This window comes from Suricata suricatta, chromosome 7 (assembly GCF_006229205.1).
Source record: "Suricata suricatta isolate VVHF042 chromosome 7, meerkat_22Aug2017_6uvM2_HiC, whole genome shotgun sequence".
Taxonomy (NCBI): domain Eukaryota; kingdom Metazoa; phylum Chordata; class Mammalia; order Carnivora; family Herpestidae; genus Suricata; species Suricata suricatta.
The window spans coordinates 74,773,232-74,845,320 of record NC_043706.1 but is presented as its reverse complement, the minus strand read 5'-3'; the positions used below and the strand labels follow the sequence as shown (position 1 = coordinate 74,845,320).

General features: G+C 39.1%; 1 protein-coding gene across 1 annotated transcript; it reads left to right on the top strand.

The window, feature by feature from the left end:
• The first annotated feature begins 35,247 nt into the window (after nt 1–35,247).
• On the top strand, nt 35,248–51,881 carry CGA (glycoprotein hormones, alpha polypeptide). The gene is made up of 4 exons (XM_029944971.1): nt 35,248–35,339; nt 49,896–50,002; nt 51,207–51,391; nt 51,804–51,881. Exons 2-4 carry the CDS (start codon nt 49,903–49,905, stop codon nt 51,879–51,881), a joined length of 363 nt encoding a protein of 120 aa, XP_029800831.1. The 5' UTR covers nt 35,248–35,339; nt 49,896–49,902.
• Nucleotides 51,882–72,089: the final 20,208 nt, after the last annotated feature.

Below are 72,089 nucleotides of genomic sequence, written 5' to 3'. Positions count from 1 at the left end.
CCAATTTTGTGAAAAATGTCTAAACACCCTCCTTCTACTTTCACCCACCAATAAACTTATAGCCAACACTTCATAATTTTTTCTGATCATTCTAATTATCTAAAGCATTTGTTTTGTGAATCATTTGAATCCTAAGCCCTTAGTTCAATTTGGCACAATTGATGTGCTTTCAACACATGTGCATTTTTCTTTTTTCTTTTTAATTTTTTTAATGTCTTTATTTTTATTTTGAGAGACACAGACAGAGATTGAACGGGGAGGGGCAGAGAGAAAGGGAGACACAGAATCCAAAGGAGGCTCCAGGTTCTGAGCTGTCAGCACAGAGCCTGACTGGGAGCTGGAACCCACAGCCTGTGAGTCAAAGTCAGACGCTCAATCGACTGAGCCACCCAGGTGCTCTAGAACTTTAATTACTTCTTAACAGCACTATAAGCAGGGGTGTACAGGGGTGCCTGGCTGGCTCAGCTGGTGGAGACTGTGACTCTTGATCTCAGAGTTAAAAGTTCAAACCCCATGTTGAATGTAGAAATTGCTTTATTTTTGTAAATATATGTTTTTTTAATTTTTTAAAAATGTTTTATTTTTGGAAGAGAAAGAAAGAGACAGCATGAGCAGAGGAGGGTCAGAGAGAGAGACAGAGGGAGACACAGAATCCAAAGACAGGCTCTGAGTAGCTGTCAGCACAGAGCCTCATGCGGGACTCAAACCTGTGAACCGTGAGATCATGACCTGAGCTGAATGAAGTTGGATACCTAACCGATTGAGCAACCCAGGCGTCCCAAAAATTACTTAAAAATAATTTTTTTAAATAAAGAAAGCATGTGCAGAGATAAAAGGAAGACAGTTCAAAACTTTCCCAGTATTTATCTGTTACAATAAAATGCATTTTTATTAATTAATTTAATATTTAAAAGTAATCTCTATACCCAATGTGGGGCTTGAACTCACAACCCCAAGATCAAGAGTTGCATTCACTACTTACTGAGCCAAACTGGTACCCCAGATAAAGTGCATATTTATTATTTTATTTATTTATTCATTTATTTTATTTTATGTTTTGAGAGAAAGAGAGAGAGCACTAGTCAAGGAGAGAGGCAGAGAGAGGAGAGAGAGAGAGAGAATGAGGATCTTAAGCAGGCTCCATGCTCAGTATGGAGCCTGACCTGAGGCTTAATCCCATGACCCTGGGATCATGACCTGAGCCAAAATCAAGAGTTAGGCGCTCAAATGACTGAGCCACCCAGACGTCCCTAGAGTGCATTTTTAAATACATGTAAGGGTAAGTAAAAAGGGAAGAAAGACTTAATTTGAAATTTGATTTATGGGTGGTGACTGTGCTTAGGCACAGATCATGATCTTGCAGTTTGTGAGTTTGAGCCCCACACGGGGTTCTCTGCTGTCAACACAGAGCCTACTTCACATCCTCTGTCCCTCTCTCTTTCTGCCCCTCCCCTGCTTGTGCTCTCTTTCTCTCTCTCTCTCAAAAATAAGTAAACATTTTTAAAAAGTTAATAAAAAATAAAATAAAATAAAATTTGATCTATGAATTCCAAATCTCCATGGTTCCAACAGTGTCTATAGTTACTGATTAGGTGACATTTATTTTAAAATTACAAACATAATTCATGTTTGCATATATTTTTCAAGTAGTAAAGACAAACATAGGATTTTTAAATTTCTCCTCATTCATGACCAAGTCCATCACTAGACTTGGTAACAGTTTATTTATTCTTTTTTTTAATTTTTTAAATGTTTTATTTATTTTTGAGACAGAGCATGAGAGGGGGAGGGGCAGAGAGAGAAGGAGACACAGAACCGGAAGCAGGCTCCAGGCTCTGAGCTAGCTGTCAACACAGAGCCTGACGCAGGGCTTGAACCCATGAATGTGAGATCTGACCTGAGCTAGCCGAAGTCGGAGGCTTAACCAACTGAGTCACCCAGGTGCCCCAGTTTATTTATTCTTAAGAGTAATTTTAGAATTTTTTAATATTTAGAATAATTAAGAATTTTCTTCTGCATATGTAAGCATTTGTGTGCATATTACCACTTCACTTTCTTAAACAAATTGACTCCTGCCACTCAGGCAGTTTTGTATTTTGCTCTTTTTCTCTTAATAATTCGTTTAGAGGGCACCTGGATGGCTCAGTTGGTTGAGTATCCAACCTCAGCTCTGGTCATGTTCTCGAGGTTTGAGCTTCGTCGATTTGAGCCCTGCATTGGGCTTGCTGTTGTCAGAGTGAACCTGCTTTGGATCCTCTGTCCCCCTCTGTATCAGCCCCTCCTCCTCTCATGCTCACTTTCTCATGTGTGCGTGCTCTTTTTCTCAAAAATAAAGAAATATTAAAAAACAATAATTTATTTAGAAATCTTTTCATATCATCATTCTTTGCAATGACTGTGTGATATTCCATGATATAAATGAAGGTAATTTAATAACATATCATTGATGAGAAATTAGGTTATTTCCTTTTTATATTACTGTAAAAATACTGCAGTCCCTTCCTATGCCTGTCTCTACTTATCTGAACAAGTAAATATCCCTGAGTTAAATTCCCCAATGAGGAATTATTGGATCAAAAGCAATATGTGCTTTCAGTCTAGTCAGATATTGCCAAACTGTCCTTCCAAAATGTTGGACAAACTTATAGTCCCATCAACAGAGTAAAAGAGGACTTGTTTTCTCTAAATCTTTAGTAGAACTGTGTTTTGTCAAACTCTTAAAACAACTTCATAGTTTAAAAATAGTATCCTATTTTGATGAGAATTTCTTAAATTTTGAATTTTTTAAAATGTTTTATATTTATTTTTGAGAGACAGAGAGAGATAGCGTGAGCAGGGGAGGGTCAGAGAGAGAGGGAGACACAGAATCTGAAGCAGGTTCCAGGCGCTGAGCTAGCTGTCAGCACAGAGCCTGACGCGGGGCTCGAACCCATGAACCGTGAGATAATGACCTGAGCCGAAGCTGGACACTTAACCGACTGAGCCACCCAGGCGCCCCAAAATTTTGGGTCAAATTGAGTCTCTCTTGACTTGATCATTGTTCCTGTTAATTTCTGAAGGATATTAATGAAAATCAGAGACTATTTTTAGTAATTTTTATAACATTTTTTAAAACATTTATTCATTTTTTGAGAGACAGAGACAAAGCATGAATGAGGGGAGGGGGCAGAGAGAGAGAGAGGGAGACACAGAATCTGAAGCAGGCTCCAGGCTCTGAGCTGTCAGTACAGAGCCTGGGGTGGGGCTCAAACTCAGGGACCATGAGATTATTACCTGAGCCTAAGTTGGTTCACTGACTGAGCCACCCAGGGGCCCCAGGAATAACTTACCTTTATGTCAATAGAGGAATATTGAAATGGAGCCAATGTTTCTCTTATTTAATACTTCTGCCAATTGAATAGCTTTCTGATGTATTATTCCTCTTTTGAATATGTGAAAAAATAAATGCCTTGATTTCTAGGAAGAGTTACTTATTTTATGCATGAAATATAATGTGAAACAAAGAAAGGTACTTTCGTTACCCTTTGCTTCGTGATGCTTGCATCTTGCTGTCGCTTCCATTCCACTGCATTTCCTTCTTTGGTGCTCTGCCCCGTTTTGAGTGTAGAAAGAACATATATAAGCACTCAACTGTCTGCAGCGTCAGTGCATCATTTAGAAAGCAAGAATCATTTCTCACAGAGCACTGGCTGGCACAACACAGCAGGGGAGTCAAGCCGAAAGGAAAAACCATGAGAAATTTGTTTTCTGTTTGAGTTTCCTGTCAAATGCATAGAACCAGGACTTAAAAATGAACCAAATGTGGTTCAAATGGACTTCCAAGATTAAAGTCAAAATATGGTTTTTTAACTTCCAAATGATCAATATGTATTGCTCTTCACAGAAGTATTAGAAGCTGCTCTGTATTTTTATTTGAGGTTACAAGGTTATAGCTATAAAAACTAGTTTTATGACAAACTCAGTCTTTTGGGTCTTTCATACACTTGAACTATTTTTTTAATGTTTATTTATTTTTGAGAGAGAGAGAGAGAGAGATAGTGTGAGTAGGGGAGGGGCAAAGAGAGAGGGAGACACAGATTCTGAAGCAGGCTCCAGACTTTGAGCTGTCAGTACAAAGGTTGACACAGGGCTCAAACCCACAAACTGTGAGATCATGACCTGAGCCAAAGTCAGACGCTTAACCAACTGAGCCATCCAGATGCCCCTACACTTTTTTTTAGTTTATTTATTTATGTATTTCATTTATTTATTTTGAGAGAGACAGAGACAGCATGAGGGGAGGGACAGGGAGAGACAGAAACAGAGAATCCCAAGCAGGCTCCCAGCTGCCAGTGCAGAGCCTTATGTGGGGCTCAAACCCACAAAACTGTGAGGTCGTGACCTGAGCCAATATCAGGAGTCAGATGCTTAACTGACTGAGCCACCCAGGCACCCCAAAAGTGGAATTAAATTTATGATGAACTTAATCTGCAGTGAATGATACAGGCTTAGTTGGAAGTCAGAAGACCTCACAAAGCAATGGAAGTTTTTGCCACAAAATGAAGGGAATACTTGAGTAAGTCTAGGCGAGGGAACTTGGAAGACATGCAAGAAGTCATCTCAACTCATCTTTGGTAAAACTTCATTTTCTGTAAAGTTTTGTGAACTTTGGAGCCCATTAGAAGAAAGACACTGATAGACTAGAAAGAATCCATATAGAGTCAATGAGGGTGATAAGAACAGAGAGTATGCATTAGTTTCTTAGGGTTGCTGTAACACTAACTACATGGCCTAAAACAACAGAAATTTGTTGTCTCATAGCTCTGGAGGCTAGAGCTCCAAAATTAAGATGTTGGCAGCACCATGCTCACTCTGAAGCCATGGGGGAGAATCCTTCTTTGCCTCTTCCTAGGTTCTGGTGGTGGTGGCTCTAAGTCCTTGACATTGCTTGGTTTGCCACTCAGTCTCCACCTATGCCATCGTATGCCATTCTCCCTATGTGTCTCTGTGGCAGTTCATCTACGAATCTATGTGTCACAGGCATTTCTCTGTTCTTTTAAGGGCACCACTCATATTGGAGTAGAGTCCACCTTAATACCTTCATCTTAATTACATCTGCAAAGACTCTATTTCCAAATAAGGTCACATTCACAGATAACAGAAGTTAGGACTTTGACATAACATTCTGGTGGGACACAATCCTGTAACAGAGTATGGCTTACAAAGATTTTTTTTTAAGTTTATTTATTTATTTTTAGAGAGAGAACACACATGTGAGGGGGGTGCAGAGAGAGAGGGAGACAGGGAAACACAAGCAGGCTCCACAGAGCCCGACACAGGGCTTGAACTCACGAACTGTGAGATCATGACCTGAGATGAAATCAGGTGCTTAGCCAACTGACCCACCCAAGAACCCCTACAAAGATCTTTTAAAATTGAAATGTATTTTAGTCCAAAAATGAGTCTTTTAGAATGTGATAAATTACAGTAAATGCTGGAGAATGATGGTGGTCAGAATAACGCCCTTTCATGTATAGACACCCATGCCCCAATCCCCAGGACCTGTGAATATGTTAGGTTTGCGAGGCCAGGGAGAATTAGAGTTGCAGATGGGATTACAGGTGCTAATCTGATTTAAGATAAGTGATTATTCGGAGAGGACCTAATGTCATCACAGGTGTCCTTTAAATGTACAAGAATGAGGCAGAAGAAGAGGTCAGAATGATGTGACGTGAGAAAAGCTAGACCAACCATTGCTGGCTTTGAAGATGTAAGAGGGCCACCAGGCAGGGAACGCAGCAGCCTCTACAAACTGGAGAAGACCAGAAAATGGATTCTCTCCAAGAGCCTCCAGAAGGAATGCGGACCTGTCCAAACCTTGATTTCAGCACAGTAAGACTGACTTAGGATTTCTGACCTCCATAGCTATAAGATAATGAATTTGTGTTATTTGAATCCACAAAGTTTGTGATAACCTTATTTTGGCAGTCATAGGAAACTAATACAAGTGCTGGTGTCATAAAGGGAAGATAGTATTTAAACTGGTCCATTTAGTATGATTAGGAACACCGCCTTGACAGACGTTAAAATAGACATAGTTACGGTAAGTGTTAGTAATTTGGCTCAGATAATGATTTATAAAAATCGATTGCTAAACTGTTACTGATGGAGGTGGTTAAAAGATGCTGTGTTAAGTAGACAAGGGATTTTGATACAGAGAATGTTTCCACATTTGTTCAGTAGCATATGGTTAGAGGACAAGTAAGCCTTTCAGTCATATGTGTTGTGCTTTGTTTCCCTTTACCAGAATAAAATTTACTAAAATGATGTATATGCCCATCAGAGTATGTTGAATTCAATTAACATAGCTGGATTTAGAATTTCAATTTCACTGGATGTATCAGAAAGTTCACCTGTAACCAGCTCCCTCTGGGGAAGATTGCCTTACTGTGTAATCTGATTTCCATAGTTACATGGAATGAGAACCTGGCTGCTTGAAAACAAGGTATTGATCTGGTAAGAATCTACCTTATTCTTATTCATAAAAACTGCTTTCAGTTGCAAGCATTTAAGTTTCTGAAAAATCACCCTATTCTGAAGGAATACTAACTAAAGCTAAAAGTGATGATTGTTGCCCTAATTGTGCTTCTAATATTTTATGGTTTCCTGCATAGTCAAGTTGTATCATACTCTGCAAAAATAAGATTAGCCATAGGGAAGTCAGGAAGTTTCTGGCTCTGACTTTTTTTCAAACTGCAGATTTCAAATTGTCTTTATCCCCTTTGGTTTGTTGGTCCTTTTCAACAAAATATCTTTGATTCTAATTTATAAACCAAAAAGCAAGAGATGAGGGAAGGATAACTCTCTTGACAGCTTTTATGAAGAGGTCAGAATGATTATAAAATGATTTGTGAGCCCAGAGAGTTTATGGTTATTTTATAAAAATTCCCAGTATCTTGCAGAGATTTATTGCTAATTGTTAAATTTAATTCAGTACAAAGTGTTTACTGCCTTCCTTTTCCTCGTCTTTACTATCAAAACATTCCCTAGTGAGTTTTTTTTAAATAACTGTACGTGTGCATGTACATGCATACTGCCATTCCAAATAATACCAAGTTCAATTTCATGAGAATAATGTGTAAAAATCATTGTAGCAAGAGATCTTTAATAATTAAGGAAGTGAGTAAGTAAGCCCTATACCCAATATGAGGCTTGAACTCACTACCCCAAGATCAAGAGTTGCACGCTCCACTGACTGAGCCAGCCTGGTGCCTCTGCAGCAAGTTTCTCTAAATTGAGAAAGAGTGCTTATAGCACTGTTGATCCTCAGCCATGTCAGTATAGATGAGACTTCCTCTTTGGTAAACACTCAACCATGAAATTCCTCCTGGCAGGTGGGAGAAACCTGCAGGTAATTTCCAGAACCCACAGAAGTGGTGCAGACTGGACTATGGTAGGATATAATGAAGGACTGTGTGGCCGTATTAAGGAGGATGATATTGTATACAGGAAGCAGGAATTCCCAGGCACTCTGCAAACATGGACACTGATGTATGAAAAGTCTGAGCCTCTGGCATAGCAACAGCTGATTTCTATCATCTCCATATTTTTCTATACCTGGAACTGTCTGGTTTTCATTACCAGGACTTCTAAGTGCTATCTAGATTCTTTGATATATGTACTCATCCACAGCCACATTTTCTTTTTTTTTTAATTTTTAAAATTACATATTTATTAATTTTTTTAATGTTTACTTATTTCAGAGAGAGAGAGAGAGAGAGAGAGAGAGAGAGAGAGAGAGAGAGAGAGAGGGAGGGAGAGAATGAGTGGGGAGACAGAGAGGGAGACACTGCATCTGAAACAGGTTCCAGGCTCTGAGCTGTCAGCACAGAGCCTGATGCAGGGCTCAAACTCATAAACACAAGATCATGACTTGAGCTGAAGTTGGACGCTCAACTGACAGCCATCCAGGTGCCCCTAAAAATTTTTTTTAATGTTTATTTATTTTTGAGAAAGAGAGAGCATGCATGTGAGCGAGTGCAGGGCAAGGAGAGGGAGACACAGAATCCAAAGCAGGCTTCAAGCTCTAAGCTGTTGGCACAGAGCCCCATGTGGGACTTGACCTCACGAACTGTGAAACCATGACATGAGCTGAAGTTGAATGTCCAATCTACTGAGCCACTCAGTCATCCTCATAGACACATTTTTAAAATCTCCTTAATTCCAATTATGTATTTCCCCTTCTACTCTCAATATGAGTTAGTGTCATATTCTAATTTAGGTGCTATAATCACGTTAATAATTTGATCTTTAAGTTTTTGTTTTTATTCTTATTTTAAGTAAGCTTCACACCCGATGTGGGGCTTGAGCTCACAACCCTGAGATCAAGAGTCATATGCTGTACAGACTGAACTAGGCAGGGGCCCTGGACCTTGTCTTGACTTGGGGGTAAGTGGTATAGTCAAATAACCACAAGCAATTCATGATTCGTACAGCTTTTCCTAAAGAGAAGAGTTTGGTTTTGCCTTCTTAGAGAGCAAACACTCTACCTCCAACTCTTGTTCTAAGTGAAGGTTTTCTATGCAAAAATTGCAGAAAATCGAAGTAGTCTCAAAATATCTTGCTGTATTACCAGAGGCAGAGCAAATTTGGAAGGAAAACATTTCCAAATTTTCATGTTTCAGCTATATGAAGTAAATATTTTTTCTGAATTATATTTCCTTAAATTTTTGTCAATTAGTATTGAGAATTGCATTATATTTTTAGTAAAACAAGTCAGAGACTTTAAAAAAGTCTTCACAAAATACAACAGCAAGGATGCATTCAAACTCAATTTTGTAAGTGCTATGTTAGGTCCTCAGGGGTTTTGATTGATGATAAACCTATATATATTACTTGTGAAATGTCTATTGATTTCAGTCATATGGTAAAAATCATTGCTTAGTGGGAAACAATAGCTGTGAAATGATAAAATGGAAAACACTATAATATTTATTTTTGAAAAGATTAATAGGAATTCAATGAATGTAATAAATTCCTCTTGTAACATAGTTGACTAGCAGTAAGAAGAATGTAGAAAATATTGGGAGAAGAATGTAATATTAGCCACTTTTTAATAAAAAGCCTTTGGAACATGTATCTCCAGCAGCTAAATTTACTTTCCTACCGCTCTTTGTATACAGATAATTTTCACTCATATAGGCTTTTGCATTATTTACAATTAACTCACAGTTCATGGTGATAGAAATTTTAGCAAGAAAATATTAACTTGCTCCCCCGAGATCAGCAACTTGCAAATACATTCCTTGTCAGAGATGCACTGTCTCCGTTTTTTTAACACCAAGATCACAGTGCCTTACACAGCTATTCTCTTCTTGATTAGGGGCAAAACGTCACCATTGCTGAAAGCAACCCACTGCTTTCACAGCAATCAAAGATCAAAATTCCACTTTATAGATAGAAATTGCACATGGATTTTCATAGGAAAAACGTCGTTGATAGTGTCAAGTTGTTGCCTGAGCTAAGATTTGGGGAATCCTGAAGGAATCAAGGATAGACTCAATTTTATGATTCATTTGAAAATAGTATTTAAATTTATGACAAAATTTGATAAACTTAATTTTGATTCATTTTAATCTTAAAAAAATTTTTTTTTCTATGTCTTTTATTTATTTTTGAGAGACAGAGAGAGACAGCACTAGCAGGGGAGGGTCAGAGACACAGAATCTGAAGCAGGCTCCAGGCTCTGAGCTAGCTGTCAGCACAGAGCCCGATGCGGGGCTCGAACCCACGAACTATGAGATCATGCACTGAGTCGAAGTCAGACGCTTAACCGACTGAGCCACCCAGGTGCCCCTGATTTATTTTAAAAGTAGGTTTTTTTTTTTAACTTTTTAAAAAATGTTTTATTTATTTTTGATACAGAAAGAGACAGAGCATGAGAGGGGGAGGAGCAGAGAGAGAAGGAGACACAGAACCAGAAGCAGGCTCCAGGCTCTGAGCCAGCTGTCAGCACAGAGCCTGACGTGGGGCTCACACCCACAAACGTGAGATCTGACCTGAGCTGAAGTCAGAGGCTTAACCAACTGAGCCACCCAGGTACCCCTAAAAGTAGTTTTTAAATGTATTATAATATCTTGCTTTGCAGAAGTATTAGTTAAAATTTTTTTTAATGTTTATTTAGTTTTGAGAGAGAGAGAGAGAGAGAGAGAGCACAAGCCAGGGAGGGGCAGAGAAAGAGGAAGATGGAATTATAAGCAGACTCTGAATTGTCATCTCTGAGCTGTCAGCACAGACCCTGGTGCAGGACTGGAACCCACAAACTACCAGATCATGACCTGAGCCAAAGTCAGATGCTTAACTGACTGAGCCACCCAGGTGCCCACCCCCTGAAAGTATTATTTTAATAAATTCTTCAGTAACTGTTTCAGTACCATCGACATTGAACCAAATCACCATAATCTGCAACTACATGATGTTTCAAAATGGATGTTGGTGGATGATGGTTGTGGTCCCCTTTTTTTTGTTTTGTTTTGTTTTTGTTTTTATTGTTGTTGTTCCCTTAACTCTTCCCCAATAGCACACTCTGGATGGTAGGCCATCATTGTCCTAAGGACCAATGAACCAGGGAACCAAGCAGCAACTTCCTGTTTTGTTTGCTTGCTTTCACATCTCCAGGACCAAGGATAAGGCAAAAAGATTGGAAAGAATACATGATAAGTGAGCTTCATTCTGCCCCTACCTCCTTTTGTTACTACCTGAGAGCAATGAAAACCAAACCAAATGATACCAAAGTCCCGTTAGAATCCCATCCTGCACTGGAAGAGGAAGAGAACATTGGAAAGAAAACAGTAGTCAGGTGTTAGCTAGAAGTCTCTTGAAAAGAGGTCTGCACCTCTTCAAACAAAACTCTGGGTTGGGAGAGGGATACTAATAGACTCTCCAGATAAATTTCAAAGATCAGTTGTAGGTGTGTACAATTGGGTGTATTTGGTGGGTGGGTGTGTCTGGTGTCCTGCTTTCTTTCAGGTGGCCCAATGGGTCAGAAGAGATGCTTTGGGCAGCATAGACAATAAAAAGGCTTCCAGGAAGAAATCCAATTGTACAAAACTTGCTTTTCACCCTGCTCCTTCTTTCTTTTTAAAAACTGTACAAAATAGATACATAATAAATAGATGAGAGCTATTTATAAAGAATATCAATGAATCAATCAAATATTTATTGAATGTTATATGTGACCACCTTAGGAAACTTTTGAGAAAGTTACTGCACAGCCCATGTAACACATGTTTTAAGGGGCAGAGAAAAGAAAAATTCAGAGTAAAATGAAATAAGATTCTTGAATGAGATAGATCTTGGGTGGAAGGTGGTTTTTAGTAAAGTTAAACATGTTGGGTTTTAGTAAACCAACACAAAACCAAGCAAGGAAGGAATAGGTCTTCAGAAGAATAATCTTTTCTTCCTGGAATCCCCTGTAGCTAAACCCAATCGCTTAAGCATGGATATATGGAAACTGAAAAAATTAAAAATGAACAATAAATGACAACAATTGCTTTTCCTTCAACTTATTCAATTCAGTAATGGGCGAAGGGTGCGGTTGTGAAGGCTCAGCGGTTGATGTGGACGTTCGAGACCACCCCAGGAGGAAAAAGGACATGGGAGAATTACTGCTCCGTGTTTTTGTTTCTCTGGCTAGTCTTCAGGTGGAATTGTCAAAAAACACTAAAAATTATTCTGAAAAGTAAATTTCCCTAACAGAACACCAAACCAGAAAGCACATTGCTGCTCATGTTAGGAACCAAGTGCTGCAGTTTTTGGGATTTTCTCCGATGCCACATTGTGAAATTGTGAGTGTGTGTAGTTCGCAATAAAGCCCTTACACCTCTACCTGCTACATTGTTCTCTCCAGGTGCTTTTCCCACAAAGTTTAGCTTCTGCTTAACTATTCCATTGCTTACTTGGAAAGGGTAAGTTGTTATGGACTGAATTGTGTCCCCCTAACCCTAACCCAATGTCATGATATTTGGAGATGGGGCTTTGGGGGAGGGAATTATGTTTAGAGGAGGTCATCAGAGTGGGGCCCTTGAGGTGGGGTTAGTGCCCCTTTAAGGAGAGACGCCAGAGCTTGCTCTTTCTCTCTGCCATGTGAAGGCATGGTGAGAAGGTGTGTTCTTGCCAGAACCTACCATGCTGGTAGCCTAGTCTCAGACTTCCAGCTTCCAGAACTGTGCGAAATAAAATTCTATTGTTTAAGCCCTGCAAATTATTTTGTTATGGCAGCCTGAACAAACTAAGACAGAAGAATTGAACTTGCCAGCATGTGGATGTTTTCTGAATGTCAAGTGGTTATTGACTTTTAGTCTGCAGGAATGCATTAAGATGAACATAAACTGTTGCTTCTTACATATCATCATGTCAGTGCTGGAGCTGGGTCTAGTCATTTGCCAGTGGCAAAGACATACCAGTTGTTACTTAGGAGGGTATCACTTAGAGAACAGAACTATGCACAAATGACAGAGAAGCCCTTCACCTTGTCTCGGGGATTAGGAAGTTTCACATTTTCCTCTGTTCAGGCCATCCTTTAACAATTTGTATAGATTAGCAACTTTCTCTGAGAGTCTCATGGAAAAATAATCCTGTGCTGATAATTATTGTTGCATACACAGAGCTCAAGACTTTTTTTGCTTGATGTGTATGTCTAGTTTTACAAGTATAAACCTAAAAATCAGAGTTTAGTGCTTATGATTCGAACCATCTACCAGAGAAAACACTGGACTCTCTAGCAATGCCTTCTTAGAAAATTGTGGTATAGAGAACCTTCAGGATACTCAGACTGAATGATTAAACTAATCCCAGACCGGTAGGCAGGTGTGAAGGCATGTGCAGGAGAAAAACCGCTTGAGTTATTCAAGCCATTCATAAGCCAGGAACAAGGATTTATCAGTTTCACCTTTGGGGGAAAGTCACAATATTCATAAATTATTGTGATTAGGCTGCATATACAGAATCAGGGCTGTCTGCATGAAAGTGACATCTACAAATTATACTTGAAGTCTCGTAAGGCCAGCAATCCTTCCCTAGGTGCAAGTTCCTTCTATGTGACGTTTAGTTTACTGAATTTTATTATTTTATGCATTTTAAGATGTATGAAAAATTTTTTTCCGAAATAGGTGCATAATTATTTTGGGAGTAATAAAGGAAAGAGAGAACAGAGGACAGAAAAGAAGAAAACGACAAAAGTACTAATGGCAGATTAGGAGAGCAGGATTTTAGAGAGCTTGAGTTAGACAAAGATTAACAACAATAACAAAAAAGCGCCAAGTGTTGGAACCGGCTTGCTACATCTGTTAGAGCAAAGGACACTGAGATGCCCCTAAAGGAGTGGGTGAAATGGGGTGAACTTCAGGCCTACGTTGGGATTCTGGGGACAACTACACGCCCTGAGTAATAAAAGCAGAAAGGCTTCAGCATTGTGTGAAGAAGCAGGTGCACAAAAAGGCTACCTTTTAGGATGTGTGCTATCTCCAGGAAAGTGAGACAAATTTGCCAGCATTTCCTTGAGACTGACTGTAAGTGAAGGAGATTTGGAAAACTCTCTAGTAATCAGGAAAAGTAGATGAAAATTAACTTACATTACTTTTTTTATGGTGCCCATTATTACTCATTTAAAACGCTTTTAAACCCAGCCTCAATCAACCGCATGTACTATCTAATATGTCAAACACATGGTGAAAAAGACTGTTTGGTAGATGTGTTTATATCTGTTCAGGTTCATAGTTCCATGTTTGTAACACCTGGGGATGAATGTGCTGCAGTATTCATAGATTTTTTTAAAAATGTTTATTATTTTTGAGAGAGAGAGAGAGAGAGAGAGAGAGAGAGAGAGACCATAGCAGGGGTGGGGCAGTGAGAGAGAGAGGGACAGAGGATCTGAAGCAGGCTCTGAGCTGACAGCAGAGAGGCTGAAGTGGGGCTTGAACTCACTAACCATGAGATCATGACCTGAACCAAAATCAGGAGTTGGAAGCTTAACTGACTGAGCCACGCAGGCACCCCAAAGATTTTTTTTAAGGAAGGTAATGATTTTAGAAGAAGTATATGTATATATATGTTTTGCTGAGAAATATTGGGGTGTTTGCTTACTTGATGGTGAGTTGCTTTCCCCAGTGCTACCAGAGGCTATGGATATAGATATATATAGAGAGAAATAATATGATTTGGTGTCTCTCTTTGGTAGAGTTTGGAAAAGCAACTCATAATCAAGTGTACCAGTATTTCTGAGCAAAACATAAATATTCACTCAAAGTAAGATAAAGATTGTAAATGGTCTCAGTTCAGGCCAGGATTTACTGCCAAATGAGTCTAAGTTGGGTCAGGTTTTACTGCCAACTGACTTATGAATAAAATTTCAATTTTAAAAGATTTTTAGATTTCAGATGTAGGGCTGTGGGATTATGAACTTATATTACTTTTTTTTTAAGCTAGATTTCAGATGTAGAGCTGTGGGATTGTGAACTTATATTACTTTTTTTTAAGTCAAAACTCACTTTTGGCTAAGAACTATGGAGTTCTATATGCCAAGTTATACTTTTTCAATGACAACTGAGGTCATAGAATCTGGATTGGACAAAGTAAAGGGTAGAGATGGGCAGATATGGTGTCCTCCATGGGAGCGGACTGTGAAGGCATTTCCTCATAGAGACCAGCCATGCACAGGACCTCTGGAGTGATCTTGTTTGGTGATGCTGGTCAGAAGGACAGGCTCAAGGGGCACATGAGTGGCTCAGTCAGTTAAGCATCTGACTCTTGGGACTTCCTGTTTGGGATTCTCTTTTCCTCTCTCCCTCTCTACCCTTCCCTTGCTTGTGTGTACTCTCTAAATAAATACATAAATAAATAAATAGTAGCACATATGCATGTACTAACGTGTCTCCATTATTAATCTTTATAACCTTTGTGCCAAGTGTAGGGGGAGTATTAACAATAAAACAGCAACAATAATAAAATGAAAATAGTTAATTTGCACAGAACCTTTTTTTTTATTTGGGAGAGAGAGAGAGAGAGGTGGGGGGGAATCTTAAGCAGGCTCCATGCTCAGCGTGGATGCAGGGCTCTGGGATCATGACTTGAGCTGAAATCAAGAGTTGGACACTCAACCGACTGAGCCACCCAGGAACCCCATGCACAGGACATTTTTTATGTGTTAACATTGTCTGAATGCTTTGTGTGAATTAGCTTATTTACTTTTCACAGCAACCCCATGAAAAATATACTATGTCTATATCTTACAGATGAAGAGACTAACTAAAAGAGCAGTGAAGCAAGCTTGCCCAAATTTATGGAGCTATGAAAGAGTAGAGGCGGGATCTAAGTCCAGACAGCCTTCACTCTGAGTGAATGAGTGTGGGGATCAAACAAGAGTAAAGTCAAAAGTAATCCCAAGAAAAAGTGGTAATACTATTAGCAAGATGGAGAGAATGAGGTTGGAATGGAAGTGAGGTTGTAGAGTGGACTATGGAATTGTGGCCTCACATCTAAACTCCCTTGTTGTAGATCTAACCCTCAAGTTTTGTTTTGGGATCACTCCTCTCATAATCTCACTCCTAGTAGTTCTAATGCATTAGACTCCGTAAGGCCCTGAAATGTGGAGGCAGGCAATTCAGGAGATTCCCTCCTGGCCTTCCATGGTCCTCCATGGGTGACTGATCCCAAAGGAGCCCAGATGACAGTAGGAACCCTTTCTGAGGAGAACGACAGATGCTCTTGACTGCTGAGTTAAAAGTCAGGGATTATTGAGTCCAGAGTTGCTGTAGCCATCTGCTATCATATGGAGCCTGTGACTAATGGGCGCACAGTGGAAGGGAGAATCAGGCTGTGGAGGGATACTGAGTGCCAAAGACAAGGCCTGAGCCCCAAAACCAGTCCAACTATCCTTCATAATAAAAACTTCAGGTATATGAGCCAACAAATTCCCTTTTAAAATGAATTCCAGGAGTGCCTGTGTGGCTTAGTTGGTTAGGCGTCAGACTTTGACTAGGTCATGATCTCATGGCTCAAGAGTTCGAGCCCCACATCAGCTCAGAGCCTGGAACCTGTTTCAGATTCTGTGTCCCTCTCTCTCTGCCCCTCCCCACTTGTGCTGTCTCTCTCTCTCTCTGTCTCTCTGTCTCTCTCAAAAATAAAAAAATATTTAAAAAATTTTTAAATGAACTCCATTTGTATTAGTTTTCTTGTGACTTAAAAAGATATACTAACAAAAATAGAATAAGAATTTGGAAGAAAAATAAGTTTGGTTTGAACATGTTGTGCTTGAAGTTGTTAGAACAGTAACTGGAGATGTTCCACAGACATTTGGAAATATAAACTAAAATGCAAATGTGTGAGATGTCTGCTCAGCTAATCTCCCTTGAACAGTTAAAGCTGATGATTGGGAAGCAAAATTGAACAATGAGTGTAACTAAGCTAATGATACCAAGGAAATGGAAAACCAAAGACAGCACTCCAGGGCAGTGGTCTTGTAATATTTTCACAATACGTGTGCTCAGTCAATACATTTTTTTAGGTTATAAAAAATTTCCATCATAAGTTTAAGTAGTTGCAAAGTGTGTAACTTTCTGCATATTCTAAGTTTGACATTTTAAATTAAAATGATAATATCACTCTTTTAAGTGTATCACATGTAACCCAAATGTTATACCAATTTGATAGCTATCAAAATCATTTAAAAATATATATGAACAAATTCTTATTCAATAAAGGAATTTTACATTGTCACCTTTCCTTTTCAAACTTATTTCTATCGCACATCCCCACATCATTTTACCCCAATGTAGTATATTTTGATATTTGAAAACTCTTTAGTAGACAATCCTAACATCATTCTATGCCATAAAATTATTTTCAGTGCAATTTACCAAACATTGGCAGCAATTTTAACGATACATTTTGTTTAGAGTGTTCTTTACTTTTGGTGGGACCCAATCACAATATTTAGAGTAGTTTTGAAATTAACTAATTACATAGCGAGTCCAGGGTCTTGTTCAGTGCCGAACAGGTTAACTTTAACATTAGGTAACAGGGTCCTATCTAAAGTTCCTATCTGCAGGCCTCACCTTAAGGAATGTGGGGAGAGATAGCTGGCCTTTCCTGATTGGATACCGCAAGGTGGTCTGTCCTGCTCTAGGCAATGTGTAGTTTTGGGGAAACTGAAACTTAGGCCTTCTAGTTCAGAGGGGAAACTTAAAGCCTGTCATGGCGTCTGTTTGGTTTAACCTTACAATAGCATACACATATTATGACTTGATAAATAAATATTAACACAAAACATTTTGAAATGCTTGTGGAAATAGCTGTGACACATGACTGTCACCTCTTTGTCACAAAGGTGACGATTATGATAATCACGGTTCATGTATATTGCCATTCATTTTGTGCCACACATTGTCTAAGTCCCTTTTGTGTTATTTACTTTTTACACCAATGGTATGCTGTGTGATGACTCTTACCACTTACATTTTACATGCATATATGGGCAGCTCTTACACTAGAAGATGGGATTTTCAGCATCAATTCTATTTCATTTTTGTTTATTTTCCTAAGGTTAGCTCTGAGAATCTTTATTTGCATAAGTAATGGGAATGGAAGAAGTTTTATAGTGACACTATTACTCAAGTTTTTAAACTTCTTTCAAGTTATGTGCTAAAAATATTGCAACTGACAACTTGATTAGGGGCTCTTTCAATTTTGTTGAAAGCTCAGAATTAGAAGCCACCTAACTTAAAAAGCACTTGTTACTCAGTCATTAGAGTCCTTTGATTTCTGGGAAGTCTCTCAAAGAAGCTTCACTAAGAGTTATCAAGTGAGGATTAGTTACTCTTACTTGCTCACTTTGAGGCATGTCTGTATACTCTGAAAGGATTGGGAAAATTGAGAAACTATTGATGTCACTTCACCTTTGCAAATATATTTTATCTTATATGTAATTTACTTTTTTTTTGTCAGGCTGCTGTAAAATCCTTGGAGATTTAGGTTTAGTTCATTCATTCTATAAGAAATGTCCAACACGTAAAATGGCTACACCAGCCCTTTTGTCCAACTGATGAGCCAAATCACACCTACTCTGCATCAGAATAAATCTGATTTCCTTTCTGAATCAAATGTGTGAGTTAGTATGCATCTCATCAATTAATCATCTTCCTTCCTAATTCTAATGTGAAAGCAAATGTTTAGATTAAAAATCTTGGTGCTTTACTCGGAACTTGTTAAGGAATGAAAGAGAAGACTGCTACTTTGATGACAGTGTATCAGAGAGTAGTGATGGCTGTTTGGAGAGAAACAAAAAGGGAGAGAAGCAGGAGGTGCAAGGGGATGTGATGTTGATTGTAATGCTTAGGGAAGGCCCCAGTGAGAGGTGATACCTAAGCAGATGTGAAGTAGGGGAGAAGATGAATTGTGTCTGAGAAAAGTGTTTTTCAGGGCAGAAGGGATAGCCCCGAAGTGGAAAACTGTCTGCTGTCTCTAGAATCTGCAAGAATGGCATCGCTGGAGTGGACAGAACAATGGAGAGAGTAGAAGTTCAGGTCACAGGGAAGGATGAAGATGGGTCAGTGTGAAAATTTTTGGATGGATGGTCTTTGCATCCCTGAAAGGGAAGCGTGGATGGTGGGGATGACAAGCAAAATGCGAGTCAAGGTTTAGCAGGGCAGCACATGCAAAGGTGAGAGAGACACTGGTATGTTCCAAGAACAGGTGCACAAAGAGAAGCCTCAAGCGAGAGGTGAGCCTAAGTCGGGCAGACTCTTCAGGGCTCAGAGCACTTTGGGAGGGGTCTGGGACATTACACACTTGGCAAGGCAGGAATGAGAGGATTGTAAGCAGGACATGGACAGGGTGGATGTGCTTTAAAAGATTCTCGGTGGCACTGCTGGAGAACAGAATGGCAGAGTTCTATGGGGGGAGAAGGTGGGGGAGAGACAGGTGAACAGATTTGTGACAACTCTGGAGTCTCTATCAATAGGAATCACTGCTGGGCTCTATGTGCAAGGGAAGGTGGAAATGATACCCCAGGTACTGTCTTTCAGCTAATACTTTTTTTTCTTCCCCCACTCCCAACTGATACATTTTTGTAATAGATTCCTCTACAAGATAATTGGAGAGCTTAATAATGTTAATAGGGAAATGGTTTTCTCTAAAGAAGAATGCCTGCTCTTCACAGCAAACATTGGTTTGAGAAAGCCAGCATTAGTTTAGAAAACACAATCAGCATGCACATTGGATGGAAGATGTAGTAAGTTAGCAGGTTAAAGAATTGCCCTTTGAAAAAAGAGATTAAAGTAAGACCGGTGTGTAAAATCATAGGCTTCTATGCGTAGAGTTAATGAAGGTAAAGAGATTAGCATGCATTCAAAAACAGTGCTTCACGGCTTGATAACTTACAGTCACAAAATCTTGTACTGCTACTCTTTTATTCATTTAGGTTGAGCTTTTAAAGTCAATATCCAACAGATGAAGACAATACTGATACCGAATCAGAGAGCATCCTAGGATGTGAGAAGTTGGGGTTTGAGTTCAAATGTTGGTTCTACTGCTTCCCAGTTTCCGAAATGTCTTTTCATTCATATAAAATGGGGATAAAATTTCTGATCGTTCAGGGTTGTTCCTATTGATCAGAGTCATTATGATCATATAATGGTAATGTGTACTGTACATATATGATATACTGTATATATCAAATGCTTAGATGGGTTTTGACTCTCAGAAATCACTTAAACTCTGAGGATAATGATGATGGTTTCAACAAACAAGATCTGAGGCTCCATAATTTAATTCACAAATTCATGCCTTGAATAGTGTAGCCCCAAAACTCGCCCTCATTATACTATCTAATCTGAAGTTAAACTCAGATCCTACTGTAATACGAGAAGAGTTTGAGTGTGTGTTTGTGTGTTATTTCTTTCCTTCCTAAAAAAAAAAATGAGAATTAAAGAGATTAATCATTTTTAGGGGATAATGATCCAATAACATCTTCTAATTTGTTTGTTACTTATTATGGCTTGTTACTAATTATAGCTTTTTGACTCCTGCCATCTTTATCAAACTGCTTGCAGAAGAACCCAGTGTTTTATGAGACTGATGCGCTGCCCGCTGCGCTAAGAAGGCACCTAAGAACCCAGTGTTTTAAGAGAGAGTGGCATGTTTGTGTGATCAGCAATTTACAGATAAGAAGTGAGAGGAACAATGCTCTTGCCCTTGATGCAGCAAGGTTGAAGTTTAGAGGACCGTATATCAAAAATCCACCCATAGACTCAAAAAGATTCCTGATCCTTTTAACCTTTCCAGGGTCTTAATTTTTACCTTCAAATCCTGAGAGTAAATGGTTTCTAGATGAACTATGTAAAGAAATGGAAAAAAGGAAGAATAACCACTTTATCCTAGTCCAAACAGTCAATTCGAGAGAAAGCAGGGGGAAATAAACATGATATCATCTGTAATATATCCAAGGTAGAGATATGGTTAAAACTTTTTCTAGATTTATCTTGTTACCTTTCAACACACCCAGATTCTGTGCTTAAGTACATTTAGAGAGAATTTTTCCTTTCAGATAAATATGTCTGAATCTTAAAGAGTGGCTCACCAGAAAGCTTAAGATAGGACTCCCCAGGAAGTCACCCCTAATCTTTCATGGGCTATTTAGAAAAAAGAAGAGAAGAACATGAAAGAGAAGCTAACCAACCAAAATCTAGGAGGGATCTTTACCAGGGAAATGTGTTATACATTACCTAAGGATGAAAGAGGTAAATGTGGCCAATTGATCCTTATTTTTGATGGATTTTTAAAAATCTGAACAGAAAAACTTTAAAAGTTCTCTGGCCTGTTTCCCAGCTAAATATCATTTCCTTTAAATTTTATTTCATGTTTTGTCTCCTCTTTTGCTTCAGAACATTACTACACTTTGTAATTATATATTTACTTGTGTTCATATAGTATTTATCACCTCTACACACCTATAAGCACTGGGAAGGCAAGGATCATACATATTTTGTTCATGTATAATTTTTGCTTTTCCATCACCAGTGTCTGGATGGACAATGTCTGGTACCTGGGCTACATTAATGAAAGTTATGAATAAACAGTTGCATCTTATGTTATATTTTTATATATGTTATAAAATTAAGTTCTTTTTAATGTATATATATTCTACCTATAGAATCTATAGAATATACGCATCCCAGAAGGTCAACATGTTAGAATCCTTGCCTTTAATTTACTAACTTGTCATATTACAATAAAGAAATCTTAGGTGTTGAGGGTACTCAATGGAGCTTAATAGCTTAATCAAATAAAAATAACTTCATGACTGTGGACTCTTCAATGTAGCCTGGAACATAAACATGGTATATGGATGCCACGCTTCGGTCTGCGTCAGGCACTGTGCTACATGAAGAATACGCAATAGAAGATAATCTTTACCCCAAAGAGGCCAGCAGTTCAATGGAAGGCAGAGCAGGAAATTCTCACCATGTCTGATGAGTACAATGGCAGGGGTTGGACAACACTGTAGGAGCACTCTTGGGGATGCTTCACTCAGGAGCGGCCAGGGATGATTACCAGAAAGGGGATGCTCGCGCTGAATCTTTGAGAGTAACAGGAGTTGTTGGACAGTCAAGGAAAGGACATTCTAGGCAAAGTCATGGGACCTGAAGAACATGGTGGGTTCCATGTGCCGTGATCAGTGTGACATTAAAAGTACAAAAAATTCATGTGAGGGAGTGATGGCAATGAAGTTAGGGATCTTGACAAGGCAAAATTGAAAAGGTCTCAAGGGTCATGCTACAGAGTTAAGATTCTGTTTCCAAAAGCAATTGCACAGTGCCTGGCATAAAATATTATTGACCATCACATTGCTGATGGTTCTGATGTAGAGGCTGCTCACAATTGATCCAGAAATCGAAAGGCATGGTCGCAGAATTGATGTTTGGCACTGGGACTGATATGCTGACATCTTTGCTTTGGGAGAGAAACATCAATGTTAAAACACTAAATTTTCTGCATTTTTAAAATTCAAAGATCACAGGCATGAATATGACAGGGCAGCTTTATATGAAAGGAATGATGAGTAAAATTGGAAAGCTTAGAAATAATACTCATTTAATACATACTCAGAGCTCTTCTATATTTCTAATACATCAGTTATTGATAGCAGAAATCTTAGTTGGGAATCTATAGATGAGTTTCTTGGGAGGTTTTTTAAATAGTTTTTTTAAAAGTTTATTTTATTTTTGAAAGAGAGAGTGCAAGTTGGGGAGGCATAGGGAGAGAAGGGGTCAGAGGATCCCAAGTGGGGTCTCCACTGACAGTAGAGAGCCCAATGTGGAGCTTGAACTCACAAATGGTAAGATCATGATCTGAGCTGAAGTCAGACACTTAACTGACTGAGCCACCCAGGTGCCTGCTTCTGGGGAATTCTTAAAGTGTCTTGAAATTTTAGGCAAAATCTTGAGTATACATGTATTTATTTTCTAAGGGAAATGAATCATTTTGAATTTTTATCAGGTTCAAAAAAGTCTGACTCCACAAAGTTTAGGATCCACTCACCTCTATGATATGCAACTAGTTCAAAAGGACATGAAGCACCACTTTAGACATTGCATTGTGAATTATAGTGGTAGTGGGAACTTCTTTTCAAGTCAATGTAGCAGGTAGGCCAACACCTAGTGGTCTAATATACAATCCCTCAAACCCCAGTGCCTTATCACAAATGTACTTTATTTCTGGCTCACCTCATAGATCAATGCAGTCAGTGGTGGGAGGTGGGGTGGGGGGTATGGGGCTGTGCATCACAATGTGTGGGAGGGTCTCCTATATATAGACCTTTAAAGATTAGATTAGGTTCCTTCCATGCTCTGGCTCTGCCAGCTTCAACGTGTCACATTAAAGGTCCTAGTATCATCCAAGTGGCACACAGGGGAAAAGCAAGAGCACGTGGGGAAAGCATGCCCTTCCTGACTGCCATGGGGCAGTAACACATCCCTTCTCACATTTCATTCCCAAGAAGTGATCATATGATCCCACTTCTAGGTATTAGGAAATCCAGAAATGTAGTTTATTGGGGTGCACAGGAAGAGGAAGTCACTTGGTAAATATCTGGCCAGTCGCTTTCATGGGGAGTTTTAAAAAAGTATTTGGGGGCACCTGGTTGGCTCTACCCAGTTGGTAGAGCATGCGACCCTTGATCTCAGGGGTTGTAAGTTTGAGATCCACATTGGGCTTAGAGATTACTTAAAAATAAAATCTTGGGGCGCCTGGGTGGCTCAGTAGGCTAAGCCTCCGACTTCGGCTCAGGTCAGATCTCACGTTGGTGGGTTCGAGCCCCGTGTCAGGCTCTGTGCTGACAGCTAGCTCAGAGCCTGGAGCCTGCTTCTGGTTCTGTGTCTCCTTCACTCTCTGCCCCTCCCCCTCTCATGCTCTGTCTCTCTCTGTATCAAAAATAAACAAAACATTAAAAAAAATTAAAAAAAATAAAATCTTAAAAAAATAAATCTATTTGGACATTTATCTGCTAGTTATGACTTCGGTGTAGTTCTAAATGAAAAAAAGAATTGAGCTAGAAATCCTTTCTCAAAGACCTTCTTATGGTTGTGTATGAGGGTTTTTAAAAGTGTGTCCTTTGCTTAAAAGTGTTTTATTTTATTTAAAAGTTTTTAAATGTTTCTTCACTTTTGAGAGAGAGAGAGAGAGAGAGAGAGAGAGAGAGAGAGTATGAGCTGGGGGTGGGGGTGGGGAGAGAAGGAGACACAGAATCCAAAGGAGGATCCAGGTTCTGAGCTGTCAGCACAGAGCCCAGTGTGGGGCTTGAACTCACAAGTTATGATATCATGACCTGAGCTGAAGTTGGACACTTAACCAAGTGAGCCACCCAGGCACCCCAAAAGTGTTTTAGAGCAGGAACACAACCTGAAGAATTCTGATTCATCAGTGCCCTCAAAGGTAGTCACCCACCCAGTGCCTCAAATGGAATGTAAGCTAGGAGTCTAAGACTTCAATATGGAAAAAAGGTTTCTCCCTATAATCCTTGATTTACTAGAGATAGTGAAAATTTTTCAAAGCCTAGTGTATTTTATTGTCAAATAAGATTCACTTTCTGCTCTCATTCTGAAAAATTATTAGTCCAGGAGACTCTCAACTCAGACTGCAGAATGAGTCAATTCCAGAGGGAAACATGGAGATACAGGTCATCTAAGAACTGAAGCATATCATATTAAAATGCTTTGCTTTAAAGACATTTTCAAGTGACTACTTAAATCATATAGAATTTTGCTAATTAAACAAGCAATTTAAATGCCAACGCTACTAACTGGATTTTGAGTTACATTTAATCTTAATTGTTTCTGTTCTCTAAAAATATACATAAGAACTTTTTAATTTTAATTTCATTTTTTACGCAGCAGTTAACTCTCCCACACAGTCAAATCTAACAGTGCAGAAGCAGAAATAAGTACTTTCTTAGAGTACAGTTTCTTAGTTTTAAGCTTTTTAAAAATTCATCTATTGAACAGTTTAGATTAAATTCTGCCCTTTACTCTAGCTTACCAGTCTCACAAAGGATGAGCAGACAGAGTGGTCAGTTTGAATGTAATCATGGTCAAATTTTGACTTTATGTAGTCTTTTTTGGATTTTAAATAGTTTCTTCTCCAATAAAATAAGTCCTGCCTCTTTGGATACACTGGGTTAAGTAGAAGATATAATTAAACAAAACAAAACAAAACAAAAAAGCAAATAAAACAAGTCCTGCCTCTTCCTCAATATTCTTCCTCAATATTCTTCCTCAATATTCTGGCTCTGTCTTCATTTGTTCATTTAAAAAATATATAAAAAATTTCTACTTAGCCATGGAACCTTGGACAACTCACTGTGCATTATAGAGTTGTAGCTTCTTTATCTCTGAGCTAGGAATAGTCTCATAGGTTTGTTGAGAAGACCTCAAATAGGATGAAGAATGGGAAGGGGCTTTGAAAAGCCTGTCAAGGGCTATAGAAATACAAGCTACCATTACTAACGTAACCCTAAACCCCCAAATGGATGGAACAATAAGTGCTGCAGTTTGGAGAAGAAAGAGTGTGACTTGAGGAATTTCTTTGAAAGGGAGAAATAAGAGTGGAGAAGTTGGATTTGCACAGTGTCATGGTGGACAAGGAGGAGTCAAATATGTGGAGAGGACAGCAGTGGTCACCTCAGGCAGAGCTGTAAGATGTGAAAATGCACATGGACGGGAAAGAACAACTCAAGCTGGCTGGCTCTGAAGCAAGTTTTCGACTTAGGTGTATTGAGGAGTAAACTTGAAAAGTAGATTGGGATCAAGTGGAGAAGGTCTTTTCATCGATAAGAACCTTGGATGTTTGATTAGGACGTAGTGGGATGAAGTTGGCATCTTCACAGAATCTGAAGAATGCTCCAGGCTCTGAGTTGTTAGCACGGTGCTTGATGCAGGGCTAGAACCCACGAACCATGAGATCATGACCTGAGCAGAACTTGGACACTTAACTGACTGAGCCACCTAGGTGCCCCTGGGTTGGTATCTTTAGAAGATTCGTCGGACAAAGAGAGAGAGTGACCAGGTGCACTAAGACCAGTCAGAGGACAGCTATGCCAATCGTGGTGAGAAGAGAAAAGCCTGAACTGTATGACAGCAGTGGGGTAAGAAAGAATGGTATATGAAGGAAATGGAAAATCACTACTGTCATCATTGCACCACCGCAAATACCACAAAACCCAAAGCATTGCAAGAGAGTAGCATGGATTTTGGTTTTGGCAGAATGGGTAAGGGAAGTAGTGAAGAATGATTCTAAGCTTTAGAAGTTCAGTGACAACGAAAATGACATCATCAATAGGCAAGATGGTGCCCTTTTGGGGAGAGAGGGAAGCAGGCTTTAGTGTTGGATATATTGAGTTTGAGGTGAAAGCTGGAGATGCATGTGAAAAGGTCAGGATTTTACTGCCTGCAACTCCTTGCTTTGAATGCTCTGTCCTTGTAATACTGAATATTATAATATTATAGTCTCTTTCTTGCAGGCATCATATTGTCATAATTCTATGACTTTTGCTGTTGTCTCTAATGAAATGTCCTTCCATTTATTTTTACATTATTTTCAAAGTCATGTTTAGTGATATATAATGTATGTACAATAAAATCCATACTTTTTAAGATGTATGATTTGAATATCTACAAAATATACTGTCATGTAATCACCACTACATTCAAGATACAGACATTTTTGTGTGTGTGTCTTTGGAATCAATCCCCTCATCCCATCTCCCAAACACAAATCTGATTTTGGTCCCTATAGTTTTGTCTTTTCCAGAATGCCATATAAATGGAATCATACTTTGTACAACCTTTTGTGTCTGGCTTCTTTTCCTTAGTGTAACACTTTTGAGTTTCATTCTTGTACTGTATGTATCAGCAGTTCATTTATTTTTATTGCTTAATAGCATCCCTATGTATGGGTGTGCCATACTTTGTATATACATTCACTAGTTGAAGAACAATTGAATTAATTTTGGTTTTTGGCTATTATGCTTAAAGGTACTATAAACTTTCACATATCGGTCTTTGCATGGACATATGTGTTTTTAAAATTTTTTTAAATGTTTATTTATTTTGAGAGAGAGAGAGACAGACAGAGTGCTAGTGTGGGAGGGGCAGAGAGAGAGAGACACACAGAATCTGAAACAGGCTCCAGGCCCTGAGCTGTCAGCACAGAGCCCGATGTGGGACACAAACCCATGAACAGTGAGATCATGACCTGAGCTGAAGATGGACACTCAACCAACTGAGCCACCCAGGTGCCGCATGCATAGACATATGTTTTAATTTTTCTTGAATAAATACCCAGGAGAAAGATCACTGGATCATAATATAAATATATATTTAACCATATAAGAAATTGCTAAATTATCTCCTAAAGTGGTTGTACTATTTGCATTCCCACTAATAATGTATGAGTCCAGTTCCTCTGTATCCTCACAGGCAGTGGCTGTTTTGAGTGTTTTCTCTCTCTCCCTCTCTCTTTCTCAGGAAAGCTAGCTACCAAGTTGTTAGCAGCCCCATGGAGATGCCTACGTGGTTACCACCCTGTCCCTGCCCAGCAGGGAGAAGCTGAGGCTCTCCTGGAACTACATGAGTGAGTTTACAAGTGGATTCTTCACCCCAACTGAACCTTGACTCAAAACCTCCCAGCTCCGTGGCTCCAAGAATTCTGACCCTGAGACACTATGTGAGATAATAAAGGTTTTAAGCTGCTAAGTTTGGGGTAGATGGTTACACAGCAATAGAGAGTCAGTACACTGGCAAGAAGCTCAACAAAGATGCCAGGTCTGAGATAGAGATTTCATGTGAAACTATAAGAGATGACTAGTTTTGAATGGATTATGCTTGAGGTTAGAGATTCCAATCTAGCTCTGGGTCCGCATCCAGAATATCTTTAGTTCAAAGGGTATAAGTAATTTTCAAAACAAATTTAATTAAAAAAATACAGTATTTGGGGGCCACATCCATAAATAATGATTGTGTTGTCTCAATGCTCTGAATTCTAGGTGTCAGCCTCCACGCTGGGTTTTTTTTTTTCTTCTCTTTATCAACAATTGTAATGCTTTATTTGATGGCATTCTATTCTTTGGATAATTTTCAGGCATTTTTCAGGCAAAGTTCTTTACCTCCCACTCTTCCTCCTCCTTCTTTTTCTTCTTTTTATCTTTGGAATCCAGCTTTAGTGTTTCACAGAGTAATCCAGCTCCCATGGAATCTGATCCGGCATAGAGAAGGATGAAGTGGGGAAACATTTACCCCATTTCCAACTGGTCTCCAAATCTCAGAGAGTACCCTAATCCTGAGGATGTGACAATGGGCAATATAGGGAGTTGAGAAGGGCTGGTGGGTAATGGCGATTCACACTGCCTCTAAAATGGTGACGAAATATGGAGGCACCTCTGTGGGAGGCAGAATCTCCCAATGAGTGATGACTGGCAAGCACATCAGCCCAAATGAGGGTTTGACAGCAATTAGGGGCTGAAATTAGGCTCCTTCTGTCCTCTGATTCAATCTGAGCTCCAGGGTGGTTGGGTGGGGAGGGGGATGCCAGGATAATGTTTGTGACAGGGTCTCTTTTTTGTTAAGTGCATTTTCTTTTGAATAGCAACCAAGATTTGAGGCCAGGACGACTGGCACTGCTGGCCCTCCTTCTTGTAGGAACAAGGGGATTCCTGTTCTCACACCAAAAACATTGTCCAAAGGAAATCTCCTTTACTTAATAAAAGTGGCTCTGATTTCCTCCTTCCAAGTCCTTCACTGTCTCTAAAGCCGCTAGTGGCCATTCTTACAGCCACAGAAGGAAAGGACACAGGCTTCTGAATGTAGCACCCTCACCCCTCAGGGCAAAATAGCCAAGCCCTTTAGGACAGAGATGCTTTAGGCAAACCCATGTGACATCTAATGTCTCCTAAGACTTCCCCTGAAAAATTCGGGTAGGAAGTTCTGTTGGCCTCAGTTGCCCATCTCCCATATTGCGCTATAAATACAACTGAACCTCTATCAGTACCATTGCTTCTTTTTTGGTTCTGCACAAAACCTGTTTCTCTCGTGAAGCTTTTCATTGATAGCCCATCACCAAAAGCTTTCTGGAATAGAAGCGGGAGAAAATATGTGCAAAGCAAAAAGAAATGGGAAAATGTTAAACAAATTACTTTTCACCTGTGAGATTTTCCTCCCTTTCTCCACAGCCTTATTTGCCTCGTCTATTGACATTTCAGACTGGAGGAAGATTATGCATAATTGTACTAGCAGTTTCTTTATCTCTCTGAGGGTTCAAGTGACAGAGGTTGTTAGCCCGAGAAACAGGATGTTTGCATTATTGATTAGGCTACGCTGTTTTGACTGAAATAGCGGAGAATATTCTTGGCTGCTTTACATGGGTCAGGTCGGCCCGCGTCTTGTCCATCAGTTCTGGGGAGATTTTGTGGCCGCTGCATGTGTTGGACATGGCGTCTCACATTGTTCTTTCAGACTGTCAGTCACCTTACCTGCTGTGCTGATTAAAAACCTTATCTCAACCAAGAAAGTCTCTGCTGCTGCTGTTTATGTCTCTGACCATGGGGTAGCTGTTCAGTGCTTTGGGCTATCTTTATCGTAGTTTCCTGTGGCTGCGTGTTTCAGCTGTTTTTACAGAATGGAGGCTCGCATAGCTTAACAAATGACTTTACCATTTTCAATTTAGTTATGCTGCAGGGGCAGCCAATGATGAAAACAAACCATATTGTTTCTTAACTACATTTCTGGCTTACTACACAATGTTGTACAGTCATGGTTCTCAAGCTTTGGCATATAAAATGCAAATTTCTCTGCTGAACTGATAGAGATTTTGATTCAGTAGGTCTCAGATAGGACCCAGGAATATGTATCTTAAACAGCCTGAAAATTCTGATTTAGAGGAGAAATGGGACATACTAAAAGAAATATATCTACAGCATCAAAGAGCTGGGTGGAAGTTAGGAAATCAGGATTCTGTCCCGATTCATGACAAGTCACAGAGAATGTTGAGGGAAAGTCCCAATACCTTAATTTATAATAATCAAATGGTTAGTAGCTTAAGGATAACATTTACGTCTAATTTCTCTTTGGTTGGTAATGTACTTTGGTTGCTAAATGTGATAGATAGGCACTAAGTAATGAAATCTAATAATTGTCTAACCATATTAGAACATTTATTATCATTTATGTAACAATTTTGATTAATATGAATCACAGCAAAAAAAAAAAAACCCCAAACTAGACCCCAAATATTTGAGAATTTAGTAGCATTTCAAATTAGTTCAGAAAAAAAAAGGATTGATTATTCCCCTACATGGTATTATAACTCCTGATTTGCCATTTAGATTTATTTTTTCAAGTTTATTTATTTTGATGGAGAGAATGCACACATGAGCTGGGGAGGGGCAGACAGAGAGAGGGAGAGAGAATCCCAAGCAGGCTCCACACTCAGGACAGAGCCCCATGCAGGATTTAATCTCATGACCTGAGCCAAAACCAAGAGTTTGTCACTTAACCAACAAAGTTACCCAGGCCCCCTGCTATTTAGATTTAAAAAGAAGCTGGATTTCTACTTTTGTCTTTATTCCCAAATAAGTTACAGGTGAGTTAGAGATCTAATTGAAAATAAACAGAATTGTACACATTCTAAAGTAAAAAAATGAATACTTCTTTTTAGTAGCTTGGCTTTACAAAAATCAACAAGTGTGAAAGCTAAAGATAGATACCTTTGCCTACAAAAACTATTATATGGTAAAAATACCATAAAAGAGTTAAAAGTCAGGCTTAAAATTAAAGATGAAATTAACAACTTGAGTTTTTTTTTTTTTTTTTATGAGAGAGAGAGAGAGAAGAAGAGAAAGCACGAGTTGGGGAAGGGCAGAGGGAGAGAGAGAAAGAGAATCTTAAGCAGGCTCCACTCCCAGCATGGAGTCCCGTATGGGCTTGATCTCAGGACACCGAGATCATGACCTGAGCCGAAACTGAGAGTTGGACACCTAATGGATTGAGCCACCGGGGCACCCTGAGAAAGATTTTTGAACAGGGAGTTCATAGAAAAATAACACATAAATGAACTATAATTAATTTAATTTAATTTAATTTTTGAGAGAGAGAGAGAGAGAGAGAGAGAGAGAGAGAGAGAGAGTGTGTGTGTGTGTGTGTGTGTGTGTGAGCAGGGGAAAGGGGCAGAAGAAGAGAGAGAGACTCCATGCTCAGGACAGAGGCTGTCCCTGGGCTCAAATCCACAACCCTGGGATCATGACCTGAGCCAAAATCAAGAGTCAGATGCTCATTTGACTGAGCCACCCAGGCATACCTGAACTATAATTTACAAAATGATGCTCAACCCTGCTCAAAATTATATAGATGCAAATGAAAACAAAACTATTTTTCATCTACTTCATAAAACTAACATATTTTAGAGCATTGTCATTGAGTAATCTCTATACAAGTTTTAAATACTCATTTTTTGATTCAGCAATTGCATTTCTAAAAATGTATTCTAGAACTATGATTTTACATGCAACCAGAACAAGGATGATAATTATAGCATTGTTTGTAATAGTAAAAAACTGGAAATGATGCAAATGATCATTAGCAGGGGGCTGGTTAAATAATTAATGGTCCATAATACTTTGTGCTATTTAAAAAGTATGGTTAGATCTAAATATCTGCATGTGAAAAAGCCACCAAAATACATCATTAGGTTTCAAAAGAAGAAAGGAGCACCTGGTGGCTCATTCGGAAGAGCCTGCAACTCTTGATCCTTGGGGCTATGAGTTTGAGCCCTATATTGGGTGTAGAGGTTACCTAAAATGAATATGTACAGACATACATAAACAAACAAGCAAACGTTAAAGAAAATAAAAAGAAGAAAGAAGCCAGGGTACCAAACAATACGTGTACTATATTTCTCTACAGTTGAAGGGTTCAGTATAGACTCCCTCCCAGAATGTGCCATTTTGGCATGTGGATTATTTTGAGCTGAAGGCACTGAAGGCACTTGAGACCTATGGGGTCAAGAGAAACTCCCCCCCCCCCACCTTAACCACACAGAAGAATCTAAATTGAGGGTCTTTCCCAGAAGAAGGATTATTAACGGAGATAAATTTTATCTGAATGACCCATCTGTACTGCAGGGCAAACGTGCTTTTCTCTTTATTGCCCTGAAAAGTGCATTCTTTTCCCCTAAAGTCCCTGGTCCCTATCTCCTTCTCCTTAGTTCAGAATGACATACTTCATTTTGCCTGAATGTCTTTGGAATTTCCATGTCTATGTGGATTTCCTGTACATATGCCTATTAAATTTTATTTTCTCCTATTAATCTGTCTCATGTCAATTTGATTCTTAGTCCAGTTAGAAGAACCTCTGAAGGGACAGGAATTCTTATTCCTTGACACAGTATAACCTCTGAAAACATGTCTGTATACCTAGAAAATGTCAGCAACATGAAGACATTATTAAAAATTAACTTTAGGAATGGGAGTGAATATTTTGAGGTAGAAGGCTTATTTTTCATTGTATGTACTCTTGGTTGGATTGCTTGAAACTTTACAATCGTGTAATGTGATGTATTACTGAGATTACTGAAGAATAAACTCCTTGAACAAACAAGCATTTTTCATGCCTCAGCTGTTCTGATTATAGCATAATGTTTGTGATAATCATACTTTGCCATTAGAAAGATCAAATTATGTTTAATAAAACAAATCAAGTAAGCATATGAAACATTTATAAGGCTTGTTACTTGAAAACATTCAGTGTGTAGATGACAACACTTCACTGAGAAATAACATAACCTTGTAAAACTCATTGTGCCCTACTACTCTGCAACAATGTTCCTAACATACTCTAAATAACATGCTAGGTTTTCAGCACCTTGCCCAGTAGGGGTGGCCAGTGCCTTGTCATCTCAATGTCTTCAGCCAGTCTACCTTCTTGGAAATGGGCACTCCAAATTTTCAGGATCTGGGGAGTAAGTATAAATGAATAAAGAGTGACTTGGATCTCTTGCCCACCTGGCCCTACCACTTACTCAACAGGAGGGAAAATAGAGCTGCCAGGTATGGGATAGACCTGTCAATAATACAGGAAAGCAGCTACATAAAACACTGAGACTTAACATATTTTTGCTACTGGTATTTTATCCAGTTGTAATTGAAGAGTGTTATTTCCCCATTAACTAAAAATTCATTTCCCCAATTATAATGAAAAGTAATAGATACTCATTTTTGAAAGTATGGAGACCTATAGTCTATACTATATTAACAGAAAGAAGTGAGTGCAAATTCAATTTCCTCCAGCTTTTGTATTCTGTTTATCATGTTAAAAAGAATTTGAATGGGGAAGGGGAGTTATATATACTTTACTTATATATACATAGGATAAAAGCAGAAATATATATAAAAACTGAAAACACCACTCCTTTCATTTTTGTTTCAGGTTTTAAAAAATATTTATTTTTGAGAGAAAGAGGCAGAGGACAAGCAGGGAGGGGCAGAGAGAGAAGGAGACATGGATTCTGAAGCAGGCTTCAGGATCTGAGCAGTCAGCACAGAGCCCGACATGGGTCTTGAACTCACAAACCATGAGATCATGACCTGAGCCAAAGTCAGCTGCTCAATTGACTGAGCCATCCACTTGCCCCTCAAGTTTTTATTTAAATTCTAGTTAGTTAACATAGAGCATAATATTCGTTTCGGGTGTGGAATGTAGTGAATCAAATGTCACTCCTGAATAGGGAACTGGGGTCTGGGGAGGGGGAGAGGTCACATGTGGAAGGGATTTTCCATAACTTTTTTGTCTATTTATTATTTTGCCACATAATTTTTTTAATACTAAAGCACTATAAACTTTAAAAACACTATAAAAACTTAGGTATGAATTCCCTAATATTCCTAATTTTTATACAGACCATGAAATAAAAATGAAACCCATTACTAAATCATAAACCAAATGAAAATAATTTCATAACAGCACACAAGAAACATCCTATTTACTTAATCATGCAGATTAAAAAAAAAGAATGATTAAAAGAAGGCACAAAAGGAGGGGAGAGAATAGAACAAAGTGTCTGAATGGAGGGAAAAGAAGGCTATCCCTAAGACTAGAGAGATTTCCTTCCCCTGAAACTATAAAGGATCCAGATTTCCACAAGAAGTCTGCAACTTTGAGAAAGTACTGCTAATCCTTCGAGATGTAAATGATGGAAATTCACGAGTAGTGGTAACAGCAGCTGTCCCTGGCAAAGGTAAATGGAAAGAGCAGATACTAGGAGAAACCACTGGAAGGAGATAATGGAAATCTGAAAAAGTGTAAGAACGGAAGCAAATCAACTTCCCACAGATAATAAATCACAGAACAACATTGCTTTCTTTGGTCTGTGTCTTTATGTTAAACAAGAGTTGATTTTTGTATCACAAGAATCTTCTAAATCCTCCCTTGGGGAGGTCCTTGGTACTATTTATATCCAAAGCCAATTCCTATAGAAATGGAAAGGGGAAACTTTGAGGGATAACAATTTCTGGGTCAAACCCATTGCTGAGTCCTGAGGAGCATGTAGTTTTAGAGAGTCATGGATTGGGAATCATGGAGTTAAATGTCCCACAGCTGGCAAGCCATAACATGTATTCTTTGTTTAAGAAGAAACAGAGCTTTATCAAAGTGAAAAGACAAAGAAGGCACAATATTAAAAACCAATCAGACAAATGGATCAAGAAGATGTGGTATATATTCACAATGGAGTACTGCATGGCAATGAGAGGGAATGACATATGCCCTTTTGTAGGAAAGTGGATGGACCTTGAGGGTGTCATGCTGAGCGAAGTAAGCCAGGCAGAGAAGGACAGAAACCATATGTTTGCACTCATACATAGGTCTAGCAGGAAAGCAGGAGAGACCTAATGGAGAACCAGGGGGAGCGGAGGAGGGAGAGAGTGGGGGAGAGAGAGGGATGCAGAACTTGAGAGACTATTGAGTGCTGAAAATGAACTGAGAGTTGAAGGGGAAGGGGGAGGGGGGAAAAGAGATGGTGGTGATGGTGGAGGGCACTTAAGGGGAAGAGCACTGGGTGTTATATGGAAAACAATTTGACAATAAAATATTATGAAAAAAAATAAGTAAACATTAAAAAAATAAAAAAAACCAATCAGTCCTTCTCAGAACAGCCTCATACTTTCTCTGTATATACTGATCAAATCCAAATACATAGTTAATGTTAGAAAACTCTAAATAGGCATGGGTTTCATTTTTCTATTTCCTAATAGAATAATGTAAGCCTGGAAATGTTCTGTGTCTTTATCTGAAATTTACAGTTCCTCTCCTGTTTTAAGTAAACATCAGGTACTTAGCTAATTAAATGCAATACTCATAGAGTCTTGTTTATAGGAAAGTGTCAGCTTTCAGGATGTTGTGTATAAGTCTTGATAAAATTACATAGAAAGTGACAGTGTACCCTATTTTCATAGGCTGACCTTGCAGTCACCACCGCCTGAAAATGGCTCAAAACAAAAAATGATCTGAGGGTTGAAACAAGATAAGATCAAACTGATGTCATGGTAATTACACGAAGGACCATACAATCATTGGGTGGAATTTACTGTTGATCCCTGGGCTTAGATGCAGGTGGGCACATGCAGTTTTTATTACTCTGCTGGTATAAAAGACAAGGGAGGACTTTATTAACTGTAGTTACTGAGAAATCACAAGGCAAAGCCAAAATCCCTCTTCAGATCCACAGCCAACTGCTCTGAACACATCCTGCAAAAAGTCCGGAGGAAGGTAATACGAATGAAACAATTCTTGGGATTTTAATTGAGTGAGGAGTAAAATATTTGATAATATAGGCCAGCTATCCAGAAGCCTTAGTGAGGAAAGAGATAGACATTTACACATTCTCTTTTCAACACTCATGATTGAATTGGGAGGAAGTCTGCAAAACTGTGGTCTGTGATCACAGGCCAAGATGTTATCTAACAGACACCAGAAACCAAATACCTCCTGCTGAGATGTGCAAATGCCTGTCAGTATCTAAAAATTTTCCTCAAGAAATACTGGATGTCATTTGAAAGACATTTGTTTGAGTGGCTTACAGGAGTCCAGTAGAAGAAGAATAGACATTATGTAACTTGCTGATATTGTTTTACCATCAGTTTTTAAATGATGCATAACTGTATCTTCAAGGTAGCCAGTGATAAAGCAGCTAGCTCACCTCTTTAGCTGAAGCACCATAGCTTCTGATACCTTTTGAATTCATGTTCTCCTGTAGACTTGAATGTACCAACACTGACAATTTTTGGACAACATTGTTTCCATTTTCTTCTTTCATAAAATGCTACAAAAATAAGAGTCAGTGCTATTTCTCCAACTATTACTGATGACTTTGTAATTCTAAATCTCTTAAGCCAATCTAGTTGGTTTGTTCCAGTGAGAGTTTCTGGGAACTTCTGCTAACCTTAGTGATATTTACATGAGCACTAGTTGAAATGGCAGCTTACTGAGGAATTGAGACTGGAAAATAAAAGTGCTCTCTTGTTTGTGGAGGAATAGGATTTGGGCACATGGAAGAATTATGGGTCCCTTGGGAATGTGGAAGTGCCATTTAATCTTCATAGGAACTTTCATTTCCTAAGAGCTTCCAATTCTTTCCCCACTCAAAAATAAGATATTTTATATTAGAACAAAGGAATCTTTTTTAATTTTCTGAAGATGCCTTTTAAATAAATTACTTGACTTAATACCAAATCAATTATTCAAACTATTGGTCACCCAAATCACATTCTAATATGTTGCTATATAGTCTTGAATTATTTTAAAGAGATAAGAACAGTTACCATTTATGAAAATTTTATGTGCTTTCATTTCAACTTTGGTTTTGGTTTAAGTTTCTTTCTTTCTTTTTTTTTTTTTTTTTTGCAGCCATAGAGTTTTTGAAATTTTGAGTCATAGTTCTTACCATTTCCTGCTGAAAAGGGTAGCATGCGAACAATGTTAGAAAAGCAACTGATTATGTTCCAGAACAGATTCTCGGTTTCATGTACATTTCTTATAAATATGAGACTCAAATTTACGTGAAAACTCAAAGTGATAGGTTGGAAATAGGAATGGCAAAATTAGAAGGTTAATGTGCATCTTGTTCAAAAATAGATCAAGATAATCTGACTTTCACAAAGAGAAAGTGTAGAGGAATCAAGACTTCCATTGAGAACAGTACAACCCACTGCACCAAACTTCTGTTTTTACAGACTGAATCCTAGGGTAGTTTGTTTCAATTTGTAATCCTTGTAAATTCCAGTTTGGTGTATAACATTTCAGTATTACGTATTGTAATGTCGCACAAAGTAATCTTGCCATTCCTTCATTCATCAGATTCAGAGATAAAATGTTATAAATATGCTCTACCATCCTTAATTCTCTGGGGTCTAAGAGAAAGGGAGGGTTTCGATGGGGCTTAGGCTGAACTGAGAGTGGAATAAAGGGCAGTATTGGGAGCCAAAATAGAAAAGACAAGGCACCTGGGTGGCTTAGTCGGTTGAGTCTGACTTTTGATTTTGGCTCAGGTCATGATCCCATGGTTGGCAGGTCGGAGCCCTGCATCGGGCTTCATGCTGACAGTGCAGAGCTTGCTTGGGATTCTCTCTCTCCCTCTCTCTGTCTGCTCCTCCCTTATTTATGCTGTCTCTCACAAACATAAATAAACTTTGGGAAAAAATATGAAAGACTTTTGTAACAGTATGATCTATGTGTAAATCAGTGTTCTAAAGGCGGTAATGGATTAACCATGTACTTCTGGGCTACAGAGGTTGTACAGGCAGAAAAGCATGATCTTAAGATCAGATCATGTCCAAGTGACTTTGGCAGATCCTTTTAATTTTCTGAAGTGCAATTTTCTAGTCTATGAAATCGGTACCGTAATAATGCTTTCCCCACAGAGGGGTAAAAAGAGTCAAACAAGGGAATGCACGTGAAAGCCAGTTTCCCCCTTTCTCTCACAGTCAGACCCTAGTCCTCATAACTTGATCAGGTATAAAATGCCTCTTGATCTAAATGAAATGGCTTTCTGAAAGCTGTTCTGAAGAAGGTGAAGTCAGATAAATATGTAAAATAAAAAATTACATTGGCAACTTATATTTAAGCTGGCACAACATAATGCTGATCTAAACAAAAAATGGCAGCATCTTATTTAGGGACGTACCATCTGAAAAAATCATTTAAGAACTTCATTGTAAAATATAAAGATTTGCAGGCAGTATAGTGAAATGTGGTTCAGAGTTTTGAGTTTGGAGTTATAAAGAGATGTTCTAAAATCTTGGCTCCACTAGCAAAAAATTTTATGACTTTGTATGGGTTGCTTTGCTTCAAGAATTTCTTTATCTGTTAAAATGAGAATAATACTTCACAGGATTGTCATGAGTATTGAATATATTTGTGTGTTCAAGGTGCCCAAAGGAACATCTGTCACACACAAGTGCTCCATTAACTGTAGGCATTATTTTTAAAGTATAGTTATTATTACCAAAGCCAGTATTTCAGATACTGTGTAGAACGCTAACTCCAACATTTTTTCACACATTGCTACATTTCCCAAATAGAATAACTGGATATGTGTTATATAAATAAACTCCCACAGAGGAAAAGTAAAAAGAAAGTAGAAAGAGGAGAAAGCAGAAAGGCAAGATTGACGTCCTATATTTCAGACTCTGGAGGAAAAATTTTTGTTATAAGAGAGCGATAGATAATTCCAGTTATCTATCACTGTGCATCAAACTGCCCAAAACCTTAGTGGGTAAAATGACAAGCTGTTATTCTGTCATGGTGCTGTAGGTGGCCTAGGCTCACCTGGGCAGTTCTGAACTTGGCTTTCTCCTGTATTTGTGATCAGATAGTGCCCGGGGCTAGAATCATCTGTAGGCTCCTCTGGACTCATCCTCCAGCATGGCTGCTTCATTTCTTACTTCTTGGCCTTCTTTTCTCTCTCCATGTGGCTTGGCTTCTTACTGTACGGTGGGCTCAGAGTAGCAGCAACTGTCCTCTAAGAGACAGGAAGCAGGAACTGCCAGGGCAGGGCAGGAATGCATCACAACTGGCCCAGTGTTGCTCCTGCCATATTCTGTTGGTTAAATAGTAAGGGGGCCCACCAACATCAAATGGGGCACCAAAATAGATGCACCATGTTTGGATGTGGAAGCGGCAAGGTCATTCTGCAGAAGGAACGTAGGCTGAGAGAGAGCTTCGTTGCCGTGTTCCAGAAGCATAACCTGCCACAGCATTGAAAACTAAGGGTCATGAACCACAAATGAGTTTCTCTTTGAAGTTCTTCTGTTTTTATCACAGAAAAAAAATCCTTGTGAAGTAAGGTGCCGGGGAAGAGAAATCAATAATCCTGGCCTGTCTATTCTATTATTGAAAAATTTCAAAGCAAATGAAATATGTTTTAATGCTTTAGTGCTTTAAAATGGGAATTATAGTTGGTGTGTCAAAACTCTGCATAAAAATAGTTCAGATAAACATAACAAAATACAACGCACAAATTTTAAAAGTTATAAGAAACATTATTATATGACTATAATCGTGCTCTGTATAAAACTTTTCTAGCCATTGGCTATTCTACTTTTCTTAGTGATAAATTGGTGCTATCCAGTGTTTTATTACTACAATAACATTAATCTTAAAAATTGGGTTTTTTTAAAACAACAAACATTTGAAATCCTCATTTGAAACAATATTTTATGGTGCATAGAGTTTGTCCTATCAAAATTTCTTATTTATCTAGTATGCAGGCAATTTTAAAAAAAACAGATGTTCTAGGAAAACCAGAGGGTAATGGAGAAACCAAGATTTTAATTACATAATTAAGTTAACATTGTAAAGTGCCTTTAAAAAATAAAGTAGAAAGTATGCATCTTATTATATGCCCCTTAAATTTATTTAGTTAAGAAAAGAAACTTTCTGAGGCACCTGGATGGCTCAGTTGGCTGGGCATCCACCTCTTGATTTTTGGCTCAGGTCACTATCCCAGATCCCACAAGCTCCATCTTCCTCTCTACCCACCCTGCCCCCACACCCCTCCTCTCCCATGCTCACTCACTCGCTCTCTTTCTCTCAAAAATGAAAAAATAAAAAAAGAGGAAAAGAGAAAAAAAGAAAAGAAACTTCTCAAAATATGACTTACAAGAATTGTCATAAAGGGATTGAAATCATTTTTATAAATCCTTGAGCCCCTCAGTTTTCTTCTAATTGCTGCTTACTTTTTCCCTTTATTTTTAGAATGAATATTTTAAGGTCATCTTTTGTTCAGTGTTTCTATATGGAAATACCTGTGTTTGGTAAAGCATTGTTGTACAAGTTGGGCTGTATATTTCTCTTGTCCACGAGACCCTTGTGTTCCATTTTTTTCCTCTTCATTTCTTCTGGAAAACAAGTTGGCTCCCTTTAAAACGTTTGTGAAGGCACAAAACACTATTTTTTAAAAGCACTTGTTAGCATTCAATGAACCTCCCTCCACATGGTGGCTTCAAGTTACCAGGCCTCACTGCAGGCCACTCCCCCCACCCCTCATCTTGGCTTCAGCTTTTTTACTGAAGAACTTGGCCTTCATGACCACAGGCTGTTCTGGGAGGTTTTCCTTTCCCCAAACATTGTAGTAGCCCAATCTCATCACATCAATGATAGGAACAGCTCCAGTCTTGTTTTTGGCAGCATTTACCCATGTCTGCTCACTGACCAAGATCCATGGTTTATCAAGGTTGAAAGTTGGGCCTAGGTTCTTGTCCCTTGTTAAGTGATAATGTCTCATAGAAAGTTTCCAAAATCACCTTGGTGATATTTGTGGAAGTTGATCCTGTGGTGATGCCACCAGTGTTACCCAGCCTCCTGGGGTGCATCTGGTGCTTGCCCTTGGGGCCAAGGCTGTGCCTGACATGTCCCTGAAGTTTCTGGGTCTTCCTCAGTAGGGACGGCGTGTCAGCAGCCCAGTCAAAATAGGCACAGAGCACTGTTAAGTGACTGAGACACAGAAATCCCAAATATTGCCAGCAAGCTGTGTGGCTTTGCTTGGCCTTGTTTGCCTCTGGATCCTGGGGCACTTTGAGGCATGGCCACCTCTAGCTGCCTTGTGAATTTTGAGGACCACTGAATCCATGAAGTTCCTGGACAGATACCAGGAACATATGAACACATATGAACATATGTGTTTGCTGCTGTAGTGATTCTCTTCTTGCCAAGTGGATGCTCTTCATTCTCATTTGCTTGTCATCTCTCCCTTCTCATGTCCTCAGCCCAGCAAATGTCCACAGATGCTCTCATTCCAGCCTTCTTTCCTCTCATGGTGACTGGCCTTTGTATCTTGGTCAGATAGCAGGAGATTTCTTCCTGTTTGTGTCATCTATACTTGGCATTGTGCCTGACAGGTAGCAGGGGCTTATTCAGTCTTTCAAGGGCTCAATTTGGACCTTAAATGTGGCACTTAACAACATTGAGCTCTCATCAATTTATCCCAAACTCATCTTTTTATAAGATAGAGAAGGGGCGCCTGGGTGGCTCAGTTGGTTGAGCATCCAGCTTCTGCTTAGGTCATGATCTCATGGTTTGTGGTTCGAGCTCTGCTTGGGGCTCTGTCCTGACAGCTTGCTCAGAGCCTGGAGCCTGCTTCAGATTCTGTATCTCTTTCTCTCTCTGACCCTGCCCTGCTCACACTGTCTCTCTCTATCTCTCAAAAATAAATAAAAAACATAAAAAAATAAGATAGAGAAAACATTAATTATATGTATCTAAGATTGGATGAGATGATTGTGAACAGATTGGCGGAGCATGGAGCAGTCTCTGCACGCTCCCCCGATTGCTCAGCCATCCACATCACCACCTTTGAACAACTATCAGTGAAGGTGTTAATGGGTCTGAAGGTCATTGTGGTGTCTGGGAACAATGGTTGAATGTCTACATGGAAGAACTGGGAAGCTGGAGGTTCACTGAGACTCTGCTGGAGTGTGGGATCATGAAAGACACTCATGCTGGACCCGCGGTGCAGAACATGCTACAAGAACAAGGTAGAAACTCATTTACTGCAAGTAGAGCACGTGAGGGAAGAAAAAGTACTTGGTAGGGTCACTCCAAGCTGAGTGTCCTTACTACTGACCTCAGGCTTTTAAAATTTGTCCATCCGGAGATAAAGGTGGTCCCTCACCAGGAGACGGATGTCCGCCTGCTCTGTGTCCTGCTCTGTGGAAGTTGTTGGAGGATGGATTCCAAAACTTCTACTTTCCCTCATGACTTTCCTCCTTCCAATCTTTCATCAAGGTAAACTATGGCCGTCTCCTTTGCACCAGGCAAGATGCTAAAACTTACAGGCCTATCCTCTGTTTAATAAACATCATTGAAAAACCCCCTCATGCCAGGCAAAGTGCTAGGGGTTAAAGGCTTTATTTTCAGGGTTCCCTTTCATTAGTTACTGTTCTGTTGAAGGCAGCCTGCTTGTCCGTTCCTGGGAAGTTAGCTGGGTTAGATAGGGCTCCTGAGATGAAGCCTTAGGTTAACCCTCTAGAAGTCAGTTAGATTTCTACTGTTTGGTTTACAAAGAACTGTGCCTCTAATTCTAGCCAGTCATCTCGAAAGCATGCTATGAGTCAGATGGGCTTCCCCATGTCGGGGTATGGATGACTCACCCAGCCATCACCACCACTAGAAAAACTGAAAACTACTCTCTGGCAGAGGGCGGAGCAGCGGCAGCATCTTTGCAAGTGAAGAGCAGGATGTCACCTTGTACCAGGCACTTGTAGTTTTCCTGGTGCAAACTCTTACATGTATGTACATGTACATATATGTGTGTACGTATGTGTATTATACATATGTGAACAGACAGGTACATACACGTAGACATGCTCATCTACTCATATATTTGTATATAAAAACATTTAATTTGCCTTGGAAGTCTTTCCATAATAGGACAGACAGTCACCTTACTTTATAAGGGTTTTTTTCTGTGATAAAAACAGAGCAGAGAAGGCAAACAGAGTCCCCTGGTTATTCATTGCCCCTAAGTTTTCTTGTGCTAGCAGGTTGTATTTCCAAAGAAAGCCATAAAAATATCTCTTAGACTAAATTGCCTTTGCAGTATGAGAGTACATGTGCCATTTCCACATCAAAAAGTGGTATGTCTATTTTGTATCTCATTTGATAGACAGGGCATGTGTGTGTGTGTGTGTGTGTGTGTGTGTGTGTGTGTGTAGGATGCTTGGTCTAGAGAGCTAGCTTGTCTGGTATACTGGAGAGCATGTACCTGTTTCATGAATCCTTTAATGTATTATATATAATCACAATGAGTAATGTGAAAAACATTAAATAATGATAGTAAATTATAGCAATAATATTCTTTTATACTTTTAAGAATGCTATGTTTTCCCCACAGTCTTATCATGAATCCAAATTTGTGCACGCATATAGTTTGATATAAACTAAGAGACACCCAGTTTATACCTTGAAGCTCTCAGGTATGCCTCTTATAAAGGATTTCTTTTGAATTTTTATGACTTTTGTATCTTAGCATAAGATGGCTTCTAGCCAGGGACACCTGGGTGACTCAGTTGGTTGAGTATCTGACTCTTGATTTTGGCTCAGGACATGATCTCGAAGTTAGTGAATTTGAGCCCTGCATCAGGCTCTGTGCTGGCAGAGGGGAGTCTGCTGGGGATTCTCTCTCCCCCTCCATCTCTGCCCATCTCCCCTTTGTGCTCTCTCACTCTCAAAATAAATAAACTTAAAAAAAGATGGCTTCTATCTGTGGCATATTTACCACTTATAGATTCACATATTAGCCAGCTACAAATCGTAGAACTAAGTGAGAATGCACAGCCTCCCATGGATTTATTATTTGAAATTATTTTATTTCATGAAACATTTACTCTAGGTCCTCATTTAAGAGTTATCTTGTTCCTTAATGAGAAGTCTACATTAGCAACTTTGGGTTATGTTATTATTATGGTGCTAGAGTCCCAGTGTAACCTACTTGCATCTAGTCTGTATATGGCTCTATGCTGGAGTGGTGGCAGATCAGAGGGGCATAGTTTCTACCCTTAAGAAGTTTTCACAGAAATGGAGAGACAAACACGTATGTAACCAGCTAGAGTTCAGGGCAGATTGTGGAACTTCATCTAAGTATTCTGAGCAAAGTTATAGGTGGATGCAGTGAAGACAATTATGTATTCTGGCTTCAGGGTTGGGTAAAACCTTCACGGGGAAGCTGATAGCTGGGCAGATCCTTAAAGGCCTGAGGTGGATACGGACTGAGAAAGAGGAGAGAGCATTATGGGCCAAGTTGAGAAAACACACATTCTCTTGGACTGACATTCTGATGTGGCAGGGGGCAGGAGGTAAGAGCATGTCGAGTGGACACTGGAGATGCACGGTGGTGTTAGATGTACAGTCTGTGATGTGTGCACGGTACTCTTCTGGAATGCCAGAAGAGGCTGAGGTTAGGAAATCTGATTTAGTTTGAGCATATTTTGCAAAATAGCATATCTCAGCCAAATGTAATTATTTTTCCTGTCTTGATTCTTAATATTTTTCTTCCAAATTCCAAAACAGAAAGACCTAAAGGTGATGAGAATGATAAAACCATTTATTAAAATGTTTTCAAGATTTGGAGGTTAATCCTTTTCTGCTTGACTAATCTCATTTCTTTTCAAAATAAAGTCACTTCTGTTACTGAAAGCTACAGCAATGGTGACTTTGAGGGTGACTTTGGTCCTTCCTGCCTTTTCAGTCTTCACCTTATCTTAAAGCAAATGCTAAAATGTGCATTGACTTCATGCTCTCACATTCTGCAATCTTATTATAAATGTTTCTCTCTGAATTAATTCTGATATAATTGTTCACTGCATAATGCTGAATTTTCATAATATATGAGTTGCAATATCAAAGCACAAAAATGATATACTAGTTTAAAAAAGGAAACTAGTTTCAATTCTGAAAATTTTCTTGCGGCTTTATGTATCACTTAAGCAGTGGTTCTCAGAGTTTTGGGTCTCAAAAACTGTTTATGTTCCTAAAAATTGTTGAAGAATTCAAAGAATTTTTAATGAAGTTATATTTGTCAATATTTACTGATTTAGAAACTATGTTAGAAAAAGTTTTAATATATTTATTCATTTTATTTTTTTAAATTTATTTTAAAGGTTATTTATTTAGGGGCACCTGGGTGGCTCAGTCAGTTAGGCATCTGACTTCAGCTCATGAAGTCATGATCTCATTGTTCATGACTATGAGTCTTTCATAGGGTTCTCTGCTGTCAGCACAGAACCCACCTGGGATCCTCTGTCTCCCTCACTCTCTGCCATTCCCCCACTTGTGCACACACTCTCTCTCTCTCTCTCTCTCTCTCTCTCTCTCACACACACACACACACACACACACACACACAGAAACATTCAAAGTTTTTTTAAAAGAATAAAGTTTACTTATTTATTTTGAGAGAGAGTGAGAGTGTGCACGCACAAGCAGGGCAGGGGCAGGGAGAGGGAGAGAGAATCCCAAGCAGGCCAGACGCTGTCAGAACTGGAGCATGACGTGAGGCTCAAACTCACTAACTGTAATTATCATGGTCTGAGCCCAAATCAAGAGTCGGTTGCTTAACCAGCTGAGTCACCCGGGAGCCCTTTATTCATTTGAGAACAACCACAATGAACCTATCACATGTTAACATAAATGTATATTTACTTTAAAAAATGCCAACTTCCAGGGGCATCTGAGTGGCTCAATCAGTTAAGGCTCCAACTTCAGCCCAGGTCATGATCTCATAGTTGACGGGTTCAAGCCCCATGTTGGGCTCTGTGCTGACAGCCCAGAGCCTGGAGCCTGCTCTGGATTCTGTCTCCTTCTTTCTCTGCCCCCATCCTGCTTGCACTCTATCTCTCTCTGTATCTCAAAAATGAATAAATGTTAAAAAATTTTTTAAAAATGACCACTTCCAAAACAAAAAAATCAATGAGAAAAGTGGCATTAAAATGTTTTCATAATTTTTTAGAAGACTGACCTAATAAAATATAGCTAGATTTTCATGTGCACCTTTCATCAATCTGTTGCAATTGTACATGTGATACAGCTTCTAGAAAATTTCTTTGAACACCCATGGGAGGCTGAGAGTAGTGAGGCAGTGAGTGGTGTCTCAGTATTAATATGAAAATCATTTTCACTTCACAAAACCACTGAAATGTGTTTATAGAGTCCCAAGACCACACTTTGAGAACCACCAATTTAGAACAATATTTAGCTAGTGCTAATTATGGAATAAGCCAAATAAAACCCATAATTAATTATGTATAAGTATATACATCAGGTAGATATAATAGCTTCCCTTTGTTTTAGCCTCACCTATATTTATGCAGTTTGTTTTTCTATATTATAAACTGTTAGATCTGCTGTCTGACAAGTTTTTCTTAAAAGATGTAGAGGTTGATATAAAACTTTGGCAAAAATATGGTCTCATTATGTCAGTCTACATGAAAAATAATCATAAATATTAACTCATGCAATTTTAAGCTTTATTTTAGAATACCTTTTTTAAAAAAAAACTTTTTGTTTTGAAGAATTGTAGACTTAGAAGAAGTCGTAAAAATATGTACAGAGAAGTCCTGGGTATACTTTAGCCAGTTTGTCCCAAAGACAATACTGTGTCTAACCCTAGAACAATGTGAAAACCAGGGAACTGATATTGGTACAAGCCACAGAGCTTATTTAGATTTCACTCGTATTGTGTGAGTGTGTGTGTGTGTGTGTGTGTGTAGTTCCATGCAATTTAATCCCATCCTAGATTAGTGTGACAACTATCACAATCAAGACACAGAACTGTTTCATTACCACACAACTCACTTGTGCTGCCTCTTTATGGTCACACTTCTCCCCCTTCCACTCTCTCCTGAATACTAACTCCTTAAAACTCTTAGTTTATTCTGCATTTCTCTAATTTTGCTATTTCCAAGAGTGTTATATAAACAGAAACATACAGTATCAACCTTCACTCAACACAACATCAGTGAGGTTCATCCATATAACACATGTATCTATATCAATAATGTGCTCCTTTAAGCTGCTACATAGTATTTGTTGGTGTGGATGTACCATCGTTGTATAACCATTTATTTGTTGAAGGTATTTGAGTTGTTTCCAGTTTTTGGCTATTATAAATAAAACTGTTCTGAACCTTCATATTTAGGTTTTAAATGAACATAATTTCTCTTTCTTTGTGGTAAATGCCTGAGTACAAATGCTGGGTTATATGGTAAGTTTCATAAGAAACTTATAAATGATTTTCCATTTTGTATTCCTACCAGCAATGCTTGAATTATCCTGTTTCTCTGCATCCATGCCAGCATTTGGTATTATCATTATGTTTTATTTTAGCTATTCTGGTAGGTGTATAATATTTCACTGCAGTTTTAATTTGCATGTTACTGATGGCTAATGATGTTGAATACTTTCCATGTCCTTATTTGCCATCTATATATCCTTTCTGCTGCAATCCATTTTATAATTGGAGATTTTGGGAAATTTTTGGGGGTCGAGTTTTGAGAGTTTATTATATATTCTAGATACTAGCCCTTTGTTGATACGTGGCTTGCAAATATTTTCTTCAAGTCTGTATCTTGTATTTATACCTTCTTTTTTTAAAGTTTATTTATTTAGAGAGAGGGAGAGAATGAGTGAACGGGTAGGGGCAGAGAGAGAGGGAAAGATAGAATCCCAACTGGCTCCTCACTGTCCTGATGTGGGACTCAGTCCCAAGAACTATGACTGAAATCAAGAGTTGGATGCTTAACTGACTAAGCCATTCAGGTGCCCCAGTATTTGTATCTTTTAAACAAAGGATTAACCATAGTTCGGATGACGTCCAATTTATCAATTTTTCTTTCATGGGTCATGTTTTTGTTGTGAACTCTTAAAACTCTTAACTTAGCCCTTGATCCCCCAATTTTTTCTATTTTTTCCAAAATTTTTTATAGTTTCACATTTTACATTTGTCTTTGATTCATTTCAATAGTTTTCATACAAGGTATGAAGTTTACATTAATTTTTTTTGTTTTGGCCTATGGATCCAATTGACAAGGCAGCCATTGTTGAAAAGATTGAATTTCTTTGTTAAATTGTTTTGGCATCTTTGTCAAAAGGCAGCTGACCATATTTGTGTAGGTCTATTTCTGGGTTCTCTATTTTGTTTTATTGGTCTATGTATCTATCTCTCTGCCCATATCACACAGTTTTGATTACTGTAACTATATACTAAGTCTTAACATTGGGAACAGTGATTTTTCCCATTTGCTTTCTAAAGTCGTTTTAGCTATTTTATATCTTTTGCCTTTCAATAATAATAGTCTTTTCTATGTCTATAAAAGCTGTACTGAGATTTGGTAGACATTTAATTTCACAAAGAAATCAGTTTGGAAATAATTGACACTTTATCATGTTGAGTCTTCCAATTCATTAACATGATATGTCTTTCCATTTATTTAGGTCTTCTTTGATTTATTTCATCAGTGTTTTGTAATTTTCAGCATACAAGTCTTGTATATATTTTGGTAGATTTATAGTTAAGTAACTTCTTTTCTTTGGAGCAATTGTAAATGGTGTTGTGTTTTAAATTTGTTTCTACGTTATTCTTTTCAGTATGAAGAAAGGCACTTCATTCTGTGTATTGACCTTATGTCACGCAATCTTGTTGAACTCACTCTTAGTTCCAGGAACTTTTTGTAAGTTCCTTTTTTTAAAACATAGATGATCATGTCATCTACATATAAGGATGTATTTCTTCCCTTTCAATTTGTGTGCCTTTAATTTCTTTTTCTTGCCATATTACATTGGCTAGAACTTTCAGTACTGTATTGAATAACAGAGGTGAAAGTGGACATCCTTGACATGTTGCTGATCTTAGAGAGGAAACATTACATTTTCACCATTAAGTATGATGTTAGCTGCAGGTTTTTTAATAAATGCTCTTTATCAAGTTGAGAAAACCATTTTGTTTTCTGAAACTTTTTATTATGAAAACATATTGAATGCTGTCAAATGCTTTTCTGTGTTGACTGATATATCATGTGATTTTTTTCTTCTTTATCCTGTTGATACGGTAGATTATATTAAATGACTTTCAAATATTGAGCCAGGCTTGCATATTATTCCCTGTTGGTCATGTATAAATCTTTTTATACATTGCTGGGTTTAATTTGCTATTATTTTGTTTAAGATTTTGCATCTAATTTCATGATGTATACTAGTCTTTCATTCATTCATTCATTCATTCATTCATTCTTTCTTTTCTTTCTTTCCTTCTTTCTGAATTTGTTTGATTTTTGTGTCAGCATAATCCTGGTTTCATAGAATGAGTTGGGAACTATTCCTCCCCCATTTTCTAAAACAGATTCTGTAAAGTTGGTTTTAATTCTTTTTCAAATATTCTAAATTGTCTTTTTATTGGTAATTGATGCTCTGTTCATCTTGGTTTGAACATAGACAATCCATAACACTTTCACTTAAAAAATAAGAATAAACCTGCCCATTTTATCTTACATGAAAATTTTCAAGGACATGTGGGGATACAGTCCAATTCCTTGTCTTCCCATTCCCAGGTGCAGTGGTGTCAATGCTGGATATGGTCAGTCATGAGGCTGGCTTTGGCTAGTCTGATCCTATGCACTGAAAATGCTTAGGTAAAGCTGTATCTACATGTATAAATAAGGCAAGAAGTTCATTTAGGAAAACTTTGATAAATATTTTCTGCTGTCTACTCTTGCCACATTGCTAGGCTAGCATTTTCTGTTGCACAGAATGAGCCTTAGAGCTCATTTACCACCAGTGGATAAAAAGCAGGACAGACATTGTCTTTTTCTTCTATTCTCCCACCTGAGAATATAGGAATGGAAAGGAAGAACTCAACTGCTTGTACAATATATATATATATGGTATTTAAGCTTATTTATTTTATATGAGCTTATCTATCTATCATCTATTATTTGTCTACCTATCTTCTTAGTTATTCTCTAGTTTAAGTTTCATGTCTTATAAATGAGGACACTGAGACTTAACAGAATGATATATTTAAAAAGAGAATTTTTTTTTATTAGCACCAAACCCAATTCTATTTGTTAATATGAGAAATGGAAAGATTCGGTTCCTTAGCTTTTTCCTCAGGAAAAATTGTTTGTTTTCTCTTTAACTGGCTCCAGAGTGTGTTGGAAGCTGTACAGAGGGGTGAAGACACTGATGACTATTATTAGTAGAAATGTTAAAATTACTAGTTGTTGTTATGACTGTAAGCCAATTTAGAGTAACTTTTTTTCCTTTTCTGTTTTGCAGGAGAGTCATGGATTATTACAGAAAATATGCAGCTGTCATTCTAGCCATACTCTTTGTGTTTCTGCATATTCTCCATTCTTTTCCTGATGGAGAGTTTACAATGCAGGGTATGTGACCAGACAGACTTGCAGCAATAAGGAAAACACACATTTCTAGACATACATCAATAACTCCATTAACTGCATTTCTATTTCTTTTTCAAATGTGATAAATCTTTGTTGCTGGATACTTACTTAGGCACTTTTATATTGTAAACATGAAGTTAAATTAGGTTCAGAAAATGTATAGTGAAATTTATCTAACATGTCCATTTAAATAGCAGCATGTACATTTTCATCTGAAATAGATTCCATGTTAGTCTTTACCTGAGTTTCATAAGCAGAAAATGCTCCTTATTCAGTTAGTTCAGTTTTGTTTGGTTCGGTTGGTTTTTCTGTCCTCTTTTCTTTACATTTCTCCCAGAAGATTTGAGAAGATTTCAACGTTGGTTTTGTTGATGAATTTTCACATCAGTTAACAAGTGAGAAAAACAAAACCATTTTGTTCAGTACATTTATTTTGCTGTATTGTTTGAAAGATCTTATATAGTAGCTGATATAAGTCCGTATGCTACAAAACTGTGACCTACTCTTGGTTATGACTTTTTTTAGACAAGTGGTAATATTTTAATCCCAGTTCTCGAGCACTGGTGCTCCATCTACTATCAGGCTCACTACACTCACAGAGCTTCCTTAATTCTGACATATTTTTCTCTGTCAATATTTGGAGTTTCATGGGGAGAAAAACAATAGCAGATTCTAAAGGAGAAGGTAGTTTGCCTCTGGGCAAAATTCTCCTTTCAGATGAACGTGGTGTTTTCATCTGTCAAATTTTGTGCTCCCTATAGGCATGCCATTAGCGTTGGGATAGAGAATCTGTGGCTGAAGAAAGAGGAGCTATTACTCTTTTTTTAATGTTTATATGAGAGCCTGCTGCTCTTGAGATTGCCTACACATATCTGCAAAAATTGTTTCCCATGAAAATAATTGTAATCAATATAAATAGATTACATGCGTAAAGATTAATAGTCAAACAGCATTTATTATTTGCTTTTTATTTACAATACAAAAAGAATATTTAATATCCCATAATAAGGAAAAATTCAGTTTCTTTTTTTAAATTTTATTAAAAATATTTTTAAAGCAAACTCTATGCCCAGTGTGGGGCTTGGCCTTTCGGTCCCGAGATCAAGAGTCGCATGCAGCCAGGCGTTCCTCCGTTTCTTTTTGAATCATCCTTGGATTATTTTGCTCTTTACCTTTTTGGTGACAGGATGCCCGGAATGCAAGCTAAAGGAAAACAGATACTTCTCCAAGTTGGGTGCCCCAGTTTATCAGTGCATGGGCTGCTGCTTCTCCAGGGCGTATCCCACTCCAGCAAGGTCCAAGAAGACAATGTTGGTCCCAAAGAACATCACCTCAGAAGCCACATGCTGTGTGGCCAAAGCCTTTACCAAGGTGAGAACTTAAAGGGCCCCAGCAGCTTTCTGACCGTCCAGCCAGGGAAATGTCCCCAGAACACAGCCATGGGGCTTAATGTCAGAGGTGTCCACTGACCCACCTTCGCTGGGCATTTGTACAGGGGCCTCTCCCTTTTAATCAAAGAGTGACCTGTGGGGATAGGCTGGATTTATTCAGAATGAAAGAAGAGCTGCGGAGGTGAGGATGGGTAGGTTGGAAGAGAGTATAGCGTACACACACAGTGCAAACATCATCTTTTAGAATGAAATATTAGCTGAAATGGAGAATGTACAAATGTAGCAAGCATCTTTTTAGCACAGATGACTACAGACAATTTTATTTAACATTTTCCAGTTTTGTCCATCCACCCATCCAACTACCCATCCACTTTCCCCCCCTTTCTCTTTAGGCCACCGTAATGGGAAATACCAAAGTGGAGAACCACACGGAGTGCCACTGCAGTACTTGTTATTATCACAAATCTTAAACATTTTGCGAAGTGCGTGTTGATGACAGCTGATTTCCTGGAATGAAAAATTAATTTTTTCAACGTTTATGGCCTTGTGAGACAAAACCCTCTTTTTCCTTACTATATGACTTTGGCAGGTTTCAAGGACGTGCTGTGGCTTTGTTGCCTTTCTCTTTACAGAAAAATTGGAAGTCTAGTTCTTTTCATTTGGAGTATAATATAGCATTTAGCGTAATCATAAAAAGCTGGTTCCTCTGGAAATAAAGCCTTTCAAATCATCATTTTATGTCTGGATTCTAATTTTTTCCTTAAGAGTTTAATTTTAAGAGAGAGAGGGACAGAGAGAGGCTGAGAGAGAGACAGAGAAAGAATGTGAGCAGGGGAGGGGCAGAGAAAGAGGAGAGACAGAATCCAAAGCAGACTCCAGGCTCTGAGCTGTCAGCACAGAGCCCAATGCAGGACTCGAACTCAAGAAACATGAGATTATGACCTTAGCCAGAGTCTGATGCTTAACTGACTGAGTCATCCAGGTGTCCCTTAAGAGTTTAAAGCCAATCACTTTGACAGGATTAATTGAAGGGAGTGGGTCAATGGGTGAGTGGGGGTCCCATGCACTCAGTGAACTTATCCTGGAAAACCTTGTTTCTACCAAGGCTTCTAGAACAAGCTGTGCATCTTCAGCCAATGACCTAGTTATTATTTTTTCTAAAGTTTATTTATTTATTTTGAGAGAGACGGAGAGAGAGAGAATTCCAAGCAGGACTCAAACCCAGGAACTGTGAGATCATGACCTGAGCCTGGATCAGGAGTCAGATACTTAACCTACTGAGCCACCCAGGTGCCCTAGCCTGGGTGGTCTAGTTAAATATATATATATAGTTGGAATATATATATATTTGGAATGAGGAAAGAAAATTTCTACTGCTATTTGTTATTTTATTTCCCACCAATGAGTATTTATAAAAGTACATACACATGAGTATGGTAATAAATATATAGAATTTATAAGTAAATAATTATGCATATATTGAGGATGTTTGGTCAGGTACTTTTTACTGGTAGAAGTGTGTAAAATAAGAAAAAAAATTAGAGAACACTGCTTTAAGTTTTGAAACAAAATCTTTCCCATCCTGAAATTTTTATCCACTTGGCTTATATCTAGCCAAATAGAAGTGCATTTTATTAGTCTCTGGCAACTAGGTTATAATTGAATGGTGGCTAAGGAAAGGGCATTGTTGTTCTCAACTAAAATTGGGCATTGCTCTGATACTCCAGAGGAATTGGCTCTTACACTTCACATTCAAGTGTAGATGGGAATGAATAAATGATGAGTGAAGTACTCACTGAGCCTTCACAGTGGGCTAGGTGAGGTCCCAAGCTTTCTATATTAGTAAAATTTTATATAATTATATCCAAATGCTTAAGAGTAGTGCCACATTTATTGAGGATTTATATTTTAAAAGCAGATAGTCCTACACTGAAAGCACCAAATCCTAGCCACTAGACCACCAGGGAACCTAGTCCTACACGGAAGATTATGGTTTTATGCATTACATTAGCTATGGAAGAGATCAAAGCCACTCAAAACTCTACTCCTAAAGGAGCCTGAATCTAAATAACAATCACACTGGTCACAGATAAGGTTTTCTAAAAATGTTTCAGTTTCACCAATTTGTCAAGATTCTATTTCTAAGTGAAAAACTAGTTCTTAACAGATCGGTAAATGTACCAAGTATCAGGATGAAAAATGAAAATGAGTGTATATACTTTTTAAGAAAAACTCATGAAGAAATTACTTCATTTGTCCATTTATTCATTTATTACACATTTTTTTTAGTGTCTCATAGGTGCTGGCACATTGTTACATCATGGAGATTCAGAGATACCAGGATTCTCTGAATGATTTCTGGAGATAAGATTGAGAAACTATAATGCAGCTTAATTTGAGAGAACAGTAGTGCTGATCATTAGTTCATCCAGACATTTAGTAGATATTCATTGAGAATCTACTATGTGTCGGGTCTTGAGAGCTCGGGGGAGGATTCAGCAGAAGAGGAAAGCCTTGACCAGAATGTCCTTGTCCATCTGGGATCATCTAATTGACAGAAGGGAAGGGACCATCCTTATGGTCATTCAGATCAGTCAGATCAATCCTGGAGAGCACTAGGATGAAATGTCTTGGTCATATTGACTTCTTATCTGAGCATGTGCCAGGCATGGTGCTAGTCCTGGGAAAGTCAAGATGAATTAGACACAGACCTTGCTCTGACGCAATCCATAGTCCAGTGAGGAAGAGAGACAAATGAAGAATGACAATCTAATGAGACACATGCTATGGGAGAGATGTGGACTTTGGTGGCACAGACAGAGGGATGGTTGATTCAGCCTGGTAAGTTTTGTCATGGAGAGCTCCACAGGCCAGGTGATACTTGAGTTGGGTCTAGAAGTTAAGTAGAAAGATGGAGGAGGGGCTCTGTTTGGTTTGAGGAAAATAGCATAAGAAACATCCTGAGATGGGAACCAGTATGATGATCACAGAATTGCAAAAAGTTCAATGTGACTTTATTGCCAAGAGATGGATGGAAGGCTGGAGTTGCAGAGACAGACACTTGTCAAGAAGGTCCTTGTATAATATGTAGAGAAATGTGCATTCTAGCTAGCATCCTAGTTTCTCAAACTGGAGGGCCTGAAGATTCCTGAAGCCACAGGATAAATATGCACCTTCTTTTTTTTTTTTAATGTTTATTTATCTACTTTGAGAGAGAGAGAGAGAGCACATGTGGGAGCAGGGGAGGGACAAAGAGAGGGAGAGAGAGTATCCCAAGTAGGCTCCATGCTGTCAGCACAGAGCCTAAGGCTGGGCTCAATCTCACAAACTGGGAGACCATGATGTGAGCCGAAGTCAAGAGTCTGACGCCTAACTGACTGAGCCACCCAGGTGCCCCAAACCTGCACTTCTCTACAGAATCAATTTTGTTTGAAGATTTGGGAAAATGTTATTTTAAATTTAAAACAAAGACTGGTACATTATACATAGAATGCAAAATTGCAAAAGTGGGATTGAAAAAAAAAGTTTGGGCTGAAGGTGGGGCTTTCCAGATCTTGACCCTCCCAAACCGGCTGGGAGCCCCTGCACTTTTCTGGCCTTAGGAACACTTAAGTGGAGGAGCTACTATTCAGGAAAGAATTTGGTCAGCTTTGCACTTTGGAAAAATCATTCTGTCAGCAAGCAAAAGGTGATTTGAGAAAGAGAGACTGGACACAGGATCACAAGTTGGGGGTCTTTGCAATTGTCTTGGCAAGAGATGTCTTGGTCTACTGGCAGTGAGGGTAAGAGAAAGGGACAGATTTGGGAGGAATTGGGAGGAAATGAAGAAGTAATTGTGGGTGTGGCCCTGTTTTTTTGTTTGTTTTGTTTTGTTTTGTTGGTGGTTGGTGGATGATTCTATCAACAATTGGGCAATGGAAAATGTTTGCATGGTAGCAGAGTGGGAGTGATGTTCACTCTAGGGCCTTCTGAGTTGAAGTGTCTAAGGTGTACCAGGTGAACGTGTCTGAGAGGCATCATGTACAGTGATATGAGGCTAAGGAAAGAATTCCAGCCTGGAGGCGCAGGCTTGAGGGTCATCAGTGGTCAGTGGTGCCGAAAGCACAGGGGTGGCTAGGATTGTTCAGGTGGGTGTGAGAGATGTGGGGAAGAGAAGATGCTGGGCCGAGAGAATGATCATTATGTCTTGTGGGACAGTCAATTTGAAAGCCCTGATATGAGCCCTCTAGAGAAAAGATTACGATCTCAGATATATAAGTAGCAAGGAGAAAGAGAGGCAAGCATAGAGGCTGGACATTAAAATTTTTTTAAAATATTTTATTTATTTTTGAGAGAGAGAGAGAGAGAGCAAGCAGGTGAGTGGCAGGGAGAGAGGGAGACACAGAATCTGAAGCAGGCTCCAGGCTCTGAGCTGTCAGCACAGAGCCCATTATGGGGCTTGAACCCCTGAACTGGGTGATCATGATCGAGCTGAAGTCGGACACTCGATGGACTGAGTCACCCAGGAGCCCCAAGGCTGGACATTTTTAAAAGTCTATCTGTAAAAAATTCCTGAGAGGAAAAGGTACAATGAGTATGTATTTGAGGTGTTATTCTATCAAAAAATTCTCGATCATTTGTCTCAGCCAGAATGCTGGCTGAAATTCTCCCATTTGAGATTCTCTCCTTGGGACTAAAACACAGTATCCCAGGCACCTTCCTTTTAAATGATTATGCATCTAAAAAACCCAAACACACACACACACACACACACACACACACACACACACACACACACACAGAAAGAGAGAGAGAGAGAGAGAGAGAGAGAGAAACAAAAAACAAAACCAAAAACCAACCAAACAAAATGATACATCTGACTGAGGTAACACAGTTGACCAGTAACACCACAAGATAAGTCAAACAGACCACTAGGTCTCTCTGCATGGGTCCTGGACCCTGGTCACCAGGAAGACAGGGATATCAGGCAGAATTATAAAAGGATAAGACAAAGCAGCAAGACTTCTATTACTTTGTAGTTGTGTTCAGAATTGACCATGAGCAGGAACTCCTAAGTGATTACAGGGATGTCACTGATGAGTAAGGATCAAGGAAGAGGTCAAGGACCAGGGATGGGTCCTGTGCATGAGTCTGTCTCCTGAGAATGGGAGGAAAGGGCAGGCAAAGATGAGACGGAAAGAGACAGGGAGTAGGGAAGAGGAAAAAAAAAAGAATGAAGAAAGGTAGAAAAATATGGGGCAGAAAAAATGTATGAGAAGGAAGGGGGAGAGGCAAGAAAGGGTGCTGGAGGAGTCTGCAGCCTCTGAGGGTCTCCCTGATTCTGTTCACTGGACTAAGGCAGAAAGAGAGATCCATGGCTCTGCATGCCTCCACCGCTTCCCCAACCACTGCTGGAATCTGAGTAATCACCCAAAGTCAAGACGTCTGGCCTAGATGGAGCCTTTGTGCAAATGGACAAAGACACCCTCTCTGGGCAGGCAGAGCACCTTGTGTAAATGGCTTTGTAACTAAATGGCACAGAAACTGACTATTAGTCAGTTTTTAATCCCTGGCTGAGCATCTTTAGGTAGTATACACACCATACAATCTTACATGGCGGCCCCAGTCATGACCTTTTTATCCTAATATGACCATGGGGAGATAATATCTTAAATTGGTTAGAATCTTAGTTGACATCTGAGATTCCAACTGTGGATTCCTAATTATCCATATACTGCTGGGAGACTTCTGGATAAAATATTGCCCCAATTAGTTTGGTTTCACTTTTACCAGCTATGGGGAAGCTAGTAGAGTTGCCCATAATCTGGTCCAATAGGAAGGTAAAGCCAAAGAATCCACGTATAAATGACCATGGAGCTGATATGATGAAGGTGGTTAGGACCACAAACCTCAAGAGGTCCAGAGAGGTCCCCTTACTTGATAAAAAGTTAATTGACATCAACCACCTGACAATAGTACAGCACTTTTACTTTCTTAGAGATTTCTGTGTCTAATGTTGGTGAATCTGACTCAGCCTCTTGTGGACTGCAGGTCAGGGCTGGTGGCACCAGCTTTATCTGACAGCTGGATACATGGAGGCACAAGGAACTTTAGTTGTACAGGACTGAGAATGTGTAGAACCAATGGGGTCCCCATGTCCAGTTTTGTGCTGCTTCTTTCAAATTCCAATTTCTTCTTAAGGTATGAAGTTTTTGCTTTAACTACAAAGAACTTATTTCTCCCTGGGTACTGAGTAGGATAACTCTCTTGGAGATTTGCCCAAGCTGAAAAGCCATCATATTAAAAGAAATGAGGTCTGAACTAGGAATTGTCCATTGATGTTTTGTCTGGAAGCTTGAACTTCAGTTTTACTTTTATTACACTTTTTGATTCATTCAATACATCCTCCAGATACTTTATTTTTGAATTTAATTAGAAGAAACACAAAGAGATTTCTCTGTTCTAAAACCCTAGTAGTATTTACATATTCTCCTATTCAAAACTGTGTTGCATATGGAATTGTAAATATTAAATGCTGTTTTCATAAAGAACTGAAGCCACATCTGAGTTCGCTCAAAGCAAAGAGAGAAGTTAATTATTGCATCAAACTTCAAAATGGAAGATATAAAAAGGAAATCATGGTTGGCTGTTTTTTTAATGAATTCCCCTTCGGAACCCTAGAGAAGCGCATGCGCTGATAGGTACTTTCCTATTGAACCCGACTTCCAGAGCTCACTGATCTGAAGGACTAGCAAGCTTTGGAAAGAGGTTTTGGGAAGAGAATGAGGAAAGTGGGGGTCAGGGAGTAATCTCTGAAGAAGGAACCAAAAAGTGTAGCCCACAACAAAAAATTGGTAAGGATGTTTCCAATGAAGGTGTTCTGCTGTTTTAAAGCCACTGCCATTAGTGAAATGGTTGCAGAAAAGTAGTGTAGTAAAGCAGAAAGGACAAAAAAAGTTTCTCTAAATGCTCTTGATCAGAAAGTGTGTTTGATTTCTAATCACTTATTCAGTTGTAAATTGTCCGTAACAGTAATTGATTCTCAACTGAGACAGTCAGTAGGATTTCGGCATGTACAGATTTCCTTACATGTACTTTTTTCTCAATTGCAACTCATGTTGGGGATGATTAGAAAAAGGTCACATTAAGGCTAGGCTGAGGAAACAGTGGGGCAAAGCAGAAGTAGTGGTTTGCCCAGGATAGTTTCAGAGGGATGAATGAAGAGGAAGAAAGGAAACCAGGGCTTGACCTACAAATGCACTGCAGCTTTGTGAGCAGAGAGGAAGTTGGACGTGTGTGTGTGTGTGTGTGTGTGTGTGTGTGTAAGGGATTGCTGGCAAATGCTTGGGTTGAAGTTATGGTGGGAACTAAAGACTTAACTTTGGGTAATAGGGATAGAATTTATTAACGATTTAAATTAAAGTATGGTTAGTCTAGTGACTGTGTGTCTCTAGTACCACTCTGTGATGTGGAAGACAGTCATAACATCAGGGATGTATTCACCATTTGCTGGGACAGAGTGACCGCTGAAGGTGTGCCCTAGTGGTGACTGAAGCTGAAGACACAAGTGCTCACCACAGCATTGGGAAGCTGAGTCTGACCTAAGAGAGGGTCTCCTCTATGCTGTGGTCTCCTCCAGTCCATCAGTAAGAAGCAGAGGCGCTGCTGCCCCTAGTGGACAAGAGGCACATTAGGCTTTTGGAAGAGCAGGTGAGTGAGGCTGGGGAGCCTGTGTGTTTTCCAGGGATGCCTCTCAGGGTGGGTCTAGCTGACTGGATACATTTGACTTTATATTTTCATATTGATGGGATCCTTCTGTTCATTTGCCTCTCACGTGCCCTTTTAGTGGCATTCAACTAGCTGTAGGGTGACAGCTTTAATGCATGGGCACTCAGCAAATTACAGCTTCAACGTTCTTCGAGAAATATTTGATGAGCTAAAGTTAAAGCTCAAAATCTGTGCAAATTATAACATGAATTTAATTATGACAATTGTCAATGAAAGAAAAGGAAAAGCCATTGAATTCTTTACATATCGTTTAAACTACTACAAAGTTTTGAATGTTGGTGAAATAGTGGTTTGAATTTTTTTTTTATTCCTTACATGCACAAAGTTTGTATCTGGTGAGGACTATCAAGAATTTGAAGAGATTTTCATTAAAAAGTTTGCTGATGAATTTCACATTTCATCTTTTATTTTTAATTTAATTAAATGAATTAATGTTTTAAAAGTAGGCTGTATGGAGCCTAATGCAGGGCTTGAACTCACAACCCTGAGATCAAGACCTGACCTGAGATCAAGAGTCAGACACTTAACTGACTAAGCCACTCAGATGCCTCCCACCTTTTTAAAAATCAAGCCTTATCTGGACATCCCCAAATATTACCCCACTTCCCCCTTCCCCAGTTCATCCTACTTTTTTCCTGTGTGTCTTGACATGAAAGGTTAGGAGGCAGTAGGATAGAAGACAAGATTTTAAAAAAAGACATAGACAGACTGGATGGGAAATAGAATTAATTATATAGTAATCTGTTAGATAATTTAAGATGTGTGAAATGCCATTAACATTGCCTTCATTTGTTTTGCTGTCTTTATTGTTTTACATTAGTGAACATAAAGATGTTTATAAGTGCCTTCATAGGTTCATTCTGCCAAGTCCATTTTCTCTCTGTGGTTGAAAAAAGGGCCACTAAATATTTTTTCATCTCTATGGGCTCATCTGCTCATGTGTCTCTTTACTTGAATTTGAGAGCTGAATTTGGGTAGGATGGTGAGAATGACTTACTATTAAGGATTCGGAGAGTTTTTTTCTTCTTTTAAAGTTTTAAAATTTATTTTGAGAGAGAGCAAGTAGGGGAGGGGCAGAGAGAGAGAGAGAGAGAGAAAATGCCAAGCAGGCTCTATTCTGTTAGTGCGGAAACTGACAAGAGGCTCAATCTCACAAATCGTGAAGATCATGACCTGAGCTGAAATCAAGAGTCAGACACTTAATCAACTGAGGCACCCAGGTGCCCCAGAATTCAGAGAGTTTTGGGCCCAGTTTACTGTAGAGATAAACTGTGACCAGTGATCCTGGCCTTTTTTTTTTTTTTTTAAACATAAAATTAAATTTTCAATTAGCTTATTCAGGAGATATTGTTGAAAACCACTATGCTTTTTAATTTATTTGTTTCCCCCCACTTTTACTGAGATATAATTGACATATGACATTGTATTAGTTTAAGGTATGCAGCATAATGATTTGATACATGTTTATTGTGAAGTGATTGGCACAAGTTAGCATCTATCATCTCACAGAGTTAAAATGTTTTTCATGTGATGAGAACTTTTAAGATTGTAATCCCCAAGATTTCAATATCACCCCCAAAAACCAGAGACCACCAGGGAGACCGAGTCACGCAAGCAAAAGCAAAGGGCAGGTTTATTACGGCTTAGGCTCGCCGGGCCTAAGTTCGGTCTCACAGGTCTCCAGCCTTCACCAACGCAGTGGATCCGTGCTGAGAGCCCTGAACAAGGGCTGAGTAGGGTTCTTATGGGGTTTTGGAAGGGGGAGTTACAAGAAACTGTGACACAGGTACAGTGATCCAATCATAATGGTACAACAGTATTGGCAGCAACTTTAACCATATGCATTGTTCAGAGCGTTCGTTACTTTTGGCGGGACCCAATCACAATATTTAGAGTAGTTTTGAAATTAACTAATTACAGAGCGAGCCCAGGGTCTTGTTCGGCGCCGAACAGGTTAACTTTAACCTTAGGTAACAGGGTCCTATCTAAAGTTCCTATCTGCAGGCCTCACCTTAAGGAATGTGGGGAGAGGTAGATGGGCTTTCCTGATTGGATACCGCAAAGTGGTCTCTCCTGCTCTAGGCAATGTGTAACTGCCTGATAGTTTTGGGGAAACTGAAACTTAGGCCTTCTAGTTCAGAAGGGAAACTTAAAGCCTGTCAAGGCGTCTGTTTGGTTCAGACTCGTGTTCTTACAAGATCTACTCTCTTAGCAATTTTCAAATATAGAGTACAGTTTTGTTATTATTGTCAGCTTAGTCGCCCTGCTGTACATTACATCCTCAGGATTTATTTAACTCCTGAACTTTGAAGGAAATAGTTTCTGTCCACCTATCCATTGTTTGCTGTGGGCAGGGAGGGGTTGTAGCTGGACCCCTTTGCTGCCCTAATCGATCCTTCAGGACATGAAAGGAAGAGAGGGAAAAAGAAGTAAACAAGTATTAGATAAAGACCGAAGTTAGGCACATTTACCTGCTCTCTGACTGGATGCCTCACAACCTTCCTTCTCGAAGAATTCTACCCCATGTCTTTGAAGAAATTCTGTTTCCAATTCCATAATTTCCCTAAGGGCATCTTCAGCTGCATTAACCTTTGAAGTTTTTAGGCACTTTTATTCCAGATATCAGAACCTCAGCAAATCTTTGATTATAATTTAGAATAGACACAAGATACTTTTACCTTTTAGCGTGACCAGTTTCAACATAAAAATGGGAAGCAGCAGTTTGTGGTAAATGTTGGGGGTGGAGGAGAACTTCCTGAAGGCTGATGCTTACCCTACACCAGGAATATTAAAGTCTCTGAAACTCTCTAGTTCCCCAGACAGGCCCACTTTAGTCCTGGATGGTCCCTTTGCCTTTCAGAAGGTCCCTTAGGAGGGCTGATGAGCCTGGGAATTCAAGAGAGTTGTAGATTAGAGTTATGTTATAAACGGACAATAAGTCTACGACCAAAGGCAGGTTAGAAGGGGGTTTGACAAACAACTGTATTCTCATTTCCAGAACTTCCTATATTAGTGTTTCTCTACCTTTACTTTTCTCCCATCACAAGTGACTTGAAGGATTGTATACACACACTTTAGTAACAGGAGGGCACCTCAACTTTGAAGGAGATGGTGTGGTTGGGGCCCCTCTGGTGACTCTGACACTCGCTGTAGGAGGATGTGCTTTCTCTCATGCCTGCCCTCATACTCACCTGTAAGATGGCAGCAGATAATTTAAAATCATACTGGCTATACTATAGCAGCCTTTGATATTACCCAAGGCTCCACGTTGGTCTGTCCTAAGATTTGGGGAGGAAATGAGTGGAGAAGAGTAGAACATTATAGTGCAATCTTTCTACAAGACTGATCTTATTTTATTTTTGAGAGAGAGAGAGAGAAGAGGAGAGGGATAGAGAGAGAGGGAGAGGGAGAGAGAGAGAATCTTAAGCAAGCTCCATGCCCAGCATATGGATTGAGCCACCAGAAACGGGGCTCCATCTCACAGCCCTGAGATCTTGACCTAAGCTGAAATCAAGAGTTTGATGCTTAACCAACTGAACCACCCACATGCCCCAAGACTCATTTTATTTTAAAATCTGAAATCAAATCTTTAAATTAGAAACTCCTCTTGATAGCGGCATGTTGGAAAGCACAGGAACTAATCTGAAAGAACTGCCAATGACTAAAGTTGGAACAATTTAAACAACAAAATAATAGTAATTGATTAAACACATGGTATAAATATCCCTGAATTTCTGCTGATACAAATGCTTAGCTGTGTATGTAAATGAGAACAAGATACAGCTTTTCCTAATGGCAGAATCCCAGTTAATAGATGGGGAAAGAATGAGGAAAATAAAAAGGTAATAATTGTAGGTAGGTCTACTGTTGGATGCTAAATTTAGTGGACAGAACTTTGAGGAAATACAGGATATTTACTCAAAGACACTTGCTTACTACAAAGGGAAAAGTCATAACTTTACACAGGTAACAAGGTGTTAAGAACATCAAAGCTTTCAAAATGGAGCGCTGAGAAGAGCCAAAAATTCATAACCTTGAATTTTGCTTTAATGTGAAAGCAACAGACAAACCCAAATTGAGAGACCACCTACAAAATAACTGATAAGTTCTTTTTAAAAATGGCAAGGTCATGAAAGACAAGGAGAGATGAGAAACCATCACAGATGGGAGAAGACTAAGGAAACACAACAACTAATTGTAAAGTGAGGTTCTCGGCTTAGATCCCAGAACAGAAACAGAACATTAGTGGAAAACTGGTGAAATCTAAATAAAATTAGTACTTCAGTTAATAGTATTGTGCCAATGTCAATTTCTTGGTTTTGATAATTGTAGTATGGTTATGCAAGATGTTCACTTTAGGGGGAAGGCAGCGAAGGGTATATGGGAACTCTGTTCTACTTTCCTGCTTTTCTGCAAATCTAAAATAAATAAACAGTTAACAGAAATCCTCCTTAGGATCACAGTCCTGTATCCCCTTCTCTACCGTACTGAGTCTCTTTATGGTCATTACTGATTTGTTTACGTGCCAAATTCTAATGTTTTTGTCTCTTGGCAGCCTCTGATGCTCTGGGCCTCTTGCTCCTTAAAACTCTTTTTCCATTCAGGGACGCCTGGGTGGCTTAGTTGGTTAAGGATCCCACTCTGGATTTTGGTTAGGTCATGATGTGATGGTTTGTGAGATTATCAGGCTCTGCCACAGAGCCTGCTTGGGATCCCTTCTCTCCCTCTCTGCCCCTCCCCCATCTCCACTCTCAAAACAAACAAATAAATATTGAAAATAAACCTCTTCTTTCTTACCTCACATTACACTCTTGGTTTTCTTTCTCTCCAACTGCTCTACTTAAATCCATTTCCTTTCCGTGTCTATCAAGAAGGTATTTCCCAAGGTTTTGGCCTTTGCCCTACTTTCTTTTTGATTCTATGCTCTACGGTTGCCTTGTAAATTAAATCCCCATTACTTAGTGTGATTACAGGCTCTTTACCCCTCTGCCTCATTTTTTTCATATAATTCTGCCTATCCTCTGGCCACATCCAACTTGTGTCTCACAAACATTTATATCCTTTCATGCTTCTGTATCCTGGCTCTGTATATTCTCACTGCACTGAATTCTGTTAATTGTTACACACTCGGTTCATGTGTCTTCTTTTCTGTGATGCTTTCTTCCATCTTTTCTAACAGTATTCGTTCTCTTCTTTTTTCCTGAAGGCATGCTGACTTCCTTCTTTTACATTGTATATTTGTTTATCCACCCATCCATCAAGCAATAAAGATTGTGGAGCAGCTGCTCTGTGCCAGGCACAGAGCTAGGTTTTGTGTATACATGGATTGCAATAACACAGTTCTTCACTTGAGGAGTTTATAGTCTAGAGGCAAAGACAGAAAATAAACAATGAAACAAATGAATCAATAAGTATTTAACTACAAATTGTGGTAGGGGGTATAAAGAAAACCAATATCATGAAATGATAGAGAATAATGGGATGAGGGTGTATAGACATTTTTAGATAAGACAGAGAAGGTCTCTTTTATTTGTTTTATTATTTTTAATGTTTATTTATGTTGAGAGAGAGAGAGAGAGAGAGAGAGCGAGCGAGCAGGAGCTGGGGAGGGACAGAGAGAGAGGCAGAGAGAGAATCCAAAGTAAGCACCATGTTTAGTGCAGAGCCCGATGCAAGGCTTGATCTCACAAACTTTGAGATTCTGATATGAACTGAAATTAAGAGTCAGTTGCTTAACTGACTGAACCACCCAGGTGCCCCTGAGAAGGTCTTTTTTAAAATGAGCATTAATTTTATGAAAACATCCTTATTAAAACAATTCTGTTCATATGGAAAATACAAAAATTAGTGCAAAAAATTGCTCATAGTCTCACCACTCAGAAATAATAATCATATATTTTAATATCTACATACAAAGAAGAATAAATATACAGACTAACATGGCCACATTGCATATGCTGTTTTAGTTCTGTTTCATTTGGATTCAACCTAAGTGAAAAAGAGAATAGTCGACTTTCAAACAAATATGTGCTACATAAGACAATGCATAAGACAATGATTCTCAACCATGGCTGCCCATGAAAATGTCTTGAGGTATCCTAGGATAATGTGGTGATGTCGGGTATTCAGCTCTGACCAAGACAGGAGGTTGGGGCAAGTACCACTTTACATGGGTGATAATATCTAAGGAAGTCTTTGGTGTAGAAGCCTAGCTTCACAAAACAGGAAAGAAAAGCCAAGGACTTCCAGTCAGAGGCAACAGTGCGTCTGTGTGCTCTGGGGCTCTGTGAGCTGGTGTGAGTGAGGAGGTCGTCCAGTACTTGGGCACAGTGGTTCAGTGCTGTGGGCTGGGAAATGTGGAGCCCTGGCTAAGTTTGTATGGGAGGCCCACAGGACGAAGGGGCTGCTCTAAGGAATTTTGTTCTCAATTGGGTTTTGTTCTCAATCTATGTAAAGGGGTCAGTAAAAGAATTGTTCATGTTTTCATTAAAAAGATTAGTAAAGAAATTCAATTAAGGGGCTTAATTGTTCTTTAATCACAGACTCTTGTGACTTTCAATCTTATTAAGCATCTATCTAAGATACTTTTCTATGTTTATTAGAGCAGAAAATGAATCTTATGAAAATCAGCTTGTTGTCTCTTTGCCTTAGTTTTAAGGAGACTCAGGACCAGGCATCTATCCTAATTCAATGCCTTTCCAGCCTCTGAATGTCTAGCTGCTAGTGGCTCTCCCGGTTTCAATTACCTCTGAATTCCTGGGGACTATGTTCCCCCCACACACCTTCCTTTGTGGTGGATCGTCCTACTGGCCGGCCCCTCATCAGTAAAGCAATGTCCTTCCTGCCAGACTGGACTGCCCCCAGGGCCACAGCTGGGCCCCTGCACCGGTGCCTGCTCCACACAGGGGGCACCTAGTCCAGGTTCCTGCCCCACCTAAAGTTCAGCTGATATATTGAAATAACAAGAGCTGGCTGGTGTGGCTGGAATGAGTGAAGATAGGCAGGGGTCACATCACAAAGGATTTGCTTTTGTGCCGAGTACAGAGAGAAGATAAATGCCAATTGTTCTGTTGTCATGTACTGACAATCTTCTCACAGCCAGATAAAGACCATATAGCGTATAGAGTTCAGAGAGGTACTTTGATAAGCAGGATTTAATTATCACTTATGTGGCTGTAAATAATGGGTAAATGATTGTTGGTTAAGAAAATCCTAGGTGTAATCTCAGCTCTGATAATGACTCCCTTGGCAGCCTGACTCAGTTTTCTTAGTTCAATAAATGGAGGATACATTAGTGATTACAAATTGCACTGGAGAATAAAAGGCAGAATGCTATGTTCCTTTAGGTAACAGAGGTCTTTCCTTCTTTCTTTTTTAATGTTTATTTATTTTTGAGACAGAGAGACAGAGTATGAGAAGGGGAGGGATAGAGAGAAAGGGAGACACAGAATCTGAAGCAGGCTTCAGATTGAGCTGTCAGCGCAGAGCCCAATGTGGGGCTCGAACTCATAGACCGTGAAATCATGACCTGAGTGGAAGTCAGATGCTTAAAGGACTGAGCCAGGCGCCTCAGAGGTCTTTCCTTAAGATGTGTTTTCTAACTTAAAAAAACCATAATCTCATTCAATTAAAAAAAATTTTAGATCTAGGGGCCTGGGTGGCTCAATTGGTTGAGCATCTGATTTCGGCTCAGGTTATGATCTCATGCTTGTGGATTCGAGCCCTGTGTTGGGCACTGTGCTGTCAGCTCAGATCCTGGAGCCTGCTTTGGATTCTGTGTCTTCCTTTCTCTCTGCCCCTCTCCCTCTCACACTCTGTCTCTCTCTCTCAAAAGTAAATATTAAAAATAATTAATAGAAAAAAAATTTAAATCCTTGTGTCCAACCCCAGACCCAATGAATCAGTATCCCCAGTTTTTGAGGCCAAATATATGTATAATTTAAAACTCCACAGGTGTTTGTTACCAATTTTCTTTCTAAGTAATGTCTACATCCAATTCGGGGCTTAAACTCACAACCTCAAGATCAAGAGTTGCATGCTCTACTGACTGAGCAAGCCAGGCAACCCTCCACAGGTGTTTTTAATGTCCATCATTTCTTGAAAAATGCTGCTGCAGATGATTATAAGTCCTATTTGGTGTACAAATGCAAATAAGAATGGGGACTGGTGTTAACTATTTTATTTTTGAAATTGCTTTCCTCAAGGACATTCCATCTTAATTTTGAAGTACTGCCTCAAAATCCTTTATTGTGCACGTCTTTTCCCTAACTCTCTTGAATAAACATCTCGGGCTAAGTTTTAGTAAGAGAAAGTGGCAATGATTATTGCCTTTAGTCCCTATAGTTTTTTGGCTCTACTCAAATTAGAGAAATTTCCCAGTGGATTCACTTATCATGTCACTTCACATTTTTATGTGAAGAAAGTTGGTTAGGGGGTTCTTATTAATGCATATTCTTTCTCATGGGACACAGGCAATAAAAAAATTACTGCTACCACAAATAACAACTCCATGAAATCATAGTACAAAGGAAAATATTAAGTCTTTAACCTTGTTCTTGACCACATAAATTCAAGTATGTATTGTTTGTCCATTCTCTACTCAGAAGGGAAAGAGAAATGTTCACCTAGTTACATTCTGTGATTGTTCCATTGATAAAAATATCAAATAAAGCCTAGATGATTATTTTAACTCAAAGAGACACATACTGGTGGGATTCACAAGTAATTTAGGGACACCTGGGTGGCTCAGTCAGTTAAGTGTCTGACTTTGACTCGGGTCATGATCTCACAGTTCGTGGGCTCGAGCCCTGCATCAGGCTCTGTGCTGACAGCTCGGAGCCTGGAGCCCGCTTCAGATTCTGTGTCTCCTTCTCTCTCTCTGACCTTCCCCTGATCACACTGTCTCTCTCTGTCTCTCAAAAATTAATAAAATGTTAAAAAGTTTTTTTAAAAAGTAATTTAATCTCCTGATCCAGGAATTAAGAATCCTGAAGTCATCTCTTTGGACTCTCTGTTCTCCCTTGTGTGTTCACTTACTTAAGTAACATTATTGAGGTTTTTGTACCTTTTTACAGAAGCAAAAGAAACTGACATCCACTAAAAAGAAATCTAGATCTGTGTGTCTTGGATGAATACAATAATGCCCACCAAGAGGTCCAAGTATATTTCACGCTAACAGGTGGATAGAGCCATATGACAACTTCTGACCAATGAATTATGAGTGGAAGTGACCTACATGTAAGTTCTCTTTGCCTCCCACTGGATTTTTCCAGAGAGGATTTCCAGATGACGGAGCCTCTCTGAATCTGGATCCCTGGGTGACTATATGCAACAGGCATATAGCATGAGTAAAAAATTAAACTTAGTTCTATGGAGCCACTGAAATTTTGGAATTGGCCACAGTAGACTGCCTACTTAGACTTGACCAATGCAAGCATTATGTGGTACCAAAAAATTTCCTAAGACATGGACTCACTTGCTATGTTTTTTCCGAGTGATCAGTGCTTAGAACATCAAAATCAAACCTGTAGGAAAGGCACAACTTAAAGCAATAAATTCATAGATACATAGAATAAAATAAAATAACACACATTTTATTTCACAAACTTTTTGACCAGAAGACTCTGATAGTTAATTAGGGACTACCTCCATTTTCAAGAATGTTACGATTATTTTAAAAATATGCTGTATATCCTTGCTTGATTATGCCTAGAATTTTCTGGTAATAGCAGTTTCTATGACATTCTTAGAGGTTGTTGGAATGTTTTGTTGGCCAGAACCTTCACGAAAAATTAATCTGCTCGGTACTTGGTGCCAGAGAGGTTGCCACTTTCTCCCTTTGGCAATTCCAACAAGACTTTGCTACCTCAGAAAATCTAGAGGACTGAACTCATATCCACCCTCTTAGAAGCTTCTACTTATGCTTTCAGGCTCTCAGGACCACAAATATTGACTCCTGTTATACTGGGGCAGGAATTTTGTTCTGGTAAATAATTCTTTCAGAGCTTTTTATGTACCAGCTCGGGACCTTTAGCTATAGAAATTCATATATGCAATTTTAACAGTCCCTGCCCTCATTCTGCTTATAATATACCTGAGCAAAAAGCCATAAAAGCAAGGGTAGGATAACAATAAAATGAGTGAATAAGTGCAGAGAAATAAATGAGTGGCCAAAAAATAAAAAGTCTGGGAATTTCTATTAGAAAACAGTTATTTCAGGCTGGTGGAAAGTAGAATTTAATCTATGTCTTAAGTAGTAAGTCAACGTTTGACAAATGGAGGTGGATATACAGGTATGTGAAACAGTATGTACCAAAGCTTGGTATGGTCATGAGGCATGACTGAAATAAAGCAAGAACTGGGGAGAAAAGCTTGGAAAGAGGTTGGGAGCAGATTGTAGAAAGCACTGAATAGTGGACAAAGGACAGAAAACTCTGGCCTTCAGATAATGGAGAATTATTATTGTTATTATTATTATTACTTAATATGGAGAGTGTAAGAAACCTGGTGGCATTTTAGTGGCATGAATCTTGTCAGCTAGCTGCAAGATTCCTTGGAGAGGGGGGGCCTGGAAGTGTGGGTGCTTCCATGGTGGACCAGCAGTCCTGTGTGCAGAGGGGTGGCAGGTAGAGAGGCTGTGATTAGAAAAGAGGATGCAGAGGCACATGGATGGCTCAGACAAGCATCTGGCTCTTGATCTCAGCATTGTGAATTCAAGCCTCATGTTGGGCTCCATGCTAGGCACAGAGCCTACTTAAAAAAAAAAAAAAGAAGAAAGGGGGATTCAAATCTGGAGATGTCTGATCAATGATACTGATAATCAATGGTCAACATTCTTTAGCTTGTATAGTGGAGCAGGCAATGCTATATACATTAATTCATTCAATTCTCACAACAACCTAAGTGGTAGGTGTTGTTATTATTTGTGTTTCGAAGATACAAAAACATGGGACGCCGTGGTGGCTCGGTCATTTGAACGTCGGACTCTTGATTTTGGCTGAGGTCATGATCCCAGGGTTGTGGAATTGAGCCCCACCTCAGGCTCCGAGCGAGTGTGGAGATTAAGATTAATCTGCTTGAGATTCTCTTTCTTTCTCCCTCTGCCCCTCTCCTCTGCTCGTGTCCCCTCCCTCTCTCAAAATGACAACACAACAACAACAACAAACCCCCAAAACAAAAAACAAACAAAACAAAACAAACAAACAAAAAATAAAGAAAAAAAACCAAAGAAAAAAACCACAAGTGAGGTTAAGTAACTTTACAGCTAATTAGATTTAGGTGCTCTCCAGTGACTGCAATGGATGGAAATTAAGGTCAGCAGAATCAAGACTCCACTGTGGCCCCTTTGGGAGCAGAGGGGATGTGGAGCTTAATTTGGGTGAAAAAGACTCACGGGAGGGGTGCCTGTGTGGCTCAGTTGATTGAGCATCTGACTTTGGCTCAGGTCATGATCTCAGAGTTCGTGAGTTGGAGCCCTGATCAGGCTCACTTCTGTTGGCTCAGAGCTAGCTTCAGATCCTCTCACCCCTCCCTCTCTGTTCTTCCTTCGCTCTCTCTCACTCTCAAAAATGAATAAACACTAAAAAAAGAAAAAAAAAAGAAAAGTCCTATGGGAAAGCCATGTTTCCCTTCATCCTCAGATCACAATGCTGTTATGTGGGACCAAGGAGCTGATGGAGTGGGGCCAGAAAAGGAGCTCAGAACCAGGACATTAACTAGGACATCCTGAAATCTCAGTGACACTAACGTGCTTATAGGAAAGGAAGAGCATGTGTTTTGGTGCAGAGATGCATCTGAGCCAGGTACTGTCATTTCCTAGCTGTGTGTTCTGCATAAGTCACTTAACATTGCTGAGGGTTCATTTCTATACTTGCAAAGTGGAGATAATAATTCCTTCCTCATTGGGTTCTTGTGAGTATTAAAGGGAATGAGGAAGGTAAATTGCTTAGCACCAGGCATATAATAAAAGCTCATTAAGTGTCAGCTTTTTAAAAAAATTACTACCCAGCACCACCAGCTGCTTTGTTATTACCCAACTATATTTTGTGAAACCTTATTAGGTAAATCACTACAATAAAAGGAAACTGAAAATTGAAAAAAATGTCATTCTAGCTACAGAAGAAAATGCGAGAGCCAATCAAGACACATCGACTTCCATCTTCTCTTTGTCAAAGGACCTTTCAGCACACGCTTTATAGGTAATGAAAAGCTCATTATTCTTTTCTTCTCTGGTTTGCAATCCTTCCTTTCAGGAATTTGACAAAGGGGGAAAGTGCAAGTTGCCTTATCTATAACAGTGCAATAATTGGTTGTCCAGGAGACGTTTTGTATTTGCTTTTCCCAAAGGGATGGATACTGGAGCCAGACAGACAGTCTGGACCCCAGGGGCATCCACTGGCCTTCTTTGCAGGAACGTGTTTAACATATACTCAAAAAGGCTCACATGCCCACACAATGTCCATATGCAAAACGAAGCTTCAGAAAAGGCAAGTGTCTCTGTGCAAGTGTAAAAGCTGAATAAAAAATAAACAAATCTCTGTATAAGTACCTCAATTCTGTCACTATTGAAAGCCACCAATCACACCTTCAGGAGATTGCACATTATTGATCTCTGAAAACTGCTTTAGCAACCTCTTTCATAGCTGGCTGGTTTTCTTGTTTTTTGTTTTTTTCCCTTCAGGAGCATAGATGAATTTTTTTTCTCTTTAAAGATGGCCACTTCCTCTCCTTTGGTGTTTGTGCTCCTTTATGCATCAACACAAGAGACAAAATATTTTAAATGTATTGTGTGCGTGTCTGAAAACCAGTCAGTGGCTGTCTGTTTTTTATTTACTTGTTTCTGCAGCGCCAAGATACTTCTGTGGACATTGAGCACCACCCAGTGGCAACGTGTGGCCAAAAATGTAAAAAAA

Bases quoted from the DNA above. Each gene is read 5' to 3' on its own strand.
- CGA (XM_029944971.1), top strand. From the start codon at position 49,903: ATGGATTATTACAGAAAATATGCAGCTGTCATTCTAGCCATACTCTTT. The intron at 50,003-51,206 runs GTATGTGACCAG...TTTTGGTGACAG, and splicing joins TGGAGAGTTTACAATGCAGG to GATGCCCGGAATGCAAGCTA. The intron at 51,392-51,803 runs GTGAGAACTTAA...CTTTCTCTTTAG, and splicing joins TGGCCAAAGCCTTTACCAAG to GCCACCGTAATGGGAAATAC.